At 31.1% G+C, this 60,948-nt stretch overlaps 7 protein-coding genes across 13 annotated transcripts; 4 read left to right on the top strand and 3 right to left on the bottom strand.

Moving 5' to 3' along the window:
- The first annotated feature begins 740 nt into the window (after window positions 1-740).
- LOC109807967 (FGGY family of carbohydrate kinase) lies at window positions 741-11,511 on the top strand. Of its 4 annotated transcripts, none has more exons than XM_020370729.3 (15): window positions 750-1,090; window positions 1,698-1,777; window positions 2,366-2,483; window positions 2,584-2,762; window positions 3,952-4,034; window positions 4,133-4,317; window positions 6,370-6,431; window positions 6,645-6,747; window positions 6,837-6,953; window positions 7,560-7,679; window positions 7,786-7,906; window positions 7,987-8,143; window positions 8,653-8,725; window positions 10,260-10,387; window positions 10,971-11,511. In XM_020370729.3, exons 1-15 carry the CDS (start codon window positions 1,009-1,011, stop codon window positions 11,091-11,093), a joined length of 1,731 nt encoding a protein of 576 aa, XP_020226318.1. In that variant the 5' UTR covers window positions 750-1,008; the 3' UTR covers window positions 11,094-11,511. The 4 variants fall into 4 exon arrangements, 3 of the variants coding, with proteins under 3 accessions (XP_020226318.1, XP_020226317.1, XP_029129342.1); XM_020370728.3 differs by having other exon boundaries at window positions 6,834-6,953; XR_003805056.2 differs by lacking the exon at window positions 8,653-8,725 and having other exon boundaries at window positions 741-1,090; window positions 6,834-6,953.
- A 5,133-nt stretch (window positions 11,512-16,644) lies between these two features.
- On the top strand, window positions 16,645-23,344 carry LOC109807696 (kinase superfamily with octicosapeptide/Phox/Bem1p domain-containing protein). Its single transcript, XM_020370278.3, has 9 exons — window positions 16,645-19,854; window positions 19,967-20,071; window positions 20,188-20,340; window positions 20,817-20,980; window positions 21,120-21,267; window positions 21,350-21,472; window positions 21,568-21,655; window positions 22,418-22,928; window positions 23,031-23,344. The coding sequence occupies exons 1-8, from the start codon at window positions 17,467-17,469 to the stop codon at window positions 22,582-22,584; spliced, it is 3,336 nt and encodes a 1,111-aa protein (XP_020225867.1). The 5' UTR covers window positions 16,645-17,466; the 3' UTR covers window positions 22,585-22,928; window positions 23,031-23,344.
- A 7,566-nt stretch (window positions 23,345-30,910) lies between these two features.
- Window positions 30,911-32,970, top strand: MYB36 (myb domain protein 36). Its single transcript, XM_020369848.3, has 3 exons — window positions 30,911-31,492; window positions 31,644-31,773; window positions 31,948-32,970. Exons 1-3 carry the CDS (start codon window positions 31,357-31,359, stop codon window positions 32,759-32,761), a joined length of 1,080 nt encoding a protein of 359 aa, XP_020225437.1. The 5' UTR covers window positions 30,911-31,356; the 3' UTR covers window positions 32,762-32,970.
- Window positions 32,971-38,517: 5,547 nt separating this feature from the next.
- LOC109809781 (flavonoid 3-O-glucosyltransferase) lies at window positions 38,518-40,789 on the bottom strand. The gene is made up of 2 exons (XM_020373178.3): window positions 39,959-40,789; window positions 38,518-39,695 (listed from the first exon to the last, which is right to left on the bottom strand). Exons 1-2 carry the CDS (start codon window positions 40,449-40,451, stop codon window positions 38,716-38,718), a joined length of 1,473 nt encoding a protein of 490 aa, XP_020228767.1. The 5' UTR covers window positions 40,452-40,789; the 3' UTR covers window positions 38,518-38,715.
- A 9,325-nt stretch (window positions 40,790-50,114) lies between these two features.
- On the top strand, window positions 50,115-50,920 carry LOC109809264 (CAP (Cysteine-rich secretory proteins, Antigen 5, and Pathogenesis-related 1 protein) superfamily protein). Its single transcript, XM_020372519.3, has one exon. The coding sequence runs from the start codon at window positions 50,214-50,216 to the stop codon at window positions 50,733-50,735; it is 522 nt and encodes a 173-aa protein (XP_020228108.1). The 5' UTR covers window positions 50,115-50,213; the 3' UTR covers window positions 50,736-50,920.
- Window positions 50,921-51,596: 676 nt separating this feature from the next.
- LOC109809019 (pathogenesis-related protein PR-1) lies at window positions 51,597-52,560 on the bottom strand. The gene has a single exon (XM_020372239.3). It carries the CDS (start codon window positions 52,530-52,532, stop codon window positions 51,933-51,935), a length of 600 nt encoding a protein of 199 aa, XP_020227828.1. The 5' UTR covers window positions 52,533-52,560; the 3' UTR covers window positions 51,597-51,932.
- Window positions 52,561-56,611: 4,051 nt separating this feature from the next.
- On the bottom strand, window positions 56,612-59,884 carry CIPK21 (CBL-interacting protein kinase 21). 4 transcript variants are annotated; one of them, XM_020371759.3, is made up of 15 exons: window positions 59,534-59,882; window positions 59,384-59,446; window positions 59,224-59,295; window positions 59,034-59,141; window positions 58,885-58,956; window positions 58,747-58,800; window positions 58,365-58,490; window positions 58,201-58,290; window positions 57,986-58,111; window positions 57,787-57,894; window positions 57,580-57,699; window positions 57,382-57,447; window positions 57,208-57,282; window positions 57,030-57,133; window positions 56,612-56,937 (listed from the first exon to the last, which is right to left on the bottom strand). In XM_020371759.3, exons 1-15 carry the CDS (start codon window positions 59,693-59,695, stop codon window positions 56,880-56,882), a joined length of 1,404 nt encoding a protein of 467 aa, XP_020227348.2. In that variant the 5' UTR covers window positions 59,696-59,882; the 3' UTR covers window positions 56,612-56,879. The 4 variants fall into 4 exon arrangements, with proteins under 4 accessions (XP_020227348.2, XP_020227350.2, XP_020227349.2 ...); XM_020371761.3 differs by lacking the exon at window positions 58,201-58,290 and having other exon boundaries at window positions 59,534-59,883; XM_020371760.3 differs by lacking the exon at window positions 58,747-58,800 and having other exon boundaries at window positions 59,534-59,883.
- Window positions 59,885-60,948: the final 1,064 nt, after the last annotated feature.

The following is a 60,948-nucleotide window of genomic DNA, read 5'->3' as shown; positions in this document are numbered from 1 at the left end:
TTAATTTAGGTTTCATTTGAAGTGCATTTGGCATTGCATTTTCAGTCAATATACTCTCAAATGCAACCCTAAATGCTCACTCCCTTCTATAAATACCCTAGGCTATGCATCATGTAAATACTTTGGAAATTATAATATTGAGTGAACCGTTTGTGCCTTAATATTTTCCTTAGTCCCCTTGGCTATTTTTGGCCACCACCCTACCATTTCCACCTTGAGAGAAACAACCCTAGAAGTGGCCTTCATCATCATGAAGTGAGCCAACCCTAGAGTACCCTCCTCAAACATTTCCTCAAACACCTTCTACCCAACCTCCAAACACTTCCATTTCCGCCCCATTCCTCCATTAAAATGTCCCTTGAGGAACTTTGATCCAAGGAGTTCAAACATCCCTTGCCATTATTCAACATTCCTTCTTCAATGAAAACAAGGATGCCATCAGAAGCTAATATATATATTTTTATATGAATTAATGTATATACAAGACAATATAAGTTTGTGAAATTTTTTTTATCAGTATTTATATAGTAAAGCTTGTCGTCTTGTAAAAAAAAAAACCCCTTATTGAGAATATTAAACAGAAAGAAATTTGTACTATAATTCATCAATACTAAGGAATAATCGTGAATGCAAGAAAACAAGCCGCAAATAGTAAAATATATTACTAGTCAAATGGCAAACGTAATTATGTAATAGTATTATTTCGTCACAAACAACTCCTCCAACTTTGAATTATTATAATTTAGAAATAATTCGCAAAAATGTGATCACTGAATCTAATCTAACAAGTTTTCAGCACTACCAAAATTAGCGACAAAACGACAGAGATGAGATGATTGGTAATCAAAACCAGTGATCATCGATGAATGATGATAATTGATATTCGAAATATCTGAAAGGGAAAGAAAGCAAATCAAAACGCAGATAAATAAATAGAGACAAAGAAGAAGCGATTGATAACGTCCACAGCAGGAAGGGTTTCCTCTGATACATACTCTCTCCTTCGAAATGGCCGATTCTTCCATTCCCGACGAGCCTTCTCGCTCCGTCTTCCTCGGCGTCGACGTCGGCACCGGCAGCGCTCGTGCAGGTTCGCTTCCACCATTCACACATTCTTTTCCATTCCACGAGATACTTTTTTGTATTTTTCTGTTGAAATGGTTTGTGAATTACAATGTTTTGACTCATTCGATGCTTAACGTTCATTTCTCAATGTGCGTCTTTATCGCAGTTTTTCTGTTTCGGTTGCTAAACAATGATTGGTCGCTACCGAAAATGAAATTACCATTAGGAGCAATAAACACTTGAACAGGGCTGGTCCTGTTGTCCTTTTCCTATCATGTTCACCTGTTTGAAATCTTGTCCAACTTGATATGACAAGTTATAGTTTAGAATAGGAGAGTTTCATTCAACAGCCTTCAATATTTATTTATTTATTTTTGAAAGTTATGTCCAGGTAGCTGACCTCACCTACTGGAGAAGACTATTGTTGTTGTTGTTGTTGCATTTTTTAAAGTTATATCTCTTTGACCTTACCTTCCTCAATTTGAATAGAAGTGGTAGCTTTTGTCGAACTTGCAATGTTTATGTAGTAATGTGCTGCAGGCTGTATACGTATATGCTAATAAACTTTTAAGTCATAAATGTGACAAGATGGTATAAATGATCCGGTCCTTTTACTGGTGATACTAATGCAGGTCTGTTTGATGAGGAAGGAAAGCTTCTTGGTTCATATAGCAGCCCAATACAGATATGGAAAGATGGTGCCTGTGTTGAGGTAACTTTTTTCCTGGGTAAATGGACTTTCAATAGATCCAAATTATTACCTAAAGGCTGAAGCTGTTGTCATAGTAGTCAGTTACAACTTCTGCAAGAAGTAATATGACATATTAACCTAGTAAATGTAGGACTGGAATTCCATACCTTGTTTAGTTGGTTGTGAAAGTTAAAGTGAAAATGGTTAGGATTTGCTTATTATTACTAATTTACTATATATTGGCAAATGAATCTAGCCTACAATATAGACCATTGCAAGGAAGGGTATAAACAGTCCTAAATTTGCGCATCTTGTGCTCTGTGAGGTTACTGCTAAAATATATACTAAAGTTTCTGGATGGATAGATAGAGTTTCATGTTGGAACCTTGTCTCTCGTTTGTTCAAATCAATCTGAATCATCTTTTACTTCATTTTCTATTGGAGCAGGTGCTTGTATCATATGTTATGTTGATTTTGAAATTGGGGAAGGATGCTTTTTAAGTTTCCATTTAGTTCCTGTTGAGTTGGATATGTATTGGTGGTTTCCATTCTTAATACTTTAATGTGTATATATTTTATAATGTAGATTCATCTTTTTGTTCTAAACAGCAATCCTCTACAGATATATGGCTTGCAGTTTGTGCAGCTGTAAAAGCAGCTTGCTCTAAAGCTAAAGTTGATCCAACAGAAGTAAAGGGTCTAGGATTTGCAGCTACTTGTTCTCTTGGTATGTTATATTTGTTGTCCCTCCCCCCCCTCCCTTTACAACATAGAATATTTAATTTTATGTGATGTAACTGTAACTGATTGTTTATGGATTATGACAGTTGCCGTAGATTCTGATAGCTCCCCTGTTTCGGTTTCTTGGACCGGTGATTCAAGAAGAAATGTCATTGTATGGATGGATCATAGAGCTGTAGAACAAGCTGAAAGGATCAATTCTTCTAAATCACCTGTATTGGAGTATTGTGGTGGAGCTGTTTCACCTGAAATGGAGCCACCAAAGGTACTATCTGAGTTCTGAACCAGTTCCATTATTTCACTACTGGTCACTGTACATATTACACTTCTAGTAACTTTTATAATAAGTGTTCTGTGCCTTACATGCCATTTTGCTGTAAAAGTTTTAGGGTGATTTTAGACTTTTTTTATGGCAATGGATGCATGTCAATTGATGGCAATGATCACAATAAGTGTTAAATAGCACATCTACAACTGGGATAGGGCCTTGTCATCCTTACTGGTTTAACTTTAGGAACATCATAATTTATCCGAGTAGGTGACCAGCCAGGCACAATTGATAGGATTATCTTTTAACTGATTATTCGTTTTAAGGAAAAAGATTTTGCTCTTTAAACATTTTGTTTTGTTGATTCCTTTCTTCTATCTATCATTGAATTCTTGTTTGAACTTTTTTAGTGTAATGTTTAAATAAACTCGTCTATAAAAAAAAACTATAATACATAGGACTTACCTTTTGAAACTACTAAATTGTTAAGTTCTGCTCAATCCAGCCGGTTTATATAATATATTATTCTTTTATTTATAATGCATATTTTTGAGTGTGATGCACTTTTTTATTTTTTATTTTTTTTATTGATTCTATTATGGCTTGATCAATTTTTTGTTATATTTTCATACATCATTAATAATTAATTGGATCATAATTGCGTGAATTAGGACACCAAAAATATTAGGAAAGATCAATGACACTTACCTCTTGATGCTATTATTTCTGGGCCAAAATGTAAAACCTACTTGAATGTCTCTGAATGCCATAGATTTCTTAGATGGGATATGACCTTCCTCTCATTATTTCTCAAACTTAATGGGTGTGTGTATGTAGATCAAAAGTTTCATTCATATGTCCCAAGACACATATCACAGAGAAAGTGGTGAGAGAACCTACTCTTTCATGAAGGGTCACAATGATTCATTCATGTTTCTTCATCAAAAGTCATGTCCATTCAAATCATGTCTTTTCATGAATAGTTGCAATGGTTTCACCCATCACGATTCCATTTAACTATAAGCTACACTCACCATGTTATGTCTAGTATCCATTAATCACATTATGGATATTTTATGACACATCAAGATACCAAACAACCAATGTTTTATTAAATCGATGAAAGACTAACTCTTGGAAATGGGAATTTCTTACAAATTTTACTGATATGATCTAACTTTTTCAGCTTCTATGGGTTAAAGAAAATTTGCAAGAATCTTGGTCAATGGTTTTTAGGTGGATGGACTTGAGTGATTGGTTATCATACAGGTACTCTATGTAGTTGAAGTCTTCTTGTTGTCCAAGATTGGTTTCTGTTTGAGTTTAGTGGCACTTCACTTGGATTAAATTTTTTTTATCATTTTTAGGGCAACCGGTGATGATACTCGCAGTCTATGCACCACAGTTTGTAAATGGACATATCTTGGTCATGCACATATGCAACATGTTAACGATAAAGACTCTCGAGATATGGAAGCGTGTGGGTGGGATGATGACTTCTGGGAGGAAATTGGTTTGGGTGATCTTGTTGAAGGACATCATGCTAAAATAGGTATTCTGCTAAATTATATTTTCGGTCTATCATCTTATTTTTATATGCACTTTGGTCCTTTATCTTTTATATTTGAATCAATTTGATCCTTTTAAAACAATGAATTTTCAATTTTGCAGCATGATTTTGAATCAAATTTTTACTAATCCAAGATGTAAAACTTGTAACATTAAATTCACTCAGATGAAAATTATGAAATGCATTTGACGTTCAAATCTAAAAGGGCCATAAATATAGTGAAAATCGCATGAAAAATATGTTTTGTGAACAACTAGAAAATAATATGAAATTATATTTTTAAAATTTTGAATTTTGAACATGTTTATAGCACTTTTGGTTTGAACTTCAATTGCACTTAATAATTTTCATATAAGTGAATCTTATGAGACAAGTTTTGAGTCTTGAATTAGTCGAAAAAGGATTCAAAAAGACTAAATTGACTTAAATTTAGGAGATAAAGGACCAAAATGAATTTAAAAAATAAGATAAAAAACTAAAAATATAGTTTAGCCTTCATTTTATTAACATTGGCCTTATTAAGAACCAAACCGTCTCAACAAATAAGTTGCTAGACTAAATCATGTTCTTGTTGGAGTGGATATAACTTTAGATGAATGGCTCAAACATGTCTGCTTTCAATATTATGTCAAAAACCAACTATCTCAAAAAGTTTAACCTACTAGGTGAAAGCATGTATAAACTTAGGAAGGAATTCACTTACTATAGGTGCAAGTCTTGGACTCTTAACTCAATAACTTTTTTTACAACATGAATTTAAAAAATCTAACCTTTAAATCATGTGATAATCTTGATGACCATCCATGCTAAATTGTAGATAAAATTAATAAGTATGTAATTTTAATATTTTATAGTCAATGGTCATTTAAAAATACTCAATATGTTAAAATAAAATTGATCGATGAACTATTGATTAATTTTTAAATTGTATAAAGTTTTATAGACTTGATATACTTAATAATAACTTTTAATTCAATAGATGAACTGATTAAATTTAATATCCAGAAAAAGTATTAAATGGAGTAAGTTTTATGAAAATTATTTCTAGAGTAGGACTGACTAAAAAACTCATAAGAGTTTACTTATCATAAAAGTAATATTAAAAAACTTATTATTGACATATAGGCATGACATACTCTTAATACAACAATAATTCAACTCCATAAAAAACATAAATGATCAAATTATATATTTCATAAAAACATTAGTTCCTAAAGCAAAAATATTAAGTTCCTAAAGGGAAAATATTTCAAAAAAGAGTTGATATCTCCAAATCATTTGGGTCATAGTAAAACACTAAGGCTATGGAGTCAATCAGGGATTCGGGAAAAAAATTACATTTGATTTTAAACATACTAACTTGCTTCTTGACTCAAGAGTTTATTAGAGTTTACATGAGTTTAAATTTCCCCTGGTTTATTTGAAAAAAAAAGTTTAATATAGAGTTAACTCGTTTTTGCTACTTAGGATTGTAAACTGAGTTTATGAGCTAACTTGAGAGTTTGACAACCTTGAATGGATCCTCACCCTGTGTTTGATGTGTGTAAATGAATCTCCACCCTCTAGAGTAAACTCTACATGCTTTTGTATTCCCTATCTGTAAATGAATTTTTTTTTTCTGTATAATATTTTAAGAGAGAGTTTTGGTACAAATAATGGTCTCTTTGACTAAGATTATATCAAATTTTTTTATTACTTGTCTAGCAATTTTTAAATTTCAGGAAATAATCTGGGGTAATATTTTGTGCAACTGCAAACTGTGTGAGTCCACCTTACCTTTATAATTGAACTCAATCATGCTCTCCCTTTGGAAGTTCAATATGAAGAAACAATGTTATGATTCAATATGATTATTTATGATTAAGTTTGAATGTTGTTAATTACACATTTATAGTTCTTGTTTTTTCTCATGCTTGATCAGTTGATCTGATGAACACAGGGTCAGTAAGCTTATGATTAATCATCTATGTTTGTGCCATTCATTGCTGCTTCTGTCTTCCCACTTCTTAACTTGATAGTGAATCATGTTAACAGGACGAAGTGTTGCTTTCCCTGGCCATCCTTTGGGTTCTGGCCTTACTCCTACTGCAGCAAAGGCAAGAAATTTTTATTGTCGATTATGCATTATTTTGAAATTTGAGCTGGTGCTTCCTTAAGGTTCATTGACAAAGCTACCATACATTGCTTAGTTGGATTGGGAGAATGAACATAACCTTCATCTATGGAGGTTTCTTCAGTTTGATGGAACAAACTTCTTTGACATGACTGTTTTATAATAATTCTAAATTCTAACAGGTTGAAATTTTCAGGAACTGGGTCTGGTACCAGGAATTCCTGTTGGAACATCATTAATTGATGCTCATGCTGGTGGTGTAGGGGTAATTGAAAGTGTGCCGCCATCAGAAGTTGTAGGTTGTTACCACATGCTTTATACCTGTGATTGTAAGATTAGGCAAATCAATTGTATTTCTTAACTAAAAGAACTTATGTATCCCTAGAAGATGACGAGGAAGCAATTTGCAACCGTATGGTGTTAGTTTGTGGAACTTCTACATGCCATATGGCTGTATCCCGGAACAAATTGTTCATTCCTGGGGTTTGGGGTCCATTTTGGTCAGGTACACTACTCTTTTCTGTATATTATGAATTACATCTCAATTCTGGATGACATTGTAACTTTTTCTTTAGAGACATTTGAAACAATCATGGTCTGTTGAGTATCTATTGTGGTATCTAGCAAGGCAATTCATGCATTTTGAACATTGTCAATGCCAAGATAGTTGAGAGTTATAGTTTCAAGTGAGAAATGGATTTTTTTTTAATAATAATTGTAAGTTTCTTGATTGTGGTTGAGAATTCATAAATAAATTTTGCTTAGGTTGGAACCTGGATCTGAAAGTTATTCATTTGGGTTGAATGTTTGTCTGATTTTATCTTTGATACTTTATACTTTTGTGGCTGTATTCTTGTTAACACCATTTGTGAATGTATCTTTGTAAACATATCCGAGTGGCTACTTATGATTAGTTCCTTTATTGTGGAACATTGATATTGGGATAAAAAATAAGTGGTAACCGAAGTTAGAGTTTACATTTGACAGGGTGACCTGAAGGATAACCTGTTTAATCTTCATCAGGTTTTATTTTAGATTGATCAAATCACTCATCATCGGTTCTCTTGTATCTTCTATGTTGTGGTGCATTTTTTCTTTATCCGAAATTCAGCAATGGTACCAGAATATTGGCTAACTGAAGGTGGACAAAGTGCTACTGGTGCGTTATTGGATCATATAATTGAAAACCATGCTGCTTCTTCACGTCTTGCAAATCGAGCTGCTTCCCAAAGTAAGGCTTTTTCTTCATTTAGAATATATACTAAATATTTATACTAACAAGTCTGATTTTAAGAAATGTCTTAAATAGACTAATTTTCTATGCTTTATTATTTCAGAGATTTCAGTGTTTGAGCTTATGAACAAGATGTTGGAAACAATGATGATCGAGCAGAAAGTATCTTTTGTTGCTGCCTTGACTGAAGATTTACATGTTCTTCCTGACTTCCATGGGAATAGGTATTTGGTGACCAACAACAGCTTTTCTCCTGTCTTTCCGTAGTGGCTTCCAAATAATTGGCTGCTATATTATGGCCCAGGTCTCCCATTGCAGATCCTAAAGCAAAAGGAGTCATCTATGGTTTGACACTTGACACAAGTGACCAACATTTGGCTCTTTTTTACCTGGCAACTGTGCAGGGCATTGCGTATGGCACACGTCACATTGTAGAGCATTGCAATGCTCATGGGCACAAAGTAAGGATGTACAATGCAATGAAATCTTTGAGATTATTACTTCTTTGGATTGGCCTAATATCCATTTCGCATTTACACTGTTAGAATTCGATCGCAAGGAATGAAACTTGAGTCTCACATAGGAAATGAGATTCTAGTGTTGGGTTTATAAATCCTTGATCTCTCTAACTAAAATGACATTTTGTGATGTGTTTCTGCCATGAGTCTTATCATACAACCACATCCACTGAGATGCACCTTGCTATAATGTTGTTTTGCTAGCATCACTCATCCTTTCAAGTGAGAATGTGAATATTAGAGCCAAAAAAATTTAGTAGTAAGGATCATCTTTTATATTTTGGTTATTAACATCGTTTTAAATTTTAATGGTATCCTTGCAAGTAGTTAAAATTTATTTGTATAATTGTTGTATATCCCTGTAATGTTTGTAGTCATTACTCTTGTTCAGTTGTTTGTTGATGCAGAGTTGATGGCCTTTATTACCATAATTGTTCTACCTTTGCATGCAGATCAACACGTTACTTGCATGTGGTGGCCTTTCAAAGAACCCTATCTTCATTCAGGAACATGCTGATATTATTGGTATGTTTTGAGGAGCGGGATGGGGAGCATGTTTGCATGAACTCAGATACTTATGTATCTGTTACATATTCTCTATGGGCCTTATTCTATGTAAAGAATGACATTAAGTGTACTCCAGTTTTAGACCATGAACAAAATTAAGCAAGTATCTACTATCTGTTGCTCAGAGTCACAATCTAGTTTGGTTTGATGGTGAACCTAGAAAAAAACCCTACTTCACTCTTCCATGGATTTTACGAACCAATCCACAGTCAATTGTTCAAGGTTTTGTTTGTTTCCAAATGTGTTGTTGGTGTTGTCAATAGAAACCAAAAGCTAAAATTAACAATTGTTGTAGCAGCAATATATAATTCAATTTCAAATTCTTATCCTGTCCATGATAACTTGTTAGGGACCAAGACGAGTCATGGGGTCCAAAAGGGCAGCTGATCCATCAACTGTCTCATGGTCATTGGACCAAAGTTTGGGAAGTTTACACCAGGAGGAATAGAGGGAAAGTGGGGAGAAAATTAGTGAGCTGGCAGTGAGAGAAGGAAAAAAGTAGAGTTAATTACTGATTGAAGGGAGGCTAATAACAAATAGGCTGTGGGTGAGAATGGGGTATCTTTTTTGGGGAATTATGACATTTGTAATGAATGGAGAGTGGAGGCTCTCTGTAGTCTGAGCTTAGCCGTGTGGCAATAGTAGAGTTTCTTCCAATCGTAATTTCCCCCTTTTCATAAATAATACTACACTGTTTTGTTTATATTCCATTACTTGTTATTATTTGGTTGTATTTCTCTGGTTTGTAACATAACTAAAGTAAAATATCAAAAAGAAATGCAGTAGCCCCACAACAGGAAAACATGATAATGAGTCAATGTCTATTTTATGTGTGATATATGTAAAATATAAAGTGTTTATATATGATTTTGTGTTATATATATATATATATATATATATATATATATATATATATTACATGGTATGCTTAAAATGCAAACCAAACCTTTTTTTTTAAAATCAAATCAAACCAAGTCACATAGCTAAGAATTGAAAACAATCCTAACTAACTAACATGCCACTGGTTCGAGTGATATTGAGTTTAGATTCTTTAAGCAAAGTTTCAAATTCGAGTTTTGTGGATGGGAAAAATGGTTGGGAGGAAAAATGTCACTAAAAGTGATTTTTTGGTAGAGATTCATTATCGGCAGAGTTAGTAGATGTTTTATACCAATAACACTAACTCCAAAAAAAAGAAAATCCTAACTTTGGTTGGTCTACCCAATTCAGAATTTTGAACACCCATGCTAGTATCTCAAACCTCGTCAGTAACACAAGTGTTTGAGATCTTATGGCCCCCTGCAAAAAAAAGGTTGAAATTGCTCCATGATGTGGATTCTATCTTATTTTATTTAATGCTTTAATTTAGCAATAAAAAATGACTGAACTTCCTGTGCATCCAAATGATAAAGAATCACATGGATGATAGTTTAAGCTTTATTTGATAGCTAGTATTTTTAATAATAGTGAAACTTGTTTATAACTTTTCTAGGTTGCCCAATAATTCTTCCAAGGGAAAGTGAATCTGTGCTCTTGGGTGCTGCTATTTTGGGTGCTGTTGCTACAAGGAAATATAATAGCCTAAGGGAAGCCATGAAGGCCCTGAACGCAGCTGGCCAGGTGTGGATGCCTTCTGTGTGCTGAAATATTGAGAAAAAAACACAAGTAGTATTTTTTTATTTTCAGATTAGAAATCATGTTCAATATCATTAAATTACATGTAGTAGCGGTCCTCTCCTAGTCTCCTTATTGGTTTTATGCTGTGTCATTAAAATTTACGTAATTTGATACCAAAGTTGGAAGTGTTAGGAACTGAAATGCGTAGTTAAAGTAGAGTAACTAATGTAGCATTATTTCAAATTTTATAATATATCTCTGCGGTATAAAAAATATTTAAGAAATACTCATTTATCTCCAGACTTTGCACGTACAATAGGTCAGTTCCTTGTGAAAGTATAACCGGTGTGATACTTCCTAGTTCCTAGTAACTAGTTAGAAAAACATATTCAGGATTTGTTATAACAGTACAAAGATGAATGTTGGGTCTTGAGCTATTAAATTTCAACTGCCTGTGGTAGATTACCAGATTTTCCTTTCTCATGGCTTGTGGTCTCTTCTATAGGCCAGGTGTTTCTGTTAATGAAATATAAATGATGCTACTAGTTTTCCCTAAACGGCTAATAGTCTCAATGAATTTGGGCAGGTCATTCATCCATCTAAGGATCCAAAGGTCAAAAAATACCATGATGCCAAATACAAGATCTTCCGTGGCCTTTATGAACAGCAGCTCTCTCATCGTTCCGTGATGGCCGAAGCCTTGGCATAGCTTTGCAGAATGCTTGGACTCAAAACTGTCATTTGCAATTAGGTGCTCCTTGCAACGCTTCTACATTCATGCCTCGAGGATGAAAGATGTTAGAATGGAGAAAAATTTATGGCCTGAATATTACCAGTTTGAGGAACATCGGTTTTCAAGGTTATGTTTTTGGTGGCAGGTTAGACATTGAAAAATTCAGAGATACAAGGAAAAATAATCATCAATACCAAGGTTAAAATTCTTATAGAAGTTTTATGTACAGGCTCACTGGCATCTTACTTTTTTACCTTACGCACACTAATCAAAATCAATTAGGCAGCTGGTAGCATACTGTACAAATATATTGAATTTGATACCAAGGTAACTTATTGTTCTAATTTGGACTTCTTGGAACTCTCCTTCATTCAATTTTGTTTCTTCTTTCTTATTTTGTGACTCAAACTTCATGGAAACACTGTTCATGACTAACCAGCTAATAACCCAATAAAGACATAATATTGGCATGAAATAAATTTGACTTAAATATATTTTTAGTAATTTAAATGTAGGATAAATTTATTTTTGATTCCTTAAATTTAAAATTATTATTTTTAGTCTTTGTAATTTTTAAAAATTTTATTTTAGTTTCTCAAATCACCAATAATATCTAAACGTGAAAGATTAAGACAATTATGTAATATCAGTTGGATTTAATGTGATATTTTCGCTAATAAAAACATAAGTAGATTTTAAGCAACATTATTTAACAAATTCTCTATAAAATTTGAGTATAAAGATTAAAACAACATTTTTTGAAATTACAGAACTGAAAAAATAGGTTTCAAATTTGAGGAACTAAAAATAAATTTATTTTAAATTTGAAAGACTAAAAATATATTTAAGCTATTAAATTTTATAAAAGTTTGTTTAGGATTTTACTTTATTTAGAGCTCATTTTTCTTTTTTGCATGCATTTGTTTGCCCTAATCTCAAGTTTTATGAATCTCTCAGTCATTACCTATAATAGAGGTGTTTATGGATCAAATTTTTGAAAAAATTAAATTGAATCGATCCATTTTATAAAAGTGGATCAGTTAACGATATATTTTTTATAAAGTAGATATATTCAATTTTTTAAAAAGGGAAAAGAGTAATCAACTATTCTAAACTTTACTTTTTTTTACAAATTGGTACCATAAAATTTTATTTTATTCTAATAAATCCTTAAATTTTATCTAATTTGTAAATAGACATTATGAACTTTAATTTTGTTTCAATTAATCTTTAAACTTCACTTCTTTTATAAATAAACATCCTCAACTTTAATCTCATTCAAATTGATTTTGACATTTGATAATTTATTATTTTTACAAAGTTTTTATATTATCAATTTAGATTTAAATTATTTATCTTCAATATCAATCATTCACTAATCTTCTTCTTTTTATATTACTTTTTTTTTTCAAAATATAATAAAAATATGAGTTTAGAAAAAATGATAAATAAAAAATAAAAAGAAGTCTTTATTTAATTTGTTTTCCTCTAAATTATATGGTATTTTAATATATACGAAAATAAAACTAATATATATGTGCCAAAAAAATTAATAAATAAGTGTGATTTAAAATAAATAAATGATTTATATCTTTTTATCTTAGTAATTTAATTTCAATATAATATAAAAGACTTACAAAAAAAATAACAAAATAAAATTGCAATTAAGGTGTTTATTTGTAACAATGGTAAAGTTTAAGGATAAATCATAATAAAATTAAAGTTTTATGACATCTATTTGCTAACAAAATGAAATTTGAAGATCAATTAGAATAAACTTAAAATTTGTGGTGTTTATTTATAAAAGGGTAAAATTTAAGGGGATTAAACACTTTTTTCGCTTTGAAAAATATGAATTGATTTTTTTTTAAAATTGAATTAGTATAATGCGGTGGTGTTATTTATTTTATACTCATATATTGATATTTTTTTAAAAACTAAATCCAACTGACCAATTTTTTAATATGAATTAATTCGATTATGGATTGATTTGAATTTTTCTCATTCCCATAAACTAAAGAGGTGTAGCTCATACTATTTTTAGCATTTAAAGTGAAAATGTTTATTAAAAAATAAAGTGTGTGTTACATTCTTATGATAATTTTTTCAATAAATTTTGTCACTTTTTAGTTACTAAACAAAATTCATAAGAGTAATTTTTAAAGGAGCTTTCAATTGTATGTTTATAGACACATAATATAAAACAACGAATTATTAATTATTAACATTTTAGTTTATACAAGTTCATGTTGAATATTAATTTTATATAGTTAAAATTTAAAACAAATTATGTGTATAAGAGAGTATTATGTATAAATATATAAATTATATTTAAAAATTAAATATATATGTGAGACCCCCTTCTGATTTTCTTCTTTTGTTCCACAAGGCCCTACCCTCTTCCTCTCATTTTTGAACTAAACCCTTCTTTTCCCCTTCGTTTGAACTCAAGGTGGTGGTGCTGGGTTGTGAGGTGTGCTAGCTGGTGTTGGGTTCCCCTCTCCTTCCTCCTGCATTCAAGCTCCCTAGTTTACTCTTCTCTTCCGCTCAAGCTTTCCGAAGCTCGGAATTTTCACCCGAGGTAAGGGAAGCTAGTAATTTTGTTTCTTTTTCGCTGTCCTTGACTGTGGACGAGTTCTATAAACTCGTTAGATGCTTGTTGGTGTCTGATTCATGGCTGGAATTGAAAGAAAGTTTGTTTTCTTTGGGGTTTCGGGGTTGTTGAGAAATTTTGGGGAAAACCTTTGAATTGTTGTTGCATGTTGAAAAAGGTGGTATTTTTGGACTCTTGGATGAAATTGTAGTAAATTGAACCGATTGTATGTGGGGTTCACTTATTATTCTACAGATTTTTGAAGAGTTTTTCGAAAATGGTTGGCTGCTGCTGAGCTTCGCGCTGAGCGCGGTTCTTCGCGCCTGGGCGCGTGGCCACCAGGAGACCCCATTTGGCCAAGCTCGCTGAGCGCAATGATGAGTGCGCTGAGCGCGCTTGAGAATGTGGGTCTCTGGCTGGCCCGCGCTGGGCGTGACTTGGACCGCGTTGGGCGAGATACCAGTTGTGGCAGATTTTGTTTCTTCTTTTGGGCGCTGAGCGCGCCCCTTGTCGCGCTGGGCGTGAGACTCCTTAGGAGTCTCTACCTTGTGGGCGCTGAGCGCAATTTGAATTGCGCTGGGCGCGAGACCAAGGGAGGTCTCTGCCTTCCCCGCGCTGGGCGCGAGTTTTGGTGCGCCGGGCGCATGAGACTCCTTGAGTCTCTGCCCGGCCAGCGCTGGGCGCAAAGACTATTGCGCTAAGCGCGAGATAGTCTTGGGTTCTCTGGTTGAGTCCTGCTGGGCGCGGGCACACCTGCGCTGGGCGCGCTGACCCCCTGGTGCTCTCTGGTTGTACTGCGCTGGGCGCAACCACGTAAGCGCCGGGCGCGGAGATGAGATTGTTGTAATGTTTTATGTTGAGTTGAATTGAAATGGAAGGTGATGAAATGATGTCTAGTAGATAATGTTGCTGTTGATATTGAATTGTATCTGGTGAATGTGTTGAGAAGTGGTGTTGTGTTGTAGATGATATGTTGAGCTGTGAAGCTGATGTGTTGAGTTGTATAGATGTACAATTGTGTTGAGTTGCAAGTTGATATGTTGAGTTGTATAAGTTGTGTTGTGTTGGAATGTTGATGTGAGTTGATGTAGGCCGCAAGGCTGAGTTGTTGTAGGTCGCAAGGCTGAGTTGTTGTAGGCCGAAAGACTGAGTTGTTGTAGGAGATCTCCGAGTTGATATGCGTGACGACGCATTGCATTCTTATTGATGATAATGTTGAAAACTGATGGAATGTATGTTGATGAAGTGTACATAGTCGTGTTTGTTTCTTTTTTTTTTTCTTAAAAATATTTCCATATGTTGTTTTTTTATGCTAGCTTACCCTTTGTGTTTCCATGTGGTTGGACTGCTATGATCGTACTATGTACGGGAGTAGAGCAGGGATAGAAGGTGGATAGCGATGAGTCGGCAGCTGATAGATGGAGCTGACATCTATAGATGTTTTGTTTGTTTTAGTCACTAGGCATAGTGACTTTTGATGTAATTCTTGTTTTACATACCCTAACTCTAGTCGGATTCGGGACATATGTATATACTTATATTCTAAACTCTATATTTATATACTTGCTCTATTCTGTCTAGTGTTTCCGGTGTGTTTTGTTGATGAGTGGAATGGCCAGCCGGGTCGTTACAATATATATATATATATATATATATATATATATATATCTTTTAATTATATAAATATATTTTAATTTTATGATAAATAATTTATATTATAGTAAATTTTTTATTGATAATTTATTTTAAAATATTAAAATTTAATTTATAAATAATTATAATAAATAAAAATTAAATTAAACATGAAGTTAAAAAAATTCTAATTTTTTTTTGTCAAAAATTAATTTCCTGTTCATATTTTATATTTAAGGTTGGTTTTTTAAAGTTAGTATGTGATTTTGATATAATATTTTTCTAAAATACTTTAGGCTTAATATGATATTCTAACATGATTTTTAATAATTATTCTTTATTTATCAATATCTTAACCAATATATTAGGATATGATAAGATATGAGAATAGAATATAATGACAACATGATAAACGTTTGGTGCAAATCAAATAAATTGAAAAATTCTTCTATTCAAGAAAAAAACTCCCGAACAATATAATTATCATAATTTGATAATTTATATATTCAAAGTTCTCACTCAAATCAAATCAGTTGCGTATTTTTTCTATTAATTAGATAAATAAAAATTAGATTTGGTTATTTTTACACAATATATTAATTAAATTGATTTAGGTTTTTTTTACACATTATATCTTATTCAAATCAATCAGTTGAATTGATCGCTATTAGTTTGACTATAGAATTCGTAATTTTTTAAAAGATTGAATCAAATTTAAGTCTTTAGTTAAAGAAATTTGAAATATAATTTCACCTCCGGATGAACGACACATTAATTAGTATTAATATATATATATATATATATATATATATATATATATATATATCAATCAGAATTCTAAAATTAAAGATTATTATTAATTTTTATAATGAATTTTCATATTTTTATGATAAATTTATGAAATTTTCATATCTTCTCCTATCTCCATATATAATTTAGAAATATTATGAGTATTTTTAGTTGTTTTTGTGGGAGAAGATTTAAATTTTTTTTCTTAACCTCTAATCTTTAACAATTTATTATATTTATTTAAAAATTAAATTTAGAATTTTGTAAAAGAAATTATCAGTAGTTAAAAATAATATTGTAACACACTATAAAATATAATATATAATTTATGTGATAAAAAATATTTATTATAAATTTTAATTATAATATAATTTATAAATATTAAAAATAAGTTTTTTTTATATTTATTATAAATTTTATCATATAAAATATTTTATGCAAGTATATTTATAAGTTTCGAAATCCGTGATATTAATCAAAACAATCCATGGAAAAGTTTTTTCAGATTCAGTCTATTTTGTGCACCAAAACCAAACCAAAGTGAAACACGCAGAATCTTACTTCCACGGCTTCTCAATTGTGTATCAACTAAAGAAAAACATCATCGAAAACATCAAAATCGTATATTTCAGTTGACACAATTCGTGGGTGGCGAGGGGAACTGAGAAAATTGACGAAGGAGAAAAAAAAAAGAAAAAAGAAAAAAGAAAAAAGAAAAAAAGATGGAAGGTGTGGTATTGACATGCAGAAGGGAGCGTAAGCCAAAATGGCATATGCGAGGGAGATAAATAATATGCCAAGAAATACCGTTACGAGAGCGTGCCACGTGTAACTCTACATGGCATTCAGCCATCGCATCTTCCATCCTTCAACCACAGCCCCCACTCTCATGTCCATCACCACCTTCTTCTTCCCTTCCGAATCTCTCTCCTTTTCCTCTTTCTCAATCTCACCACCCTTTTCTGCAATCCCAACACCCTAGGTTATACTGTGTTCCAGAGAACCATCGACACTGCCCGAGCCCGTTAATTATTTTCCTTTCGCTCATATTTTCACTCCCAAATTTCAAATTTTTCCATCTGGGCATTGCGCTATTCACCGGGTATCGCTGATGGTTCTCTCTGAATTTGGATCTGCAATCGGCTCGTGGTTGTTCTCAGAAATATGATGCGATTGACCTTTTAATATTTATTTATTTATTTGTTTATTTGTTTATTTGTTTTCCTTATCTTTAACGTAATTTGAAATCATAGACTCACCTATTGGGTGGGAGGCGGTTGTGAAACTTTGGAGTTGTTAGATGTGATGTGAGTTGTGATGGTGTGAGTGGTGCTCATGTGTAATAAAGGGATTCAATGCTTGAGCGAGTGTGAGAGTGTGATTGATCATAGGCAAGAATTCTTCATGGATAGTCCAATTCGATCGCCGGCCACCGGTTCGGGTTCCGGTGATGAAGGCCGGCGTGTTAAGTTCTTGTGTAGCTTTCTGGGGAGCATAATGCCTCGCCCCCAAGATGGGAAGCTTCGTTATGTTGGTGGTGAGACCCGAATTGTGAGTGTTCAAAGAGATGTTAGCTATGAGGAGTTGATGGGGAAGATGAGAGAGCTCTATGATGCGGCTGCTGTGTTGAAGTACCAGCAGCCTGATGAGGATCTTGATGCCCTTGTTTCTGTTGTCAATGATGATGATGTGGTTAACATGATGGAAGAGTATGATAAGTTGGGGTCAGGGGATGGATTCACTAGGCTCAGGATTTTTCTGTTTTCACAATCCGAGCACGATGGTTCCTCTCATTTTATTGATGGGGATGATACTGAGAGGAGGTATGTGGATGCTTTGAATAGTTTAAATGATGCTTCTGAGTTTAGGAGGTTGCAACCAGGGGATTTTCCTGTGATTGGCCCTGTTGAGGACATACATATGGCTGATCAGTTCTTTAATCCAATCAGTGTGGAAACTGGGATTCATAGCCAGAGAAGTGGGGACTTATCTATGTACAATATGCATCATTTAACAGTCCAGCACACGCAAACTATGGGCCAGAGATATAATGAAATGGATGCTCCTTGGAATCCTGCCTATTACTCTCCTAGGCATCATGGTCTCCCTGATTCCAGGTCATTGGTTGAGTATCCATCTTCTCCTTCCGGTACAAGGTACCGTGTGCCATATACTGAATTTTCAGATAAAGGCATTGATAGAGTGCCGGAAGAGTATGCTCGACATCATGTAAATCATCATCCTGTGTATGACAATCAACCACAATATTCTGAAAATGTTATGTGGGTGCAGACTGGAGCAACACATGGTGAAAAATCGGGTTTCGCAGGCAATGTTCTTCACAGTCCCCATGTTCTTGATGGGAACAGTATATGTGACCAGCGTCGCATGGGTTTTCAGAGATGTCAACCACATTTGGAGCATTCTAATCTTACTAATGGACTTGCGCCAGTTGCTAATCCATGTGCAGAATGCCCACCGAATAGGGATACTTACATGGTGAATGCTGATACAAAGTTACATCCTCTAATCTATCCCAATGAACCTAATAATGATCATAGGCCTGTTTATACCGATACTCAGAATCATGAGAGAGGATGGGGTTTGCAGCATCAGCCAACTTCTCGGGTTGAGGAACCAAGAGGACATGTCTCTGGATCTGGAAGAGTGAATGATGTTCCTGTTGTAAATGTCTCTCGTGGGATTGGTAGTGTGGCTGATGGACATACATTGCCTTCCAATTATGTTCATCAGCAGGCTGGACCTGAAGTGGGGACCGAACTGTTCCCTGACCAAACTGTGCCTGCTATACCACCTATACAAATTCCTCCACTGGAAGAATGCAATTTGAGGTATGGAAATTCACCTTCTGCTTATGGAGTAGATAGCAATTACGCTGTGCCCCGTGGACATCCATCTGGTTTCTGGAGAAACGCTCCAATGCCTGTTCATGTTGGACCAACTTATGAGGCAGCTACTGCACCTCAGCAAGTGAACGGTATGATAAATGCAGGATTAATAAGGGGAGAGGGCAGTCCAGGATTTTTCATGGGGCCAGATGGTCAACCTAATTGGGTTGATTCCTCACAGAAATTGGCAGGACATGATGCTGCAGCCATCCCAGAATATCCATATGCACATGCTCTGAAGTTGAATCCAACCCCCCTTGGTCAAGAAAATCAACTCCCGGTTGTTGGAGAAACCATTCATCCCCCACAGGACAAGAATGCTGGTACCTACTTGGAACCTGTGCAGCTGCCAAAATCATCTAATATGGTTCACAATCAGGATGTTTTAAGAAATGATACTCATGTGGCTGAATCAAAGAGTTCTGAACCTAATAGTTTGCTTAGAGAAGGATTAGAGATAAAAATTGAGCAGAAGGTTGAAAAGTCTGATATCGAGACTGTATCTTCAGAGCAAAATAAAATTGTTGAGAATGCATGTGAAGATGCTGCTTTTGTTGAGTCTAATAATTCAAAGTCAAAACCTGAAGCAGACTGTGGGCATGTTGAGAAACTGGCTGATAAGGACCATTCTGTTCCAGAAGATTCTAAGCATTCAGTTAATCAGTTCAGCTTCTTGCCTGATTTGATTGCTTCTGTAAAAAAGGCTGCATTAGAAGATGCCGATGAGGCAAAAGCGACAGCTGGTAAACTTGCCAATTCTCAAAATCGCCATTCAGATGCCAAAGCTGAAACAGCAAATGAAGTGGAAGCAGCAGTAAGGATGAAGTGATTTTATTTTCTTCAAAATTTAAAAGTGAATTTGTTTTCTTGAGGGGAGGTGTGGTTGCGTTGCCTCATATTTTGATATGTTTTATTTTGTCTTGTAGAATGCTCAGGGTGATTTAGAATTGGAACCTGAAAATGACCAAGTAGATACCTCTAAAATTGAGCCTACAAGGGCTGAGGAAGAAGCAATTGCTAGGGGATTGCAGGTTTTCTTTCCATCTTATTCAAATCCATAATGTTCACATCATTTCATGTTTAGAGGTCATATCTGGCTTTCCTTTTTCCACTGTCTATAGTTTGATGTTTGACTGATCATTTTCAGACTATTAAAAATGATGATTTGGAGGAAATCCGTGAACTTGGTTCTGGAACCTATGGAGCTGTTTATCATGGGAAATGGAAAGGATCTGACGTTGCCATTAAGAGAATAAAAGCCAGTTGTTTTGCTGGAAGGCCATCTGAAAGAGCAAGATTGGTATTATTTTTGTCTATTAGATTTTCCTTCGGTTTAAATAACTATAGATTTATAACTTTTAGAATAAGAATTTCCAATCTGTCATGAATGTTCAATATCTTGCTCAAAAAGTTTACTGGCAAAAAAAAAGTTACTTTGATGAGTTCTTCAATAGGCTGAATATTGGATATCTGAGAAAATTCCAAGGTATTAGATATGCATAATATATAATTACTTTTGGGATTGATGTCATGGATCAGATTGAGTTGCTGGTTTATTGGATTGCCCTGTTAAGAGATGTATAGTTAGTGTCACTTCTACATAGAAATTCACTCTGCGTAGGATGAAATCAACATCTAAATTTCCCCATTATAAGGATATTTAGAACAGAGGAATGATAGGGAAAGTAAAAATGTTTTAATGTAATTTTGTATACATCGAATCTTGTTTTAGATCCCCAGCTCTATGTAGTGATTTCATTCTGGTTGTTGTCCCAGATAGCAGATTTCTGGAAGGAGGCATTGATGTTGAGTTCTTTGCATCATCCAAATGTTGTCTCCTTTTATGGCATTGTTCGTGATGGTCCCGATGGTTCTTTAGCAACGGTCACAGAGTTCATGATTAATGGATCTTTGAAACAGTTCTTGCATAAGAAAGATAGGTAATTTGATGAATGCATGGGTTTATATTTAATCAATATTTAATATGTTTTAAAGCACTGAAATGTGCAGCCTCCCATCTGAAAACCCTAATGGCTGGTGATGTATTGTTTATGTTTTTTATTCTGAGCAATTTAACAGAACAATCGATCGTCGTAAGAGGCTTATTATAGCCATGGATGCTGCATTTGGGATGGAGTATTTGCACGGAAAAAACATTGTGCATTTTGATTTGAAATGTGAGAATTTATTGGTCAATATGAGAGATCCTCAACGGCCTGTCTGTAAGGTACCCATAAGGATACATACACTGATGCACACAACAGCAACCTGCTAGCAGAAATTGAAATGGGGTTTGTGTAATTTTTCAGATTGGAGACTTAGGTTTATCAAAGGTTAAACAGCACACTCTAGTGTCTGGTGGAGTACGGGGGACTTTGCCATGGATGGCACCTGAACTTCTTAGTGGGAAAAGCAATATGGTGTCAGATAAGGTATTCTTGGCATAGCTGTTTGACGTTACATAGCTAATACTCCTTTCATTTTTTCTGATGATATTTCCTTGCATCTATACTTGCTTGTGCTGTAGATTGATGTCTACTCATTTGGAATAGTCATGTGGGAATTACTCACAGGAGATGAACCCTATACTGATATGCACTGTGCTTCAATAATAGGTGAGAACCAAGTAAAAAACAAAATGCATAGAGCACTTCGTCTCACTATGTATTGTACTTACGTTTACTGTTGCAAAATTATTCTATCTGTTCTTTTACTCTTGTTTAAAATGTGCTTTTAAGAGTATTGGTACTCTTTTTACTCCGGAAGTCACCAACTGACTGCTTTTAAATTTGAGTTTTATACTTAATGCTGAAATTAATTTGTTAGCTGTGGTTTAAGTGAATCTGGATATAATTTATTCAAGCCAGATAACACCAGCATGAATTGTTGCAATTTTGTTTTTGGCAGTCCCACTTAATCATTAATTTGTAGTTCTTGTTCTCTTCTTCACTTTCTTTCCTAATTTTTCTTTGAATTGTCTTCTGCGGCTGTCTCTGTATCAAGTTTATAATCATGTATTTTTGAGTTCTGATTTAATTCCAGAGTAGCACATCTCATTCCACCACACTACCAGGTTTCTCAAAATTTCTCCCGCGTCAGTTCCCCCCCTAAAGATTAGCTGGTTTGTATGTCACAGCAACAGCGTTGTTTTGTTCAGATTTTTCTGTTGTAGCTTGACAGATGAGAGAATCATAGTACATAACTTCCAACTGAAGCCTTGTTGAGATGTAGACAGTAGGATTTGAGATTGGAGAATTTAAGTTCATCTTTGAAGACATTCCCTTAATGAAAAAAAAAAGAAAAGAAAACATTGTAATGTATAATTTAAGTTGAAGTTCTGGTGATGATATTCACAATTGTCGTACCTTATTTTGCAGGAGGAATAGTAAACAACACTTTACGTCCTCAAATCCCAACATGGTGTGATCCTGAGTGGAAGTCTCTAATGGAAAGTTGTTGGGCTTCTGATCCTGTAGAAAGGCCATCTTTTTCAGAAATTTCAAAGAAGCTGAGGAGTATGGCCGCTTCAATGAATGTGAAGTAGTCAATTGATCTTGAATCAGTTAATTGGCCTTCTCACATTGTATGTAGCCTAGAATTGGTAAAAGAAGGGAAATAAGGTGAAGCATGGTTCTTCCAGTTCAAGGCACCAACAAGCTTAGCTTTAGAAAGGGAAAAAATAATTTAAAGGAGTATTTAAGCTTATTATACAAGCTTGTATCGTAGTATCATCATGCCTTGGTTTAGTCTAAAAAGTCTTTTGTAATGTTGCCTTCAATGGTATTTTCCTTGGTGCAGTTACTTGCACTATAGCATGGATTCTCTCCCAGAAGCAGCATGGTGTTCTGAAGATACTAGCCACAATGTGAAACATCAATATGTCACAATGTGAGTTATTTTGTTAATATGCAGATACTAGCCAGAAATATGTATATATATATTTTTTCTGGTAATGCGTAATTTTATTAGTTCTCTATCTGGTTTTTGCAGTTTTATACGTGATCAGGGTGATGGTAGCAGTAGTTGTGGCTTTACCATCACTAAGGAACCATGCCTTCTGGAGAGATGTGTACATAAATCAACCAATGACATATCTCCTGTGCTTTCACATGGAGAGGATAATGACGAATTGTGCTTCCCATTTGCTGATGGAACAATTTCAATTTGTCATCAATATTTTTGTTTGAATTGCTTTATTATATATCATATTGATATAGTATATTCATAATGACATGAATGTGCATACTTAAAGATGTGTTTAAGCTTTTGAAGCTGTATAAATAAAGGTAATTTTTTTCATACTACTTGAGGCGCCGGTGAGTTTGATATGGGAGATAATTCATAATATGTTGGCCTCTCCTATGAGTATCCGAATCCGAGTATCATTTTTCAGATTGTGTACTAATCTTGTGCCTTGGAAAATGGTAATTGTAAGAAAAATATCAATGCTTACAATAATAAAGCAAACGTTCTAACTTGTTAAATATTTCTGTTAGAATATTTAGTTTTCTAACATTTTATTGTGAGGTTTTAATTTTCTTTTTAATTATTTATAAATTGTTTATTATTATAGAATATTAAAATGTTATTTAATTTTAATTTTCATTACATGAAATAAAAATTGTAATGAAAGGAGTAAATAGCACAGCAAAATAAAGTAGTCATATTTAAAAAAATTCAAAGAATTTATAATTTTTATTCTTTTAAATTTAATGTATATTATAGACAATTTTAAATTTTTATTTAATTTAATTCTTAAATTTTTATCAATTCTTTTTTTATTCCATCTTTTTAGTTTTCTAGACTGTTTCTTCAAGTCAATGTCAATTTTTATATTTAGTAAACAGACCGGTAAAATAAAGTAGTGATATTTTTTTAAAGAAAAATTGTAATTTTTATTCTTTAAATTTAATCTAGATTTTAGAAAAAAATTTAACTTTTTATTTAATTTTTTCTTAATTTTTTTTATAAATGTTTTCCTTTTTATTCTATTTAATTTATTTTTATAAATTATTTCTGCATGTAAATGTATTTTGTTTTTGTTATTAATAAATAGAAAAGTAAAATAAAGTTGTGGTTTCAAAAAAAAGTATTTACAACTTTTATTTATTAAATTTAATCTAGATTTTCGGGAAAAAAAAACTTTAGATTTTAATTTAATTCTTAATTTTTTTATTCCATTTAAATTAGTTTTCTAAATTATTTTTTCATTTTATTTTTATTATTATTTCTGTTTCGTCTCTTAAAGGAAGTTTTTTGAATGACAGTATTTTGATTAGTTTTTTTTTTCTTCTTCCGCTATAAGTCTTCATCAGAAACTTTTAATCTGTCATAAAAACTTCAATGGCAACCTACCAGCAGTCCTTATCTAATATGTTTGTTGATTTGTACATCTAAGTCTAACTATTGTAAAGTCATCATGTATTCACTAAATTTTAAATATTTATCTTTGTCACTGTTAACTATTTTTATCACGAGCTCATTCATGCAAAGTATTATTTTGAATTAGCAATAGAAGATCAAACAGAAATATTTATTGAAAATTATAATTTTGTCAATTTTAAGCGTAGAAGTAAATGAGCCTATTTTAGGTTCAGATACTCGATCGGGATAAATATTAGATGTTACCATGTTATTTAATAGAATCATCATATTATTTTTAGGTATTTAATAAGAATAAGAAGCTAGCTAGAACTCGTGGACATGTTTATTTTCGTAACTCCTCAGTGACGGAACAATATGAAAAAAGAAAAAGAAAAACGTCGTACGTTTAGACGATTTTATCAGACAAAAGAATCACTTATCAAAGCTTTGTGTTAGGTGAAAAAAATCACAAATTTAACATGCATGGTTGACTCCATTAATTTACTGTGCCTATATATCCTACATCAATCTAAAGTAAGTATCATTGGTTTCATATAATGGTTTCCCAATGATTATATAATCAAGTTTTAAGAAAGATGGTGTAGCATCACCAACTCTAAATGTGAAGAAAATCCACAAGGTCAATTTGTGTGACACAATACAACATCTACTCCCTTGGCCCTTTATTAGTACTGCTATTGCATACCTAAAACACGGGGTAGACTTTTGTGTACAAGTCAAACTATGCTGACTTCTTACACTTGTCCATATTCTACATGATGAATCACCACCAAAAGCATTCACGTTGCAATTCACGTTTTACAAAAAAGAAAACCACTCAAATGACTATCTTTATAGTTAGTTACAACATCTATATTTGAATATGAAACTGGATAAGAAAATATCTTATAGCAAGAGCCCTCAAAATCTTTCTCATAGTGAATAATTGATATTGCTGTTGACTCGTAGATCTAAAGTAGTTTTGACTACTTTAACTTATCGAATATTACCTATCAGTAAATTTAGTAATTAATTTTTATTTTGTGCATGCAGCATTCCTCGATTACAATTTGCATTCTAAAACTTGAACTTAATTGTAATACTCTGCACTCCTGTAATTGAGGCTTTAATTTTATTTTAAGAGTCACTAATTCTGTGTATTACTCAAAATCTTAGACGTGGTCCTATCAAATATATGGGTTTGTTACCAGTATTATCGAAACAAGTAACTTAAAGAGTTCAGAATTTGACATTTGTTGGGGGTGACTCGAGAAAGGGATCAATTAGAGTAACGTAACCGGGTCTGTTTATAATGTGCATTGTAATATTTTACGAAAAGTTCATGAACCGAGAATAATAACAGTTTTGAATGTTATTTAATTATTTATTAGTACGACTCACGTACACGTATACGTAGACTCCTGCAATTAGTGATTAGTGTCATTTTAAAGAAGAATTGATACTTAACATAGATAAATATTTAGCGTCCAAGTCTACTAACAGCATCTTTGTCAACCCCAGTGACGACATATACAAGAGTGTGATCTTTTGCGAATCACTGGTTATTTTTATACTAAACGACTTTTTTCGATCTGATGCTTATCTTAAATCTACAAATTAAAAGAGTAAATTAATCAAAGTGAATCACAGGTGTCATGATAGCAAAGTTGTATTTCGATCTTTGGATCAGAATAAAAGTTAATCATGTACCAAAAGCAAAACCAAGTAATTAATTTGGAAAAATTAAAATCAATGTTTTTCTTTTGTGTGTGTGTGTGTGGGGTGGGGGGCGGGCGTAAAGCGCCTTAAAACCTGTTGAGGAATATAGCTTAGTTGGTATTAATTTCTTCTAATCATAAAAAATTATGGTTATGACTTGTGTGGTGAACTTTCAATCCCCAATACCCTACATTCCCTTATTTCTTCTCAGAGAATATCTTCCTAAAATGAGCTAGCTAGATAGAGATCTTATGAATTTAAGGAAAAAATGAAAGAGGGTAAAAAGATAAAAGTTGTAACATTTAGGACACTACAATAAAGATCATATTTTGCAGCATGTGAACTACGTGTTTGTTGACAAAATTCTATAACCTAGGTTAGAATTTTGTTTTTCAGGATCTGACTAATGAATGATTTTAAGTTTACTAGCTAAAAACTACGTTAGGTCTGAGGAATGCATTAGAAATCATGATTTTAAGTATATCGATAATATTTTTAATAAAAAAAAATCACTTTTTGATTATTTAACTAGTACCCTTAATATTTCCCCCTTTTTAACCCTGATTTTGCTTGTTCAAAAAAAAAAGAAAAAAAAAGAAAGAAACATGATTTTGTATACCCAAACCCTTTTTTTTTTGCTCAACTTGAAAATGTAATCTAACGTGTGGTTGAGTTGCAAATCAAACAAATATTGAATTGTGTAACACCAAAATATTCAGATTATTTTTCCACTGGCTAGAAAGTACTAAACATTAAAAAGAGTGAAATGGCATGCATAATATAAAATAATATATTTATTTTATAAAAATAAACTTACTAGTAGATCAAGTTTAATATTGAAAATATTATAGTGATTTAAAATTCTCAGTATTATTGTTGTAAGAAAAAGAATTCTCATTATTATTTTTTTTGTTTATAAATTCAATTTAACCAAATAATAACCAATCAATTAAAATTTTAGGAATACCTACCTATGGTTTAATTATATAAAATAATATTGCATAGATCCTTAATTACCATGTGTACACATTAAAAAATTCAGCAGTTAATCACTAATTACCATTGTTTTTTTACCCAAAAAAAAAGTAATCATAATTAACAATATATTTTTGGGTTCACCTTCCTTGATTAATCCTGTGATAAAAAACTGTAATCACCAGTTGTTACGTTAGATTGGTCTTCTCGATGATGAAATGCACTGTTCTTTTTCCCCCTATTTCGCTTCACCTTTGTATTGAAGATCAGAAAAAGAAATACAGCGTCAATGTAAAGATTCTTGGTTAAGGAGAAAGACAAGAAGAAACATGTTTTCTTCGTCCTAAAGAACCGAGACTATTTGATGATAAAGATATTAATGTTATAAATTTGGGAGCTAAGTGCTTTTTGAATTTGATGGTTTCCCCTTGTTATATTTCTAAGTGAGTGCGGTTCCGGACCTTTATTTTCCTTCTTATTGATTAAAAAAACCGCTAGGTGAAGTATTAAATTAGGAAACCAAGGTCAATGAGTGGTGCTTCTTCTAAAAAATATTGAATTGCAAGGACCTTTCTGTTTGGTTTTACTTCTTTTCTTATTTTGATACAGTTTCCTATTGTCTTTAACTTGTCCTGCCCAACTTGTCAAACAGGAACCAAAGAATAAAATAAAAATACCAATTAAAATGTAGTATTTTGTGTGTTGATATACAATAACCCAACTAATTCCTAGCCAAAAAAAAAAAGGATTAAAAAAGGAAATCAATTAATTTAACAAATGTTTGACTTTTTCATTTTCTACTTTTATAATCTCATAACTACATTATTGCACAATCAGTCCCGAGCTCCAAGGCTTGCAAAGGAGCCTTTCTTTTAATTATAATAAGCTATTCGGATTAGAATGTGTCTTGATCTTCTATAAATTTGAATAAATAAGAGTCTATTTTCACAAGTGATAGTTATTAGGCAAAGAAGACTAGTCCTGAGTTTTTTAAGGGTTTGTACGAATTAAAAATATGATATCATAAAATTATTTGTATTTTTTATTTTAAAATTATTAGGATATCAAAAATATTCTTAAGATCATTCATATTAGACGTATCTTATTCAAAATTATTTTTTAGTAATTCATCTTATGAATTACTTTTTAAGCTATTTCATATTTTTATATTGCAGATGTCTAATGAATTATACCAATTAAGTTATCAAATATAGATATGTTAATTTTTATCATTAAAATATTTGATTTTATTATGATAATTATCTTCATATTCACCATTTTTAATTAAAATATCAAACTCTTCATTATTTTTATACAGTTCTTCTTTCTAAAAAAATTTTAGCTTTAGAGTTTAGATTATCTAGATTTACATCATTTTGAAGAAAAATTATAAGATCTTTATAACAAAAAATTTATCAAGAACACCTTTTCAGAATCAACATCTATTTCAATTTGTTTGTTTCTTTTCCATTTTAGATAACTAGAAGATTGTTTTCTATGCAACATGTTCAAATTAAAACAATTAAAAAAATATAGACAAAAAACTAAATTAAAATATATGATTCAAATTATGGATCTTTGATGAGTAAATGACAACGAAATAAAACAATAGTATCTGATTATTTGTTTTTAAACCTTCTTTTTGAATTCTCAATTTGTTGTAACGGAAGAAGAAAAATTAACAATCACCAAAAAATTTGCAATGGCTAATAAATAAAGGTTTTTAATTTGATTTTAATATTTTAACAAAGCATAAAAGATCACAATTAAAAGAATAGAGAGAGAATCAATAGATTATATATATGTATATATAAAGGAAAAGAAAAAAATTTCAAGACAATCCTTATTTATTAGCAATAAGAGAAATTATTTTAACATCATTGATTTATTTTTCTAAAATTACAAATACATTTTTATGAGAAATAAAATAATTACGTATCGATTGATAAATTATTGTTGATTAATTTATTTTTTATAATAACATTTTTCTTATATAATTTAATTTATGTAAATTTTATTTTATATTTATATGAATTAAAAAAGAAATTTGGTGCCCATCTGAAAATGAAGTCCTGGTGGTCGCTCACCCTGACTGTGTTAAGGGCTGCCATTGTAGGTAAGGATATACATACTTTTGGCTTAAATGATTGAGAACAATCTTAATTCACATACGAAAAATTCTTTTCGATCCAATTTTTTTATTAATTAAAATTTATTGAAAACTACAATTTTACAGATCTTACTTTCTATTTAACGAATCAAACTTATAATTTTATATATTTTTATTAAATTTTAATCAAATAAAAGAATATATTAGAAATTAGAAATTAAACACTAAAAAATATTTTGATAAAAACTAGCTTACAAGTTAAACACTAAAAAATTAGAAATTTATAAACTAACAAATTAAATTAAAAATATTTAATAATATTAGTTTATCTCTAACTGGTAAATATAAAATGATATAAAAAGACATTTAGTTAGTTGAAGTGAAAAGATTTTGAAAAAATTAACGAAGGTAAGAGAAAAAACTAACAACTTATAAGTTAGCCTTAAATAATAAAAATAAGTTATAAATTACTAAAATTAAGCTCACATGTAAAATAAATTTATTTTGATTATAATAATTTACAAAGTTTTTCAATGTCTGCGAAACATATTCAAAAACTCATTCTCATAATTAAATAAAGATCCATCCGATCCATAATGGCAATATAGATCTCCTAACTACTTGATAATAAAAGACTTCAGTTTCTAAGTAAAAGTTAAAGAATAATTTTAGGACTCAATAATTCTTATATCGTGTCAATAATTCAAGCTAAATAACTGTGTTTTTTTGAGGTCGGTGGATAAGTGATATGATGCACTTGAAAGCCATATAACATGAATTGAACAATATCGTCATGACGGAAAAAATGCCAGTTTCCATTGGTGTGTGGTTTCAAGATAAGAATCAGTTCGTTGGTTATGGTTTTGTGGTGAAAGCAATGGATACATTTTCAAGGCATTGACTATAGTTTTTCTAACTTTCATCATCAACTCGTCAACAAATATGTATTGGTTTATGACAAACATATCAATTGCTTAACATTTTATAATGTTATGTCGAGACCTTAAGAAAGAAATATATCACTTGCTATTTATGTAGAGCTTAGATATTCAGAGAACCCTTTCCGCGTTATCGTGTCTTCCATTTCAAGTCCATACAAACCCATGATCGATGAACCAATTTGTCGCAATTAATATTCTTTCAATTTTAATTTAAAGGCAACCATGCATCATGAAACATCTGAAATTGATCAAAGCTGACTTATAAAGGAAAATATTCCAACACTGATGAGAAGAAAGAACAAAAAGTCCGAAACAGATGATCAGCTGATCACATGATAGCAATGCAACATTTTGTTTTTGACTAAATATTGCAACCGCGTCATTAATTGTTCACCCAAAAAAAAAAAATTTGCGACTTTAATTAAATTCCCTTTTTTGTTTTGCATTTTTTTTAATATGATATACGTGCAACATTTTCATTATTGATTGGGATACAGGCTAGCTACAAAACTAATAAATCAGAAAGTTCATCTTTTCTTCGTAAATCTATTTGCCTTTTTACAATCACGTTATTGACTGAATCAAAGCAAATTGTGTCTCCTTCATACATCTTCCACGAGAATTCCCCGGTTAATTAATTAATTACACAAGGGTAGTTTTAGTTTAATTAAGAATTAATTACCAATAGGAAGGTAGCAGTACATTTACCTTCAATACAATAATGATAGTTGGGATGGCTTGACAATGGAACATTTTCAAGGATAATGCCGACAAACTAAGAGGATGGAGGCTTCTATTGATCAAATACATGCAGCATCGGGTTCAAATATTAAACTAATGGATGTGAAAAAGTAGTGCAATTTTTTTATGAAAAAGAAGAAGAAATATATGTTACGTTTGTCCAGTTGCATGCATAATTAAACGCGGTGACCGAACTAATCCAAAAAGGAAGACAGAGAAAGACAGAGATGAATAAACCCTAGAAGAAAAATATGGAGTTGAAAATAGCTAGTGAGGGAATGGAGGGGGTGAGGTGTGTAAGACTTTTTGTCCTTTTAAGAATCACATCAGCCATACTTTCCACCTATAAATCACACCCTTCCTTCGCCGTAGTTTCCCAACAATCTGAGCAAAGCCATCTTGATATTTGCTTCAACAAGAAACTCAAAAGAGAAACCTAATTAGAGAGAGATAACAGCACAAAAAGATGGGTAGAGCTCCATGCTGTGACAAGGCCAATGTGAAGAAAGGACCATGGTCTCCTGAAGAGGATGCTACACTTAAAGCCTACATTGAAAATAATGGAACTGGTGGCAATTGGATTGCTCTTCCTCAGAAAATTGGTACGCTGTTTTTTCTTTTTTTGTTCCTCTTAGAATATTTATTGAGTCCAAGAGTAATCCTATGTTTGGCTTTGGAAAGGTGAACTTTGGTTATAATAATTAATCATCGATTAATGCAAAAACCTTATTGATGGATACAAATAATTCACAGGGCTCAAGAGATGTGGAAAAAGTTGCAGACTTAGGTGGTTAAATTACTTGAGACCTAATATCAAACATGGTGGATTTACTGAAGAAGAAGACAACATCATCTGCAGCCTTTACATTAGCATTGGTAGCAGGTATTCTCTCTCAAAACCCTCATCTCTATCTACGAGCTTGTGCTGTAGTTTTTCAACATGTAGTTGTTTGTCTGTTTTCTTTGTCACTAGAATCTCTGGCTAGCACCACATGTTTTGTCTTTGGTTATTCCTAGAAATTAACTTAACTAGTTCCAACATGATCTATATGTATAGGTGGTCCATAATTGCTGCTCAGTTACCTGGAAGGACAGATAACGACATCAAGAACTATTGGAACACTAGACTGAAGAAGAAATTGCTTGGGAGGCGCAAACAATCTAACTTCAACGCAAAAGACACAAATGGAATAGAGGAGAACTCTTATTCAAATGCCCTAAGCAGCTCAGCTCTTGAAAGACTCCAACTGCACATGCAACTTCAAAGCCTTCAAAACCCTTTCACTTTCTACAACAACCCTGCGCTGTGGCCCAAGTTGCATCCCTTCCAAGAAAAGATGATCCAGGGCCTTCAATCTTTGAATGATGGATCTAACCCTGTGATGCAAAATGCCTTGCCTTCCCCACATGATGAACAAGGACAAAAAGATGAGTTCTACAAGCCACAACAAGATGGTGCAAAGATCAATAACCCACAGGTTCATCTTTTGGAGAATATTCCTTTGAGTAACAGTGGAGTTCCCTTTGCTGCTTCTGGGAGTAATAATACAATGAACTCAAGCCTTGCACCAAGAGCTGAGGCTGTTGAGCAGACTAATAATGTGGGACTTCAGCAACTTGGTGCACTGCAAACTGAACTTGATGACATTCTCAACAACAGAACAATGAGTTATGGTGTGCCACAGGAAGATCATGACATGGCTGGATTTGATTGTTTCAAAGAGATGAATAGCTCAAAGGACAGCTTGATTTGGTGGTCCAATGATTCTGATACCAAGTCAGCATCCTCAAATTCCTGGGACTCATCTACTACTCCAGGTCTTCTAACACAAGGGATGTTTCAAGATTATGAACTGGGTTACAGTCTCTAGTGATCACATTTAACTTTCTGGTTATGCTAATTTGTTGTATTAGTCATAAGATGTGGAAAGAGGAGAATGAGTAGCAACAGGTCTTGTAAACAACATCATGAATATATAATAATGTAAATCAATGTCGTAGTAATTAATGTAGAAACCACTATAGTTTGTTTGAACAACCACAAGGCACTTAAGCTTTAAATAAAGTTTCCTTAACTTAATGCTAACTGAGATTCTAATGCTTTAAATTCACCATTACGATTGTGACTATATACAAATACTAAGTTCAAGAGAACCTCAAAGATATATATACATATAATACCGGGATTTGGGAAAACTCGACCATGTGCTAAAGAATGCCTTCGATCCTATATATATTCCTGTGATTCTGCGAGGTTTACTCATAAAAATATGTATATCAAGAATTTCAGCTTACTTCTTGCTGTGTTATATATACTGGTAATTTAATGTTATTATATCAAATGGTTAGGGTTGGTGGCAAGAATAAAAGCTAGCCTTTCTGAGCTGTATGGGTGTGGGTACGTAGTAGTAACAAAAAGAAGCAATCAATTCATGATAAGATTGAGAACCTAAAGGCGATTGAATGTTTTGCACAATTAGATGAACATTACCTAATGTGAATTCTCACAGAAATATCAAAGAGATATATTTGAACAGGGCTTTCATTGGCTTCAATAGCTCTTTCACAAGAATATATAATGTCAAGTTAGGATGTTAAATAAAGATTCCTACGTATTCCTAGTTACAATTTGGTATACCAAAACAATGAACATGGCTTTTCCAAGAGGTGTGCAATCATGTATGAAATAGCATAGTCAAACCATTCATTTTGACCACAGGCTACCTGTAGCGAACAACATTATTCTTGTTGGTCGTTTTGCAATTTGCATCCTACTCGGTTTTCTTTTTGTGACAATGGAAGCATTATTGAAACTTCAGTTGTATACATTTTAAAGTTTTTTTTTCTTTCTTTTTCATAATGACATTTTCTCTGACAACAAACAGAATGTGAATGTAAATTGCATGTTTACTGGGAACTATCTTCTATTGGACCAAGAATATGTCGTTCATGTTGAAATATTTTAATTGTACCTTTACATGCTTCTCTGAAGCGCATGGTAATTTTGTTATTTTGCTCCTCTCTTGGATTTGGGATAAATTAAATTAAATAGCAGCTTTTCTTGCTGGTGTGAAAGGAAGCAAATTACATTATCTAATAACATTAATAAAAAGAATACTCTATTTTGGTGTGACATTTTTTTACCTTTTTACTCCTTGATATAAAATTAATAAAAAAATATTATATTTTAGTGTCCACATTTTGTTTTGATCTTTTGAACCTATTTCTACCGTAATCGTTAGGGTCACCGCATCCGAGGTATTGTTCGTTTTAGCGCTCGTTGGGTCGTTACGATTTTGTCCTTGAAAAAGCGCCTCGGTGGGCTAAGGAGGAAAGATGTTTATAAACTACCCTTAGCCTCGACTTCTAAGCGATGTGAGACTTTTAGACATACCGAAACAGAACCCTTAACTAATTTGTTTAACTATCTTTTTATCCTTTAACTAATTTATTTAACTATTTCATTTTTTTTAACTTAGCTACACACTTTTTAAAATTCATCATTTTTTATTTTATTTTTTCATTTTCTTATGATAATGCATGAAGTATCTCATTTTCACTAGTATAAAATAAAAGTGTATATTTTACTTTTTGGGGGTAAATAAATATATCAACAAGCATTTTACCAAGTCATTTATAAAATAGTTTTATATTATATTTTTATTCATATTTTATTAATATAATATAAATATCATCTTTTTTTTTTTGGAAAAAGTAGATAATTCATATATAATTAAAATTACATTTATAGTTTTACGGACACACATCCAGTGCAAAGAAATGCGAACATACTTTTACATCATTATTTCACTCTATATATTAGACCATATAAAATGGAAAGAAAAAAAAAAGCATATGTCAAGATACGGGGATATATAGTAATTAGATAAATTAAAGTAATGGAATCATCCATTTATTTAAAATTTAATAAATTATTTTTTTTTAGATACACATAAGTATTTATCGATTTTGTAAAAAAATAGTATTTTTTCTAAACTTTTACTACATTAAAATTATATTTCTCGGTGTCATTTTCTTATATAAAAAAAACTCAACAAATTAAGATAGTATATAAATTATTTTGATAAAATAATTTTAATTACATCATTTTTTTAATAAAAAGATTATGCTTGTAGGTAGTTTATTTTTTTTGTTGAGAAAATGTATCAAAGCTTACTTTAAAAAAAAATCTATTTATTAATAGGGTTCTTTTTATGTATACTAAACAATATATAGGACAAAATAGTCAAAATTAAAAGGATAAAATTTAGGATGCAATTTCTTATATATTTTTAGAATTATTTTCTAATAAAAATTGAATTTTATGTTAGTAATATGATTTTTAATACAATTCTTTAACACGCAAGATAAAATTTTTATTTTAATTATAGAATTATACTTAGAAACGCTAACTATATTAAATTTTGCCCGAAGTAAAAAAAATAAAAATAAAAGTTATTTTTTTTTAAAAAAAAAGTAAAATGTGTTAATATAATGTCACGTTACGAATCACGTCATCAATATAGGAGAGAGGTTAAAAGTTACAGTACATAAAATAAAAGAAAAAAAAGAAAAGAAAAGTGACATTTGTGGTGCGACCTAATATTTAAGTTTTAAATATAACTAATATATATTTTAATTTTTGCATTCCACATTTCACATGTTAAATAATTATTATGTATAATTAAAATATATAATAAATTATATTTAAATAATATAATAAATTATATTATATTTAAAATTATACTTGAATAATAAGATATTTTTTAAGGATGTTATGTTATATTTAAAACTATATTTAAATAATAAATTATATTTATATTTTAAATTTGTAAAACATTATTTTAAGCATATCAATTATATTTTCGATTTCTAATAACTAATTTATAATATAAGATAAAATTATTTTAATTATTGATAATTTATTTTTAAAATATTAAAATTTAAATTAAAAATAAATATGATAAATATAAATTAAAATATATAATAAGCTGAAAAAAATCCTAAAACACCTCTTGTTGTGAAAAAATGCCTAAAAACACTATTGTTAATTAAAGAGAAACCTTTACTCATTAAAAGAAACCACAAAATTCTCCACCAAAGTAATTATTATAGTGATTATTGATAATTTATTTGAATGATATTAAAATTTAATTTTAAAAAATAAATATGATAAATATAAATTGAGCTCTCGTGCAAAATATTTTTTCTCATATTTATATAGAATTATTATTGATAATTTTTTTTAAATATATTAAAATTTAATTTAAAAATAAATATGATAAATATAAATTGAAATAGATTAAAAAAAGTTAAAAAAATCCTAAAATCATCTCATTAAAGTGAAATTCTTACAAATGTTCTTGTGCAAGATAACTATTCTTATTTATATATAGAAGTGATGTATAAATTTAATAAATTATACTAATATAAAATAAACTTAAATAAAAAAATATTATTAATAATCATGTTCTCTCAATCTTTACTCTTTTTTTTCTCATTCAACAGTGAATGCCCAAATAGTAGATAGTTGTCATTAGTAAAAATGACCAATAATTAAAAATGTCTCTTAAAGTTTGGACTTATAAAAGATCTAACTCAATTTTACAAAATTAATTTATATGATTTACTTAAGTTGACTATTGTCAATTTGGGACCAAGTTATCATCCTTAGGTTACAATGTGGGATTAAACCATTGGATTTGATTTTTCTAAAGTGAGGGAGTGAACTTTAGAAAATAAAATACTCACAATTGTTGATTATAAAATCAACAATTAAGATTTGTAATAAAATTAATTTTTTGTAAAATAATAAATATATATATATATATATATATATATATATAATGAGGAAGGTTCAAACGACACCGGTGTAACTTTTACTAAGTGTTACACCGCTCAATAACTTTATATTAAATGTGAATTTTGTAAATCTAACCGTTAGATGGAAAGTTCATATCTCTTAAATCATATATGACAAATTTTGTTAAAATTGAACAACAACTTGAAGGTAATCAAAGTGTTCATATTTTAGTATATTTTGAAATGTATATATTACGTTAATTTTGTTTTATGAGAATGAAGTATTAAATCATCTTAGATTAATATAAAATTTGATATATATGATCTAAGAGATATGAACTTTCAATCTAACGGTTGGATTTACAAAATTCACATTTAATATAAAGTTATTGAGCGGTGTAACACTTAGTTAAAGTTACACCGGTGTCGTTTGAACCTCCTCATATATAATTGATTATAATAGTAATTGTTAATTTTTTAATTAATGATCATTGTTGCACTTTATTCTCTAACATGCAATTCTCTCAATTTAGAGGAGTTAAATTCTAAATCATCTCCCTTGAGACAGATAATAGTGACTATATTTAGGCCTAGAGTGTCTTTTTTTTTTTTTTTCATTGGTGCCTATAAATATGTTTGTTTAAGTCCATTTTTTTTTAATTTTTAGTTCTTTTTATTTTTTTATCTATCAAAATTATAATAATGATATCAAAGTTTGAGCTTAAAATTATATGTATACTACTCTGAATCTCTCACAACTAAATTGATCTTAAGAGTTATTTTACTATACTATCAATGTAATACTATTGTTGAGTGGCATTGATCATACGATGGTGTGGAATTATATAGACATGACATTATAATGATGCTATCTTTTAATAATGTGAAATGTCAACAAATTAATTAACATTTTTTTAATAGTATTTGACCCAAAAATTTAAAAATAAAAGGTTTGGATTTTATAAAGATGATTTAAAAAAAAATTATAAAAATAAAAAAAATGCTAAATTACTTTTATAAAAATTATATCTAAGCCTTTATTTTATTTTCATATCTCCATCACTTTTAATTCTGTTGAGTAATAATCAGAAATTGATTCAGATTCCTTGAAAGCTACAAATTAAAACACCTCTTAGTGAATAAAGTATTGTCTTCTTCACGTTGTCATCTGTCCATGCCTTGGAGGGATGTCTCCAAAATCTCCTAAGATCATTTGAAGTAGTACGGTAGGCGATTTTCAAGAACATTGAGTCTTCCAAACATTAATTATAGATAAGGTATGGATTTGTTGATCCTTCTTCCTTGTTTTTAACACAAATGTCTTCTTCTCATTTTGAGACAACTTTTCTTCATTTTGCGAATCCTCTTAGTCTTTCTTTCATTCGAAGACACTATTTTCATAATTAATGTCATATCTTTTGTAAGTAGAAGAAACTATAAAGTAGTATATTCATTTTTTTCCATCTCTCAACCCCTCTAATTTTTTCCCCTCTTAAACCCTTAATGCTTCTCTCAATTCTTTATATATCAAACCAAACTCTAGATATTACTTTGTTAGAGGAAAGGTAAGAGATTCCTAAAAGAGAACTCAAATTCGCTCGATTGCAAATATTGTCAAGTGCATGGGGATATTTATTGCTACAATATAAAATTCTCGATTCAGTTCTTGAACTTCTTAATTATAATTCACTGTAGATATATTTTCTCCATTATCAATTAATTAATTAAAAGTTGCCTAGATCTTTACATGAAAAAGTTAAGAACTATTCTAAATTTTTCTAATTTCAAATTATATATGTCATATATATAGAGAGAGAGATAGAAAGAGAGCACGAAAAATCCAATTTCATTATTTTATTAATTTGCAAGTACAGAAATACAATAAGGAGCCTTTCAAATAACTGAAATATTCATTTCGCTTCCTTTGGGAAAATAAAATCCAAAGTTCCAAGTTGCTGAGTTGCTGTTCTTAAATTTGAACCTTGCAATTGCGCCTGCAAAAACTTCTAAAGTGTAGAATATCTTAATGCTTATGATTATGGTGGCGGCGGCTGAATTTGGTGCGTGCGGCATCAAATGCACCTACGATTTTGCTGCGGAAACCTGCTCTATGACCGTGGTGTTGTGGGTGAATTATCTCATAGTTTGAAGCTGTCACAATATCTGTGAAAGTGCGGAAATTCTTGGTAGAGTCACCTTCAGGTCCCGCTGCTGCCATTGCGGAATCCTTGAGTTCCACTATCTTTTGCCGCATCACCTTCCCATTCTCACTTGACATGATTGACTGCAAAACTTTGACAGTGCCTTCCTTAGTGAAAACCCCGTTTTCAAGTCCCACACCGATCCCCCAAACATGTTCCAGTGTGGCTGTGTTTAAACTCTGGTCTCCAAAAAATGGCCTACTAATAATAGGCACACCACCAACCATACAATCCAAAATGGAGTTCCAACCACCATGTGTCACGCACACTCCAGCAGCTGAGTGCCTAAGGATTTGCATTTGTGGGGCCCATCCAACAACCTTCCCTTGTGTCTTTGTCCTTTCCAAGAACCCTTGTGGCAATTGCTTCTCAGGGTTGCCTCTAAAAGCCCAAATAAATGCATATTTGGTTTCTTCTAGGGCTTCAGCCAATGCAGCCAACTCATGGGGTGGTGGCATTATCACACTTCCAAAGCTTATGTACACTACTGACCCTTCCTCTTGCGTGTTCAGCCACGGCAAGCACCCGTCTTCATCTGCAGGCAGAGACTGTGGCATTGTCAAAATGAATGGACCAACGTTCAGTAGCAATTGGAACTTGCATTCCAGTTCATGTGCAATAGGAGGGTGCACTGCAGCGAAGGAGTTTATGGCAACTGCTGTTGCCCTAGGCAGTGCTGCTCCCATTTTGTGTAACATACTTGAAAAAGGATCTTCTAACTCCTCGGCTACTCCTTCAGGCAAGTCAGAAGGCTTCACCCCAGAGAAACCAGTAAGGAAATCGATTTCTCTGTTTTCACGGACTGCAAAAGAAAGAAAATATTACACATTAATTTCCTCTAAAGTACATGTATTGTCAAATTCAATTCATTTTTAATGTTCAGGCCAACAGCCATAGTCATCCTTAGAAAAACTAAACAAATTAACCAATTCAACCATTCTCTTACAATTTAATAGATTTTTACAAAAACAAAATTTAGATATAATTCATCTAAGTATTCCTTAAGCATTATTCTTAAATCATTGAGAACTTATTTTTCAAACATTGAGAAATTTGTGATATTACCTCCATCGGGGCCCAATGTTTCCCTAATAAGATCGGTGGAAACATGAGCAAGGATAGAATGAGGCCCTGCGGTCCAAAGAGGAACCCACTTTGCGTGCAAGTCATGAGCCAAGTCAGCACAGAACCAAAAGAAGGCATCAGTAAGCAAGCAAGTAACGTTCCTCCCGGTGTTTTTAACGGCTTCGTCAATGGCAGTCTTATAGTTCCCAGGCATGGCCTTGACGAACATGCCAATGGGTTCGAGAGCGTTGGAAGGGACATAGTTATCGGGAAGGCCATCGTGGACGTCGTAGGGCCTTATGTTGAAAAGCTGCTCCTCGTCGAGGCCGGCGAAGACAGAGGCGTTGGACTTTTTGGTGCTGAAGAAGGAGAAGATGACTTCAGGAGCGTCCGCGGCGGTTCTCCTCACCAGGTTAAGGAGAGGTGCCGCGTGTGTGCCATATGGGAACGCTAAAACGGCCACATGCCTGTCGTCGCTAGGGCAAACAGTCATGTTGGCTGCGTTTTGGAGGCACCTCTTCTGGTAGTCACCTTCTCCTTCTTCTTCTTCTTCTTCTTCTTTTCTTCTCTTTCCTTTGAGGTGCTATCTGCCTCTTTTATATTAGGGTTCGCCGGAGAAACATGCGTTTGCTTTGTTGGATAACAGTAATAATTAACTAACTGGATGGTTGGAATGTTTATGTTGGCGCAAAGAGCGTCATGGTGTTTCTGTCTTTGCTGCATGTACGTAGGCGAGCTGCAAACCTCCAACCTGTTTACAACGAGGTATAATGGTCAGTGCTGAATTTTTTTTTTCATGGTTTAGGATTTAACCAAAACTCCCTAAGTATAGCTTCCATGCATAGGAAACGGGGGGTTCTCCTTTTTTTCAGAAGTTTAGTGAGGATCTTAGAGCTTCCAATAAGTATATAGGAGATATTTAGTTAAATATAGGAGACACTTAATTAAGTAAGGGCAATGATTTATTTTAGATACTCCTTTTCTAAATGTCAAATTAACATTTTTAAATTTTTGGATGAGAAATTTTAAAAATTCAAGAAATTTTAAATTTTTGGTATTTGAATTATTTTGATTTCAATTTTTATAATTCTTAAAATATTTTGTTTGGATAAATCAATTCAAATTTCTCAAATTTTAAATTATTGGGTTAGATATGATAATTTGATTCCACTATGGTAAAATTAATTTTAAAATATATTTATATGTTAATATTTTTAAATTAAATTTTATAAAAATAAATATTAGCTAATTTTTAAATATTTAATAATGTTAAAAATTAATATTAGATAATATTTAATAATTTTAAAAATATTTTTGAATATTCAATAATTAAAAACGTTGAAGAGATAAGAGATAAGATAAAATATATAAGTGAAATAAGGAAAAAAAATATGAGGAATTTCAAATTCTTACTTTTTTGGAAGAATTTGAAATTATACTATTTCAAGAAATTTCACAAATGCTTGAATTTCAAATTCCTTATAAATTCTCCATCCAAACAAGGTATTTCACTTCAAAGAATTTAAAATTTCTCAAATAAATAAATTACTTTATTTAAATTTTTCATTCAAACACATTATTAAGTATGTAAGTCGTTATCAAAAAAACATGATTAGGTAGTACGTACAAAAATAGCACGTATATATATACATGATCATCCATTTCTAATCACATATATTTTAAGTTTTTTAATTTTAAAAAATAATAATACTTGATTATATATATCACATATATAATATAATTAGGAATCATGCTACTGCAAATAAAAAAAAAATTATTTGACACTAGAGACATACAATAGGTACTCATAAATATACAGAGAACTAAGAAGGGAGATAAAAAGGATTATTTACGTAGGTGTTTAAAAACTAAAATTTTCATACATCATTGTTCCTTACCATTAATCCATGGGAAAGGGCACTTCGAAGTCAAAATTTAACGTGGGATTTGTTTACCATTGTTTTAAACAAAATGGTTAAAGAATTAAAAGTAATTTTTTATATCAAAACATAATATTTAATATTTATTAAGAGTTATTATTTTGTGCGTGTTAGCTTTCTGGAAAGTAATGTGTGTTTATGTGTTAAATTGTGATGTATTATTGGATGCTCTTCACTTTTTTTATATGTACTATGAACTTGGGTGAAATATATTTTAACTCTTTTTTTTTTTTGTGTGTGTTGCTGTTTATAATTTTCTTTCGATTTTTTTTTTTTGTGTTGTTGTTTGTTTTCACTTGAGTTGGATGTCACTTATAGGTAGGTAGGTTTGAACAAGATAAAGATGATCATGTCAAAGATGAAGCTATAGGCTTCCTTTTGTTTACTACTTTTGAATTTTGTTCTAGTAGTTATGACATTGGAATTTGGAAGATCACATATTTTGTTTAGTGTTATTTTATTTATTCTCGAAAGTTATTGGTTTATCTTTAGTTTTGGACTCATGTAAAGGCTTTTGGAGTATTTATTTTACTTTATTAATTAATTCTGTTCTTTTAACTATAAAGTTTTATTCAAACCTTTTTTTTTTACTGCAGTTTTATTCGGACCTATATATAATTTGTACCTTTTATCCAAGAAAAATATGATTGTGTTTATAGTTTAATTTTTTGTATTTAAGTAATTAAATAAAGAAAATTATTTTGAGATAAAGGCTATCACATTTATTTTATATTCTTTTAAACTTGAGTTCTTGTTTTATCCATTTTCACCTTAAATGGTGAAAAGTTAACTTAAATTTAGTGTTTGAAATTTTTAGGAAACTAATTAGCCTTTCTATGTTTATATGTAAGTGGAAAGAAAAAGGATACAAAACATTGAAAAAAGCAAGTTTGTGAAGATATGATGAACCATTAAGAGAGAGAATAACTTTTTGGCCAAGTCCACGTGCTAAGCGTCTATTCACATGTTTTTAGCCTTAGAACAATGCTTAAAGCAACACTAAGCGTGGAAATAAAGCTCACTTATCACATATTTTCACATTAAGTGAGTGTATTTATGTTTAACATCATAACTCTAAATAAATTCTTTTCTAACGTGTTAAGTATGGAAATATTTATGTTTAGAATTAGGATGTTCACCTACCATTAGTGAAAAGAGGCAAAATATTTTATGACCTAAAAATTAAAGAGATTTGAGGACCGAAGGATTATACAATTTTCTTAGTGTGTAACAATTGAAAGAACTTTCACGACTTCAAGACCAAATTTATTATCAAGTTTGTAGTTTTTCATGTTTATGTATAACTAGGGGATGTATAGTTCTTTACCATGTTTATATATGATTCTTCATTATTGGAGTTTGATGTAACCAGACTTATTTTTATGTCATATTCTACTTTATTAATCTTAATTATTATTTATATTATTTCTCTCTTCTTTACTTAATGTATGTTATGGCTTAATCTCTTCCCTTAACTTAATCATATATGTGGTTTTAATTTTAAACGAGCTAACACTATCTTTAAGAGATGTTTTGTAACTTAACTAGCTTCAAGTTGAGTTTTGGTTACTTTGAGCGAATTTCATTCGTTTAAGTGAACTAATTTGATCTCCTAGGTGTAATATCTGATTTAACTTGTTTAGAGTAAGTTATTGGACACTTTGAGCGAATTCATCCTACTTACAGCGCGTCTAGTTAGCCTTTGGGTGATAGTTTTCCTTTAAGTTGTGTAACTTCCAAAATATATTCTTCATTTGTCAAATCTCAACAAAGAAAAATATTTAATATTAACAATTATATCTTAAAATAAAATTAACTTTTGGTTAAATGTTTTGTAACCAAAAACAAGATTTTAAAGCATAAGATATATTTAATAATTATCTAAAATGAATAAAAAAAATGTATATATATTTGATAATTATCAAAGATAATTAGAAAATGCTTATGAACATTTGAGTCAGGCATGTAAATATGAAGTAAATAGTGTTAGTTATTTATAAACTCTTATTTGTAACATCTTATATAATTATTAATAATAATTGGTAAACAACTCTTAATGACGTGTAATATATAAGTTACATGCATATTACACATTTACGTCATTTACCTACAATATTGTTAGTCTTTTTACAATTCTTCAAAGTATATATCATAAGATCCTTTCACCTCAACGAAAGAATCGCGGAACTTGTAGAAGAAGGAAAGAAAGAAAGTTATTCTCTTACAATTCTTCAGAGTATCATAACAGTTTTCTCACCTCAACCACAAAATCATGAAGCTTGTAGAAGAAAAGAAGAAAAAAAGTTATCGACTTTCAACAGAAATTTGAAAATTTGGAACCAGATTTTTGATAGAAATTTTTTTTATTTAAATTAAATAGAAATATTATAAATGATGAATTTTTGTTCAAATCTTACACAACTATGTACTCAAAATTTGAATACAAGATTATTAATGAAATTAAAATAATTTTAGACACATAATACAGAGTATTAACTAAAATTGGAACAACATTATTTTACTAAAGTTCTCCTTGTTGAAATCTATTTCCTGGGAATCGGGGATTGTAATTGATTAGTTCACAAGTAACAATACAATGATTAGGTGGCGGGGTCTGCTTTCTTTGTTCGTCCGATAACTCAGGCGGGAATTGAGACTCCGAGGATCAAGGCGTTAGTTAATGTACATTAACACACCACAGTTCTCTGCTTTACAAAAGTCCCCTCTCTCTCCTTTTGAATGCCGATGTTCCTAATCAAATGTTAAATACTTAATTCTTTCTTAATCCTATAGATAATGTTTCATCTTGTAGCGAGGCATTTTCAAATGCTTATCATCTATAACTATATTATAATAACTGCTATTACTTTTTTTTGGTAACGTAACCGGTATTACGTTGACATAACTGCATTTTCTTGATTCTTTATTATGTTTTATGTGCAATTTTAAATTCTCAGCCATTTTTTACTCCAATCAAGTTCCTTATTTTTTTATTAAATATATTAAATCTTTATTTTATTTGTTGTTTAATTGCTTATTGAAATAATAGTACATAACTTTTACGTTACGACATACTGCAATACTAAGTAAGTCATCAATCCCAAATTCATTAGGAATTTAGAATTGGCAAAATTGGTTTAAATTATAAGGAAATAATATAAACACGAACAGTATAAATACATTATTGTATGCCGTTCACCCAATTAGAAATTATCACAATCAATAATTTTGTTAACATTTACGACAAATTTTTTAAAAAGAAAATCTGACAGTTGTAAAAAAAAAAAAAAAATCTTTGACACAATTTTTTTATTGGTGAATAATATAATTTTATACCGTGCATAGATTTTAAACTCGTAGTTATTGGATCGGATCATATAATATTAATTGGCCCATTTGCATCATATGATCGAAGGGAAACTCCCCAACTTGCACCACTTGTTATAATTTCAAAATTGATTAGTCTGTTTTGTTGTTTTTTTCTTTTTCATTTTTATACTATAAGTTTAAAATTTTATTTTTTGATAAAGAATACTTTCAAGAATTAATTTTTATTGAGTATTTATTTAATAATTTTGTAATCGTATTCTTACTCATTAATTATTATTATTTAATCAATCTCAATTCAAATTTGAATTAAAAATTAAATTTCGATAAACCATATTATATTAAAAACATATGTTTTTTAAGATGAACTCAAATTTAGTTAATCTATATTTAATTTAAATTATTAATTGTTGAATTTTAATATACTATATCTCATGTTATTTTTAAAAAAAATATGTTCTTGTTCTTCTCAAATATAATTAATTGCTTTAAATAAATTTAGCTAATCCTAATTTAAAAATTTTATATATCCAATTATATATATATATATATATATATATATATATATATATATATATATATATATATATATATGTGTACGTATAATTAATGTGTATTGTTTCATATAATTTACTTTCATAATTTTCTCATTAGTTTTAGAATTTTTTTTCTATATTATGGATTCATATATAATAAATTGAATCTCCGTTATGAATAATGTCGACATATTTCATTATATTTTATTTTTAATATACTTGGTTTCACCATTATTTGATAATAACGATAACATATTTTCTCTTATTTGATTTAACTGTTACTAATAAAATGTTGTAAATTTAACTTTTATTTTTAAATATCAAAGCATGTCTTGATGTGTAATATCGTGAGTATTAAATTGTTGTTGTAGATTTTATTTAATTTAAGAATTTTTTATAAGTTTAGGTAATTTTGTGAGTTTCTTTTAACAGAGATCCAATTTGACTTTAAGAGGAAAAAAAATATAAGATCTTTATTTTGAATTAAGTTTCATAATTAAGTTTAAGTCTCTAGAAACCTAGAGAGAGGAATTATATAGAAAATGATTCTAATCTATGAGTTTCCTTTCCCTCTAACTTTTCTCTAATTTTTCCTTTAACCTCATATTGTGTTGTATATATTGATATTGATTCAGGTTATAGGAACCTAGAATCAAGCTAGTGTAGTCGTGTGGAACTTTTTGAAGTCACATGGGAACTTTTTGAAGGCAAAGGAAGCTAGATTTTTGCTTTTGATTGAGTAATTGAGTTGTATAAGAATGTATGAGTTATATGTTGTATGAATTCCTTTGAGATTCATGGCTGTGTTGAGCAAGTCAGAGTGGGTTACAAATGAAAGTTGGGATTTTGGGTTCATGAAGAAGAATGAGATGATTTTCTATGAAACATTGTTGCATGTTGATTTTTTAGTTGGATTTGAATTACTTTTGTTGAGTAAAAACTATATATAGTGTTGCATGTGTGATTTTGGCTAAGTTTCGGGATGAGATGGACAAAATTCATGATCTGTATAAATGCAAAAATCATGTTGCGTCGGGCACGCCTTCAAAATGTTAGATGACATTTCAACATGAGGCTCTCTGTCTTGGTTGATTGGTGATGTATATGTTGATAGTGTTGAATGTGTTGTGATGTTGACGTTATTACTCTAAGATGTGATTGTACTAGCTAATTGGTAATAGAAGTTATTTGATCAACAACTTAGATTATATAATTTACTTTTATTTAATTATTGTATTTATATCATTTATGTTTGTATAGTTGTTTTACTTTCATATGAATGATATATAGTACATGTTAAGATATCAATAAATATATAAATTTAAGTTATTAATTATCTGTTATTAGTTGATGAGTCATTTAATGTAAGGACTATAACAAGTCATTACATAATGTCATTGAGCATATTACTTTTTTTTTTTGGTTCGTCCCTGGAGTATCCAGGGCCGACAGCAGTGACTAATCTCTTCGCTACGTTGGAGGCACCTCAAAAGGTGGGATAGCTGCCTCAAGATTTAACGCGACTGCATACACAAGGCAGGATTCGAACCCCTGACCTTGCTTAAACATGGATCAACCCCTACCGCTGAACCACACATTTGGGGTTTTGAGCATATTACTTTAATAGTATAGAGTTGTTTCACCTTAATACTTTTAAATTATTTTTTTATATTAATTTGTTTTAAATAGTCAGAACCCATAATAGTTGTACTCAACTTAAATATGATTGTCTCATCTGAATATTTGTTATTTATATTCAAAATAAAAAAATTCTTATTATTATTTTTTAATTTTCTTTATAATACACTATTTTCTCATTATTTATTACTTTTTTTAAATCCTGAAATTATAATTTTATTTTAAAATTTTCCTCTTTATATAATAAGTTTTCTACTAAAATTCGAGTTTTTTAATCTAAGCTTTAAAAAATTTAATTAATATTAATAGATTTGTTTTTTGTCATCTCAATTTTTATCTACTTATACTTTTGATTTTTTTTTATAGTTGCATTTATATTTTTTCTTAAATTAAAATATATACACATGATACGTACTAATTATGTATTAGAAATCCTCAATATGACATAAGATTAAAATGAATTAAATAATTTAATTAGATTAGAAAAAACTATAAATCATGTATTTTAACCTCACACATTTTTTTTTGTTCGTCCTTGGAGTATCCAGGGTTGATAGCAGTGACTAATCTTCTCGCTAGGTTGGAGGTACCTCAAAGGGTGGTCGATAACAGTGACTAATCTCCTTGCTAGATTGGAGGTACCTCAAAAGATGGTCGATAACAGTGACTAATCTCCTTGCTAGGTTAGAGGCACCTCAAAAGGTGGGATAATTAGCCCCAATATTTAACGCGGATGCATATACAAGACAGGTTTCGAATCCCTGACCTTGCTTAAGCATGGATCAACCTCTACCGCTAAACCACATGCTTGAAGTTATTTTAACCTCACACATGTCACAACGAATTCCTTTAGTTAATCAACTGAATAATCTATGTATCACATGACACGGTTATTATTTATGTCAAGCAAACCGACGTTCGTTTAATCAAAAACAATTAAAGAACTAGCATAGGAAATATTTTAATAAAAATTACGCATATATAATTAAGAGATATTATACACGTATCTTAACGGTAAGATTGAAGTATGTACAAAATCATATAATCAAATTCTAATATTATTATTATTATAATTTTTAATAAAAAAAATATCATACAAAAATTTATTAAAAGAATATGATTCAATTGGTTGTGTTGTGTATTCATAAATTGTTTTAAATATTTAATATTGAGTTTGATTATTGTGATAAATTAAAATACTTACAACTAATTATATAACATAATTATTTCTCTCTTTTCTTTATATTGTTTATTAATTTTCAAACTTTTTTCTCTTTTTTATTATAAACAGAGAAAATATAATGGAATAGATGATTATTTAAAAAGTTGGTCAATAATAATTATTAAAAAATTAATTTTTTCTTTTAATAATTAAGATTGTGATGATCCAAAATATACAAAGATAAAAAATAGTTATAAAAATAAACATTTGTTTTATATATTAGTATAAATCTTTATATATCAGTACTATAATTACACGTTTAATTGGAATAAATGTGCGACTAAAATCAAATAACTATAGAGATTTTTTTTCCTAAAAATTCTACTTGATTATTGTCAACAACAACAAAAATCCTACTTGACTTGAGATGGATTTTTTTCAAAATTATAAATAACTATGATTTCTTTTAAAAAAAAGTTACTATACATGTATGCATATTAGTTTCGGAAGAGCAAAAATAATTAATACTTACCATATATATCAAATCCACGATTTTCATGGCAATATATGGTATATATCTATCTATAGTTAAAATCGTTTGCTATCTGATTTTTTTATATTTATTTTGAGAATTTTAAATTTGGTTTCTAAATTTAAATATAATTAAGTTATTTATCTTTTAAAACTTTTTTAATTAGTGTTTTAGTCAGGATAATACATAGATTAAATGTTTATTATATAACTAAAATTTATAATAAATTATATATAAAAATAAATACTATATGTAGATATATAAATTATACTTAAAATTTGTATAATTTGATTTTTAAACATATAAATTATATTTTAGATTTATGATAAATAGTATATATATATATATTAGTAAAATAATATTTTTATTTATTGATGATTTATTTTGAAAGTATTGAAATTTAATTCCTAAATAATTATGATAAATAAAATTTAAATTAAAAAAAATAAAAATCCTCTCACTGAAAAAAAAAATAAAAATATTTTTGTACAAGATAGTTGTTTTTATTTAATATATAGAAGTTAATTCATTTTAAAAATATTAAAATTTAATTCCTGATTAAAGAAAAAATGAATTTGATAAGAAATTAAAAAATGATAAAAATTCTCAAATAAAAAAAAGTTTTTAAAGAGACTCGTGTGAATTTAATCCATATTGGTTGATTCTTTAATGAAAAATTATTTTTGTTAATAGCTTTTCCCGTTAGACGAAACAAAATTATCGTCAAGGCTTAAGCTTTAATTGTATGATTTGAATGAGATGATTAATATTTTTAAACTAGAAAGCATATTAATTTGATGAAAAAGGTTCCTAGAAGAGAAAAGTATCCCATGTGCAAAAGAGGATGGAATCTCAACCCCTTTGGCCTACAAACGTGGAAAAGAATTAATAGCCGGCCAATGAAATTTTAGGGAGAGAATAGAACTAAATAACTGACTATGGACTAGATATTTGTTTTTGTAAGAAAGTAAAAACGGCAATGATTGTGAAACGAACATGGATGCCACCAAGGGCAAAAGTGTTGACAACGTAGCCACCCACACTCATCTCAACTCTCAACTATATAAAGTATAAACAACACAACATCCCACCAACAAAGCATCAAATAATCTCCACCAAAATGAGGCATTCCACATCCACGCATTCTCTAATAGCTTTGTTTCTTTTGCTAGCCACAACCAATGCGACGGTTGTAGTCCCTAACAGTGCTCAAAAGAAAGCAAGAAGCTTCGCAAGCCAATTCCTGGTTCCCCAGAACGCGGCACGTGCGTTGGTGAGGCTGCGGCCGCTGGTGTGGGACCCCAAGCTCACACGCTACGCCCAATGGTACGCCAACCAGAGGCGCAACGACTGCGCCCTCCACCACTCCAACGGGCCTTATGGTGAGAACATATTCTGGGGCAGTGGCACGGGCTGGAAGCCCGCACAGGCCGTTAGCGCTTGGGTTGAAGAGCGCCAATGGTACAATTATGCCCAAAATTCTTGTGCCGATGGGCAGATGTGTGGCCACTACACTCAGGTTGTGTGGAGGAGCACCACCAAAGTTGGTTGCGCCAGCGTTGTGTGTTCTGGTGGTAAGGGTACCTTCATCACTTGTAACTATGATCCTCCTGGCAACTACTATGGAGAAAGACCTTATTGAAATTAAAACACTCTAATTATATATATTCCCTCTAAATCTAGAGAGGCTACTGAGACAACCAATAATGTCATGGGATCCTACGCTCGCTTAGTATTGTTTCTGTTTACCATGTGGCCCTGTCTCACGTACCTACTTTCTATCCCTCTTTTTATTGCTTGCCTAATATAAAATCTAATGTTATTCAATGCTTGCTGCTAGCTTCTGCTGCTTTTCTTTTTAATTTTACTGTCTTTTTTTAAGCCTGTATAGAAAAGTAAGTTGAGATAATTGTTGTCGCCCATACAGGTAGTTTATTTGCTAAAGACACTTCTATCTGAGTAACGTATAATCATTATACGCGAGTATTTGATAAGTCATCCAAAGTTAACATCGTTAATGTAAAAAATGTAATACAGAGAGACTAATTTGGTATAAGAGACGCTGCTAGGATTAAAGTGAAATGTTTTAAATTTGAAAAGAAAATGAGAGATAAAACTTAAATTCTAGGGACCTCTCTCTCTTCAAATTAATAAAACAGACATTTGTACCTATCGAAGGTGGCGGTAATGATAATGATTACACGAAGATCTTTTGAGTGTTGAACTAATGAATAATGATTTGTTTTCGTAACTAAACACAAAATTTACTTTTTAAATTTTAAAATACAAATATTTAAAATTGAGTTGCAAATGAATTAAACTTTATTTTACTCGACCACATTCAAACTAAAAACTTTCGATAACTCCGAACATGTCCTAATGAACAGAGTGTTTGGGGTATAAATAATCGGTTGTGCAAAAACTAACAAAAAGCACAAACTAGCCGCAGGATAATTAAGGTACTAAAATGGCGCGGCAATGCAAGTCAAGTAACTCCGTACTATGAGACAGACAACTGAAGCTGGCATAGTTGACAATCAGATACAATTCACATGGGAGGATAAATATTTTAATTCACTCTTGACTCAGTTTAAGTTCAGGAAACAGATCCCTGCTACTGATACCCTTTTATTTCTTGGACATTGATTTATTGTCCCAAGTAATAATTAATTATTAAAGCCAATCCCATTATTATCCCACAAGTATATACATACATACACTCGCACAATTTATACTCACTGCTAAGGAGTAAGGAGTGAGGAACAAAATTCACACTCAAATAAGCTAGCACTATATATATATATTATCCAATACTATAGTACATGAAAGGCCACATAGTCTAATAGGGTCGCTCTCCAACATAATTGCCGACGGGATCATAATTACAAGTCATGAAGACATCTCCATCGTCACACACAACCCTTGCACATCCAATCCTTCTGGTGCTCTTCCACACTATCTGAGTGTAATGGCCACACATCTGACCCGGCACACAGGTATTAGTGGCGTAGGTATAGTATTTCTCTTCATCAGCCCACACTCTGACAGCATCGCTTGGCGTCCACGTTGAGCCACTGCCCCAGAAAATGTTCTCTCCTAGCTTGAAACCATCTTCTGGGAAAGAATGTTCCAGCTTGCAATCTCCTTTCCTTTGCCCAGCCCACCACCTCGCGTATTGCTCCAGCTGGAAGTCCCACATCAGTGGAAACTCCCACTTGGCTGCTCTCACCAAGTTGTGCCGGAACAAAAACTCTAGCGACTCCGCAATGCAGCCCCAGCATAGCTGCTTTGAAACCTTGTATATGGTCTCATTGTCAGGCCTTTTCTGTTGGCTTAGTTCAGGAATGGAAGACTTGTATTTGGGACTAGTCGAGAGACTGTTGGCATGGCTACTGAAGGTGACAAGGAGGAGCAAAAAGAGGACCAAATGGGTTTCCATGGTGTGTGGCACAAAATTTTGAGTAATGTACCTTCTTAATTTATATGAACTTGCTTTAAGAATATGTGGTTGGAGTATCGCGAGTGTTGGACACTTGCGATTTAGGTGGCGTGAGGAATAATCGCCTATTCATAATTGTGTGCTTAATATTTTAATGTTAATTAGTGCTTCTAAATGTACTAGATTGTGGTTGTGCTGTGGAGATGTAGAGCGTCAGCAAAGCGCATGTGAAGTGTGAAAGTGAGAAATGTGCATGGCATGCTGTGATCGATGATTGAAGGTTTTCCCGTGAGCAAGGTCTCTGTTGTGCCCGTGAGTTCTCTTGTCCGTATTATGGGACCTTGTTGCCCACCATAGTATGTTCTAGAATTAACCACGTGTTGCAACTCAACTCCCAAAGCATGTCCACATGTTTAATGTAAAAAACTATAGTAGTTTACAAACTTGTCCATAAAATTAATTTGCATGTCACCACTGAAGTCCGTATTCAGTTGTCCCCATGTTTGGTGTAAAAACCTAGGAGTTTACAAACTTCACAACATTAGTAGAATAACTGCATTTCGCAAAAGTTTAGACAGAACGAGCCATTAATCATTAATTTATAACATTACTTAAAGAAAACAGAGAAATCATTTGACAGAAGATATCGTTGTGCACAGTTATGCAAAGTACTCAAATCAAATCTTATCCTATGATTTTTCGGTAGTATCAACCAGTGCAACATTGCATGTCTTTACAGTTGTGTTTGTTTCAGTGTGATATTATCATATTTGTTATAATTTTCATAAAAAAAAATATTCTTAAGTATAGTTGATTTTCATAAAATTAAGTGACAAGGTCAGTGTTTAGCTTGCTTTTTTTTTATTTTTCTTCTCATGTTAAGAGGTATGTTACACTCTTATGGTTGAAGCTATAAAACATGAGTGATTGATTTTCCCAAAGCTTAGGATTCAGGGTTCAGATTATTCGGTGTGCCTACCAATAAAAAAAAACTATTATGTGTGGTGTGTAATGTGTTAATCAATTCTACTATGTTACTTGGGGATAATGATAGGGCTTATTAGTGTCTCCTTTGTTTCTGAATCAGTTGTTTTTATTCAAATGGACCGCCGGACTGGACAGACATGCTAAAGCGTATAAAGCGAGTTAGTTGGGCTGAACTTTTAATCTAAGTGAGCCACTTGTTGACCTAGCCTAGTTAATCGAATCAAGTCAAATTCATTCATTTATTTATTTTATTTTTATCTAATATTGTATAAATGAAAGACCAATACCATATAGATTCAACCTAACCTGTTTGAAACCAGATTGGCTTTTTTTTCCCTATACTGTGGTGATCTCCTATTTACATAGAAGTCTTCTAAGCAGCTATCAAGAGGTTCAACCACAAGATGATTAGCCTTTCTCCTTGAATGGATAGATACCTAGCACTGAAATTAACAGATAAAATGCGTATAGTAATAGTCTCCCTTAGACCATGAAACCCATATTTTAGGAATAAACATCATAATGATCATAAATATCAAGATTCATGAGTCTATTAATGATAATAATAAATATGACATAATTTGTGGAATCATAATAAGAAACATGAAATTTATCTCTATAACATCATATTAGTATAAGGGGAAACAATTAGATCTAAGAGAGTCAATTTTTTTTATAGACTCACTAAATATTCTAAGCTTGGATAGTAACTAGAACTTTCTGGAAGTTGTTCTCTATACCATAATATTTTCAAATCTAATATTCAAGAGTCGATTTAGCATGACCATCAGACCATGGGTTGAGCAGACAATTTTGATAGGTCCAAATGTTTGTTGAGGATTTTATATATAAATAAATAAATAAATTTTTTTATAAAATAATTGTAAAATTTATATTATATTATTTTTTAATTCTACTATATAACAAAGACATATTAATTATAAATATATAAATTAATTAAAATCATATAACAAGTAAAAGTACAATTCCTGTAAAAAGTAAAATAAAAGTTCAATTAAAAAATTAATATTATCTTGAACTTTAAAAAACACATAAAAGAAATAACTTTCTACTAAAAGAAACGGACGCTTATAAAAACAGAGGGAATAACTGCAAAAGGATCTTTTGTTTGATAACGGATACCACAATGGCTTGCCATATGCATATACTTTAGTGATTAAATTTAAAGGCATGGAGACTTAGAGGAAATTACATGACGTTGGTAAAACAAATACTAAATATGTCTTGGTAGCCAATTATATGGTGATGAATCATGCCTTGTCTTAATTTACCGACAGGATTGAATACTGCCAATTGGGCATCACTACCAAGTGAGCATAATACGAGTGCATCGAAGGAATTATATACTTCAGTATGTCTTCATGCACTTGCCATTTTTTGATAGGGAGCTCTATTTTTTAACAAAACCATTAAAATCGTCCCAAAATTTATTTAGGTTTAATAGTCATTGTAGATCGTGAAAGTTTTTAAACCACCGATTAATAAAAATCATCATTTATATGATTTTTAAGATAATAATTATATATTATAAAAAATTATTATAAAAGCCAATATATTAATCATATGTAATGATTTGTGATTGTTTAATAATATAATATTATTTTACATTTTTGGTGTGTAACTTTTTCTTTTTAATTTATAATCATCGTCAATTTTTGTCTCTAAAATTATGAAAGAAATATTAGTCCTTAATGTCAAGGATTAGTCATTTTGATTACTAAAATCATTTTAATCATTAACTTTTGCTTACATCACTAAATTTAGTTCTTGAGTTTATTCTACACCAGTCAATTTGATCTTTAACGTCAGATACTAAAGTGAGGATAGTTTTTAAATTTAAATACTAAATTAATTAACATAGTAATGTAAGTACCAAATAATTAGTAATGTCAATTTTTAAAACTAAATAAATAAAAAATTATGAAAGCTAGGTTTGTTCGGTTGGAGGAGAGGTGAAGAGAGGAATTTTAATGGACTGAGGAGAAGAATAAAGAAGTTAAAAATTTTGTTTAGTTAAAAAAGAGAGAAAGAATAATCTTAATGAAATGGAAGAAAAAAGAATTAGCTCTTTCCTTATTTGATTCACAAGAAAAGAAAAAAAAAAGAAAAATTAAAAATTAATTTACCTTTATATTTTTATAATTTAAAATTTAAAAAATAAATAAAAATATTTTAAACATTACACTCAAAATATTTTAAAATTCCCTTCTTTCCTTCCAAATTCCTCTAATATGACATTAATAACAACTAATTCAAAAAGCATATATTTAATATTAAAATAATAGTGACAACAAATATTTACTTATATTTATTTAAAGAGAGATGCTGCTTCTTCCGAATCAAGAAACCAAATTTTTTTTCGAACCAATCAAAAGATAACATATGTTAATTTATATAAATAAAATGCTTATTAATATTTAATTTCTCAACCAATATACGGTCAAAATATATTTATAAGATGAATTTCGGATAATATATCATTTTTCTTATTTAAATAAGTATCCTATTCCGGTAGTTTTAAGTTTTAATTATACAATTTTGTTTAATATTTGGAAGGAAAATTTAGATGCTCGTAGTCGTACTTAATATAATTATCTTTAACGAAAGATACATATAATTTAAAAAGATACGGTCATCCAATTAAACCTAAAAGACTTTTTAAATAATAATATAAAATATTAACATAAGTAATTCAATAATTGTATTATTTAACAATTGATTGGAGATCAATCCTAACTAGCAATTAGAAATATTTATTTGTTATAAAAAAAAAAATATATATATATATATATATATATATATATATATATATAAAAGGAAATTCAAATGTTATTTCCTCATTGGAGTCACTTAGATTGGCCTTGATGCTTTTGAACCAAAGCTGTTGCATACTTGCATGTTTCATCCTTCGATGTTTGGACGACAGCTAGTGACATAAAGTTTATAAGTTATAACTGACATCAGTTGGGTGACGTAAACATTGCAGAAAATAAATGATAAAATAAGGTCAACGAAATCTTTTATACTTTTTTGTTTGTCCAACTTAATTAGGCAGAGTATTGCACATAACGTTTTAACTCGTTGCAAATTGCTATTCACATTTATTATTATTCTCCACAGGATGTGCTGTGCAAATGTCAATTTACATCTCTCACTATTTTACAATGAAGAGAGTAATGAATGAAAAAGAACAACAGAAAGAAGGTATATGGAAAGGAGAAAAGAAGAAATACTTATAGCGAAAATTTGTCCTGGATTTTTATTTTTTACTTTGTTTTATCCTTGTCAAACTTCCACTGAACTTCACTAGAAAGAAAAAGACTTGGATTCAGTCCATCTTCAAGCAGATTTATAGCCACGAAGAAGTTTGCTATCTTCACTTTTTAGATCTTCATAACTGAAAAAGTTAATTGAAAAAGGCCAATAAGCAAATGGTGGCAATCAACAATATCATCACCATTCAGTAATGTAACATTGAGTTATAACTACCATTGAGCATCTTGCTTTTTTCTGGCGAATGGAACTACAGAGTCTTGGCTTTGTGATGGCACACCAGGTTTTTTTTTCAACAAATTTGATAGACTTTCACAAAACTGATAACCAAAATTAAAATCAGTAACTAAATTCATGAGCTTGCATATTCAATTAAGAGAGGATGTTTTCTTACTTTGTTGTACATTCTTAGATCTCCTGCGGATTTTGATATTTCTACAACACAATGAGTTGGAGCAACTTCAATCACCTGATAATTGTCACACATACGCGAAGAGTTGAACTTTCTTCACCAACGAAAAACACAGGAAACCAGGGAGTGTATGTAACAATAGAATGAGCAAGTTACCTGGGCTGATAGGTATGAATATGATCTAGAACACCTGGTCATCATCTGTTTTGGTTGCATTTTCATCTGACATCAAGAATGAAATTTTTTTTTTTTACCAGATTCTAACAAAAGGTAACATTTTCAACAAAAGAAAAAGGTGTACATAATACATTTTCACATGCATGCATTTAAGAATCAAAGTAGCATAGTTTATACCTTAAAGTTGTTCATTTTCTCTACCGACATTCTTACATCTGTTGCAGCGGCCTCTATTTTTTCTATTGTTTCATTGATAGTGTGTTTGGATCCCAGCCTTGTTCTCTGCTTTTTTTCATCCTAAACAAGAAACTTGCAAATCGCAACATTAGCATTTGTAATAGTTGAATAAGACATACAGATAAGTTGAATCCTCTTTCAGATTACCTGTTCTTCAAAAAGGCCAGATAGATCAAGGTCCTCAGACATAGCTATTAGTTGAAACGCATTGATGAAACTTGAGGACTTGGATATAGTTGGCTCTGTGATATTCTCCTATAGCACAAATTATTAGACAATTTGGTCAACGACTCCAAGTGAGATTTTCTGTCACTATTTTCCAACTCACTACTTGTTAGCAAATTACCTCAATTGAATTGAAAGCAACATCAACATCATCCAAGTTAATGTTATGATCAAAGTCAGATGCAAAAGCAGGCTTGTAATCTGTTTGCAACCACTCATCTTCAATAATATCTGGTACAGTTATCCTCTGCGTGAAAGATAGTTAGGAAGGGTAAGAAATCACTACCTATTAATTACACTATGTATATAGGGTTGTATTAGTTCTTGAATTTCTACCTTTACAGGACGTGGTTCAAGTATTTTGGCAATTAGTTTCTTTTGATTGTGAGTAAACCAAGGGGGACATTTATATTCTGCCTTCCATATCTTTTCACACATGAAAGTCATCAGAAAATGTGAATTATGTGTAACAGACACTAGGTGTTTTCTTTATACTATACCTTTGCATATAAGCTCATCAAGTTCTGGTCATTAAATGGCAAATAACCTGCAAGTAATTCAAAAAGGATCACCCCACATGACCAAACATCAGCAGATGCTCCATCATACGCCTTGCTCAATAGCAGCTGCACATGAAAGGATTGTAGAATCAATAATACAGTTTTACCATAATCAAATGCAGTCATTAGCTCTTTTTCCCAAGAAAGAGGAAACTGACTTGATAAACCAGATCTAGAGTTTGTTTGTATACAGGCTCATTAGAGTTTTTTAAAACTTTTCTCCCGAAAATAAATAACTTTTTCAATAAAAAAACTCTTAACAATACTTCTGTATTCAATAAGGCTATTAGTTAAATGCTATATTGAAAATAGTTTCACTTACCTCAGGTGCCACATAGCATGGGGATCCACACCTTGTGGTTAAGACTTCATTACGCTGATAATGTATAAAAATCTGACTCTGTCAAAAATATTTATTATGGAGCTGAGGATATGATTCAAAGGAACAAGGCTACTCTACCTTTTGCAACGCGCTTAATCCAAAATCAGACACTTTGAGATTTCCCCTGTTGTCAAGAAGCAAGTTTTCTGGCTACAATGGTATGCCAAGATTCAAGTTATGTTCCAAAACTCCATTTCAAACAGAAAAACAGATTGCTTTGAGCTTACCTTGAGATCTCGATGATAAACCCCTTTGTTATGGCAGTAATCCAAGGCATCAATAAGTTGCTGGAATAGTTTTCTTGCCTCACATTCATTCAACTTCTCGCCATAGGACTGCACATGAATCATCACAATTGAAAACTGAATTTAAATAAGTACATACTGTTCTAATTTTGGAGAGATTGTTGATTCTCACCATCTTGTCTAGTAGTTGTCCTCCTGATACATATTCCATTACAATGTATATCTTCGTCTTTGTGCCAATAACCTGTTTTAAAGAAGTTAATTGGAAATAGAGTATTACCAAGAATCTTCAAACTTCACTAGAATTCTAACACCAGCAGGTATATATATACCTCGTGAATTCTAACTATATTTGGATGGTGCAGAAGTTTCATTGTTCTGATTTCTCTTTTAACCTGAAACATGGCATAGCCTTCATATCCTATGTATTAAGAAATAAACGACTTGCTAAAGGGGAAAAAAAAGACAAAGATGAGGTTTGCCTGATTCTTAAGATTGTTTTCCAGGATCATATGCTTATCAATGACCTTGATCGCAACCTTCTGACCATTGTTGCCATTGACACCCAGCTTAACCTTAGAGAATGTACCTTCTCCTATTGTCCTACCAAGCTGATACTCACCAATTTTTTTGGCAAACCCCATTACTCTCTTGGGGTAAAGTTTTTGGCACTGGTACTTTTCAATTTGTTGCTATTCCCAACATGATCTCTATAGCAAACTCTACGGTATATATCATTTTGCTTGACTATGAAGTCTGAATCCAATTTATTTGGAAGGCTACAGTCTTTTATTTTTTAGAACATTAAAACCCATGTATGGTCTCTGTTTGTCCTACCATAAAAAATGGCGAGGTATTTGAGTTTCATTGGACAAGTTGATTATTATTCTAATAATAATAATAATAATAATAATAATATTGTAGTTTTTGAGCGGTCATGGAAAATGCAAAGTTAAGAGTGGGCTCTCTAGTCTTCCTAGAAAGGAAGGTAGAAGAATGCGTGGCGGGTAGCTCGTTGGCTAGTTGTTTAGACTTTGAAACGTGATTTGAATGGAAGTTAGGTGTTGAAAATAATATAGTTTTAGTTTCCATCTCTAAATGCCGAAGATGTAAGTAGGGATTATAACCGCAAACGTTGGAATAATTAGGAAACCATATCTTATGTGATAATGATATTGAAATAATTTATCACATTCATATGTGCTTGATCTATCATCCCACCTTCTATCAGTGTTGGGAAAATTGTTATGAATTAATGCCATACTTTATGTAAGTGCATTCTAATTAATACCGTTGATGGTAGCAGGTAGCATAGCAACTCACAAGTTTCGAGATTTTCTTGTAAACTAAACTAATAAGTTAAGAAAACTAATATTTTAACATGTGACAGTGTTGTTTATAGATGAAATATTTTATATAATAGAAGTGGGTAATTAAAGGGAGAATTTTAGTTTGGAATTCCTATGTACGAGACATGGGTTGTACATATTATGTATACTTATACATTATCGTGTTGTCGTCAATTTTTTTTATGTATTCATGTACGCTTTATTTACTTTGTTTTTATGACGGCAATTACATGCATAAAGAGATTTTCTTACGAAGAAATAGAGAAAATTAATATTTTAACATGTGACAATGTTGTTTATGGATGAAATATTTTATATAATAGAAGTGGGTAGTTAAAGGGAGAATTTTAGTTCGAAGTTCCCATGTACGAGAGATGGGTCATACATAGTACTTGTATGTTATTGTGTTATCGTCAAATTTATTTTACGTATGGGAGATATTGATTCTTGCACAAGATTCGTAGCAGATAATAAATTCCTATTTGGAAATTAGAATAACGTAAAATTTAAACATGAAGATTAAATTACATTTTTTTAAAAAAAAATTA

This window comes from Cajanus cajan, chromosome 5, assembly GCF_000230855.2.
Source record: "Cajanus cajan strain Asha chromosome 5, NIPB_CcT2T_4, whole genome shotgun sequence".
In the NCBI taxonomy this organism is placed as follows: domain Eukaryota; kingdom Viridiplantae; phylum Streptophyta; class Magnoliopsida; order Fabales; family Fabaceae; genus Cajanus; species Cajanus cajan.
The sequence above is the reverse complement of the archived record's forward strand: the minus strand, read 5'-3'. Positions and strand labels throughout refer to the sequence as shown.

Coding starts and splice junctions, on each gene's coding strand:
- LOC109807967 (XM_020370728.3), top strand. CDS start 1,009: ATGGCCGATTCTTCCATTCCCGACGAGCCTTCTCGCTCCGTCTTCCTC. Junction 4,318..6,369: donor AGGACATCATGCTAAAATAG/GTATTCTGCTAA, acceptor TCATGTTAACAG/GACGAAGTGTTGCTTTCCCT. Junction 6,748..6,833: donor GCCGCCATCAGAAGTTGTAG/GTTGTTACCACA, acceptor ATGTATCCCTAG/AAGATGACGAGGAAGCAATT.
- LOC109807696 (XM_020370278.3), top strand. CDS start 17,467: ATGTGTAATAAAGGGATTCAATGCTTGAGCGAGTGTGAGAGTGTGATT. Junction 20,072..20,187: donor CAATTGCTAGGGGATTGCAG/GTTTTCTTTCCA, acceptor GATCATTTTCAG/ACTATTAAAAATGATGATTT. Junction 20,981..21,119: donor TTCTTGCATAAGAAAGATAG/GTAATTTGATGA, acceptor GCAATTTAACAG/AACAATCGATCGTCGTAAGA.
- MYB36 (XM_020369848.3), top strand. CDS start 31,357: ATGGGTAGAGCTCCATGCTGTGACAAGGCCAATGTGAAGAAAGGACCA. Junction 31,493..31,643: donor TGCTCTTCCTCAGAAAATTG/GTACGCTGTTTT, acceptor AATAATTCACAG/GGCTCAAGAGATGTGGAAAA. Junction 31,774..31,947: donor TACATTAGCATTGGTAGCAG/GTATTCTCTCTC, acceptor CTATATGTATAG/GTGGTCCATAATTGCTGCTC.
- LOC109809781 (XM_020373178.3), bottom strand. CDS start 40,451: ATGACTGTTTGCCCTAGCGACGACAGGCATGTGGCCGTTTTAGCGTTC. Junction 39,696..39,958: donor AACATTGGGCCCCGATGGAG/GTAATATCACAA, acceptor TTTCTTTTGCAG/TCCGTGAAAACAGAGAAATC.
- LOC109809264 (XM_020372519.3), top strand. CDS start 50,214: ATGAGGCATTCCACATCCACGCATTCTCTAATAGCTTTGTTTCTTTTG.
- LOC109809019 (XM_020372239.3), bottom strand. CDS start 52,532: ATGGAAACCCATTTGGTCCTCTTTTTGCTCCTCCTTGTCACCTTCAGT.
- CIPK21 (XM_020371759.3), bottom strand. CDS start 59,695: ATGGGGTTTGCCAAAAAAATTGGTGAGTATCAGCTTGGTAGGACAATA. Junction 58,801..58,884: donor GATTAAGCGCGTTGCAAAAG/GTAGAGTAGCCT, acceptor ATACATTATCAG/CGTAATGAAGTCTTAACCAC. Junction 57,448..57,579: donor AGAAAATGAACAACTTTAAG/GTATAAACTATG, acceptor TCTTGATGTCAG/ATGAAAATGCAACCAAAACA.